The following is a 60,932-nucleotide window of genomic DNA, read 5'->3' on the forward strand; positions in this document are numbered from 1 at the left end:
TAATTATTATAACTTTCTTTAAATCTATTTCTAAACTATCTATTATAAGAATAAGGTCTAGGTATTTAATATACTTAACTTTAAATTTACACTTAGCTACGTCTAAGTATATATCTATATCTTTAAGCTTCTATAGTACTATAAGAATATAAGTCTTATAGAGTAATTTATTCTTACTATATATTAAGATATTATTAAGATAGACGCTATAAATATTATTAAGGTATTTTTTTAGTATCTTATTAATAAAGGTCTAGAAGGTCTCTAGAGTATTATAGAGACTAAATAGTATAATAAGATATTTATATAATCTATATTATATTTAAAAAGTAGTTTTTTTCTTATTACTACTTTTAATTTAGATAAAGTTAAAGATAGTAATAATATCTATAATACTTATAATACGTACTTTAGATATTTATATAAGTATCTTCTTAATTAATAGTAGTATATTTTAATTTTTCTTTATAATAGTGTTTAAACCTCTATAATTAATATAAATATATAGTCTACTCTCTAGCTTTTTAATAATAAGAATAGATAAGATATAGAGTAAAGTACTAGGCTAGATAAATCTCTTACCTATTATCTTATTAATATACTTCTTTATAGCTTCTATTTCTTATTATATTAAACTATAAATATAAGAGTAAAGAGCTTTATTACTCTTAACTTTAATAGTGTAATTAATACTAAGTTAGCGTAGTAGAAGTATATTAGTAAGATATAGACTAAAGATCTTCTTTATCTTAGAATAGAGCTAGTTAGAGATAAAGTCTTTAAGTTCTTTATTAGTTATTTCTACTTTCTTATACTTTACTATATATTTATTAAAATTATTCTAAGATATTCTAGTATAGCGTATAATATTGTTCTAAAAAGCTTTAAAGCTATAGTTATTATTAGATAGCTTATTAAGCTTTTTCTAATAGTATAGCTTAATCTAAATAACTTATTTAGAATATTATTTAGTAGTAAGATAGATAGTGTAAGCGCTTATTATTATTATTATAGTATACTTATCTACCTTTCTAGTTTAACTATTAGACGCGTGCTTATTACTATAAACTATCTTAGTTATTCTAGTGTATAAGTAGTTTAAGTAGTAGTAAGAGCTCTTAAATATTATTAATTAGTTACCTCTAAACTAGAAGAAAAGACTATAGTAATCTATCTAGTTTATTCTAAGAATTAAATTATATTATTTTATACTTACTAAGTAGTAAAGAATAGTACTAGTATAAAAGCTATAGATAATAAGTAATTCTACAGCCTTTATAAGAGACTTAATAGTATAACTATTAGTAAGTATTAAATAAATTAGAGATATCTTTATATATTATAGCTTATAGTCTAGAGCCTATTACTAACTAATAAAGTAGATACTAGCTCTAGTGTTAACTAGGTAAGTAGTTATCTTTTTACCTAGTAGTGTAGATAGCTAACACTTAAAGTTAAGTTATAAGGTAGAATAAAGGCTACTCTTAGAATTAATAGTACTAGTAGAGAGGTAGTGTTATTATAGTAGCTATAGAGTATTAACACTAAGTACTATTATTACTATAGCTTTAAGTTAATTATAATACTCTATTATAAAATAGATCTTCTTAAGTAATTTACTTTATTTTAGCTTCTAAGTATTATAAGTTTATTTAGAAGTATCTAAAAACTTAAGTTACTAGTAGAGTCTATAATATAGCTCTCTTTATTAACTTTCTTATTCTCTACGTAAGCCTACTAGTTATTATAGTCTAAATTATAGTTATCTTTTATAAGAGTATTTTTATTATCTATAAAGTTAGCTTCTAGAGCGTTTAGTATAAAACTCTTAATTTAATTAAAGAGAATAGCTTAGTTCTTAGTATAGTTAGTACTTTAATAAGACTTATTACTATACTTAAAGTATACTTTATTCTTAAAGAAAATATTACGCTACTTATTAGTCTATTTAAACGCTATAGATTACTTAATAGTTTAGGTAGACGCGCGCTTACGCTTAGAAAAGTAATTACTAGAGAATTATTAGTAGAACTAATAAGTATCTTAGTTATAGTCTTTATCTATTTTCTTTAGAGCTAGTGTAGAGTAGTAGTTAATCTTTTATTAATTAAGGTTGCAGTTATAGACGCAGTTTAGAAATATAGTAATTATCTCTTTTTAAACTAAGCTAGTAGTAGTAATAGAAGCTAGACTAAGACATATATATTAATAAGCGTAGCTAATTATCTTATAGTTACTCTTTTTAAGAATAGCGTAAATCTTTATAAATTATTAACGCTAGCTTATAAAGATCTTACTATTCTTCTAAACTAAAGTATATTAGTTATAAAGTATAGCTTCTACTTCTATCTCTTTTTTATAAGTCTTAGCTCTAAAGTAAATATCTAGCGTATTAAGAATATCTAGAAAGTTTTTAGCTAAGATAATATTATACTTAATTAAGTTCTATATATTACTTTTAATATAGTTCTCTAGGTAAATAAAAGTAGTATAGTTATAGATATACGTAGAGTACTTATTAACTACTAAGTAGTACTACTTCTTATAGTTATTATCTTTACTACTAGCGTCTTTACTCTTAAAGATAGATATATCTAGTAGATAAATAGTAATACTACTACTAGTACCTTCTACTACTAATAAGGCTTAATTATATAAACTAGACGTTAGCTAGTATTAACGCTTAGAAGTGTTAAAAAGTGTAGCTTCTTATTCTAAATAGATAGTATAGTTTTAATAGCTATAGTTAATATTATTATAATAAAAGTAAATAGTATTATTATATAGTATATAGTTTATATTATCTTAGTAAAGGCGTTTACTATTATTATAGCGTAGGTAGTAGACGTTATTATATTACCTATTAGTATTATTATAATAAGTCTAATTTATAAAAGTAAATATAGTATAGCTATTTTACTAATTTCTATTAAAAGAAGTGTTATATTAATAATTATTAGAGTTAGTATAGTTCTACTAAAGAATAGAATAAGACTTATAGTTAGACTTATATATAAGAAGCTTATTAAGAACTATATTATACTCTTACTAGAGATAATCTTAGCTACTTTTTAGTATATTATACTCTTATATAAGGTTACTATAATTAGTATTATAGTTTATATAGTTATTATAGTACTAATTAGCTTTTTTCTTTTTTTTAGTAGCTTACTTATATTTAGTAGTAGTAATATTATACTTAGTCTTCTAGTTATTATAAAAGTAATTAGCTTTATTCTTTTTATTTTAAAAGCTATTCTTTAGCCTATTAATCTTATCTTTATTCTTATTCTAAGTATTCTTAAGCTTAGTAATAGAGTTTTAGAATGTCTTATAGGCTTTATAGAGTTTAGTAAGCTTAGCTTATAAAGACTTAGTAGAATTATTACTAGTTTTAGTAAAGCTCTTTCTCTTAAACTTACTAACTTAAGTCTTAAGATTATAAATATAGTTAATCTTCTTATTATAGAGGTAGCGTAGAATAGTAGAAAGTAGAACTTATACTTACTTAGTAAGAGTATTATATTCTTTAGTAAGAAGTCTAATTACTATTATAATATAAATAAGCGTAGCGTAGAACTACTATAAGTATTTAGTAATAGCTATAGTAAGGTAGATATTATTACTAATAGTAACGTATAAATACGCCTTAGTAACTATATTAAAGTTAATATCTTTTTTAAAATCTTAGCCTATTATAATTATATAGCTAGATATACGTTTATTATTAGTATTAGAGTAGAGTATAGTAAGTTTTAGCTATTAATCTAACTTAAGAGATATATAAATAATCTCTAAGTTATTAGTAGTAATAATTTTAATATAGTTTTCTAGAATATTAAGTTTAATATAGTAGGTATTATAAGTCTTAGGCTCTCTCTATATATTATTAGTACTAGTTACCTTTTCTAAAATAGTTAGTAGAGAGTATAGGTCTAGAAAGCTACTCTAGTAGTAGTTAGACTACTAGATCTTACATAGCGTAAGTTCTTAGAATATAGTATTTTAGGTATTCTAAGTTATAGAGACGTAGAAGTAGTTTACGTAACTAGTTATTATATTATTATTAGTTATTAGTATAATAGTTAGAATAAAAAATATAGTTTAGTTATTAGATATTCTCTAACTAATGTTTACTTATATATTATTATACGTCTTAGTACTTAATATATAATATATAGATTTACCTTAACTACTTACTCTAATTAAGGTAAGCTAATTCTTTTTTTATTATATTATAATACTTTTAGTAATAAAGCGTAAGCTTATATAACGCTTACTTTCTAGCTACTAAGTTCTCTAATAAAAAGCTTCTAACTAGTATATATTAGTTACTCTACTTTTTAGTCTTTAGCTTATATTCTATAGGCGCTAGTAGTGTCTTTATAATTAGCGTAATTATTACTTAAGAGTAGAGTTACTACTTAATTTAGTAATAGCGTTAGTAAGACTTATAGCTTAGTTTATATTATTATATAATAGCTATAAACGCTTTTTAGTATTACACTTTACACTTATTAGTAAAAGAAGTAGATATCTATACTTTAGGTATAGAGTAACGTAGAATAGTGTAGAGAAGTAATATAGTTAAGTTTAATAAGTAAGATTCTACGTATAGGTCTATATATAAAAGTAAGTAAATATTTAATATTTCTTACTTAATTAGCGCTAGACCTAATTAGGTAGAGATTATAGGTTTAATCTACTACACTAAATTACCTTAAATATAGTATTACTAAGATAGTCTATAATAAGTAAGCTCTAGATAGTAAGATATAAATACCTAACGCTAATACTTCTATTATAATTATAAGTACTTAGGTAGCTTATTTTAATACTAAAAGGTACTTTAATAAGATTATTTAGGTTAAACTTTACTATTAAAAGCGTTTTAAGAAGCTTTCTAATAAGAATACTTTTAAAGCTTTTTATAATAATATTATTTACTACTTAGCTATATTATAGAAGAACTTTAATAAGTATATAAAGAAGTATAATAAGTCTAACCTTACTAATAAGAAGCTTAAGAAGCTTATTCTAAATTAGCTCTACTTTAAAATAAAGAATATCTTTAGCGTAAGGCTAGCTAATAATCTTTTATCTTACTAACTAGAGGTTAACTATACTATTAACGTTAAAAAGAATAAGCTTTTATATTTCTATATTTATAAGCTTATATAATAAGAAATAGAAGTAGTAAAAGTATATATTAATAAGATAATAGAAAAGAGCTTTATATACTCTAGTATATTACTATATACCTTTTCTATTTTAGTTATTAAGAAGCTAAGAAGTAGATTATAGATATATATTAATTACTATAGACTTAATAGTATTATAAAGAAAAATTATAATACTTCTTTTTTTATTAAAGAGATACTTACTAGAATGTATAAAGTACGTATTATAAGTATTATTAATATTATTACTACTTTTAACTTAGTTTATATTAAAAATAGTAATAAAAAAAAGATAGCTTTTTAAACTTACTATAGACTCTATAAGTACTTTATTATACTTTTTAGTTTATATAATACTTTAAGTACCTTTAAGATATTTATTAATAAGATACTAAAAAAGTACTTAAATAACTTCTATAGCGCGTATCTTAATAATATTTTAATTTATAGTAAAGATAAAAATCTTTATAAGAAATACGTTTTAAAAATACTTATAAAGCTTTAAGTAGCTAGTATATATCTAGATACTAAAAAGTACTACTTTAAAGTTAAGAAGGTAAAGTATCTTAAACTTATTCTTACTACTAAAGGCCTTAAGATAGATTTTAAAAAGGTCTCTACTATTTTAAATTAGTTCTTACCTAAAATAGTAAAGAATATTTAATTCTTTTTAGACTTTACTAACTTCTATTATTAATTTATTAAAAGATTCTCTTACTTATCTAAAGCTCTTACTACTTTTATAATAAAGAACGTTAACTCTAGAAAGTTCTTTCTACTAGTAGATAGCTCTACTATATATAAAGCCTTCTACTTTATTAAGAATATATTCTCTAAAGCTAGCGTACTTACTTATTTTAATTTAGAGCTTAAATTATAGTTAAAAACTAATACTTCTAACTTTATTATAGTAGCTATTCTATTATAGATAGGCTCTAATAGTATTCTATAATTTATTACCTTTTTATTATAAAAAATAACTTTTACTAAGTATAACTATAAGATTTATAATAAGAAACTTTTTATAATTATTTAAGCTTTTAAGAAATAGTAATTTAAACTAGCTAGCACTAAAAACTCTATTAAGGTTTTATTTAACTATTAAGCTTTATAAACTTTTATAAAAAGTAAATATCTAAATTAGCGCTAGGTACGTTAGGTAGAATTTCTAGCTAAGTTTAACTTCTAAATTAAGTATTATTCTAGAAGATAAGGCACTAAGCTTAATATACTTACTAGATAACTAGGTAATCTACTAGAGAATTATAATAATAAATAATATAAGTATTAAGTATAAGTTATTATTAAGCTTAACTAAGTTAACTCTAAACTCTAAATAGCTTTTCTTAGTTATAAAAAGAATAGTAGTAGTAACTATACTATATACTTAGCTTACTACTTCTCTAGTTATATTATTAATAATTTTATTTAAGTTATATAAATAATATATTAACTTAGTAAGAAAAATAATATTAGTAATTTCTACGCTAAGACTATAATTATAATAGCCTCTCTTACTACTAATACTATTAATAATAAGTTACCTAGTAACGCTAATAATAACTCTTAGTCTATCTAAGAAAACTTATAGCTAGCTATAAGATAAGCTTATACTAAAAAAGAAGATAGCGTCTTAAGAGAGCTTTTAAAAGCTAAGATTAATAGTTTCTAGTATATACTTTATAACCTTATTTATAGTAGCTATTATATATACCTAGAACTAGAGAACTATAAAGTTATTAATAGTCTATTATATATTAATAAATAAGTCTATATCTCTAAGACTAATAATATTAGAATACGCGTTATTAAATAGTTCTATTACACTTTCTATAGAGGCTATAGTAGTAAATATAAATTATACTTATAGCTTACTTAATAGTACTATTAGCTAAAGATAATTTCTAATATCTTTTAGTATCTACGTAATTACTTTATATATAAGTATACTAAGAGCTATAGAAATAGTAAGTATAGATTACTCTATTTACTACTAATCTCTAATTAATATTAGTCTTATATATTAATAAACTTTATTACTTATCTTTCTACTTACTACTATAATAGTTAAGTCTTTACTAATATACTTATTATAGTAGATAAGCTTACTAAGAAGAAGAAGTTTATTCTAATAGTATTACTTATAGTTAATATACTTATATAAGTATTTATAAAGTATATATAGTATAAAAAGAGCTACTTTAAAAAGATTATATCTAACTATAGTAGTTAATTTACTTTATACTTTTAGAAGCGCCTTTACTAGCGCCTAGAAACTTACTTAAAGTACTTATTTATCTTTTACCTATAGACTAATAGATAAACTAAAAATATAAATACTTACTTTAAATAGTATTTTTATATCTATATTAACTATAAATAAGATAACTAGATATTATATCTACTTATTATAGAATTTAAAGCTAATATAATAGTAAGCTCTTTTACTAGAGTATTACTATTCTATACTACTAAAAGATACCTTCTATAGTTAGAATTAGAGCTTCTACTACTTATTAATAATTACTTAGCTACTCTAGTTAGAATAAATAAAGCTAGAGTAGACTAGCTTACTTAATACTTTAATAAATTATATAAGAAACTCTAAGCATCTATATAATAAGTATAAGCTAAGTAAGCTAACTATATAAATAATAACTATCTTCTAGCGCTACTATTTAAAGTTAGTAACTTTATTATACTTAATACTTATAATATTAAAACTATAAAGCCTAACTAATTACTAGACTATAAGAACTATAGTTCTTTTAAAATTATATATTTAATTAATAATCTTATATATAAGCTATAGTTACTACTAGAGATAGATAAAATATATAACGTCTTTTATTCTTAGCTACTATACCTAGTCTCTTTAGACTTACTTTTAGACTAGTAAGTTAATCTAAAAAAACTAGCTACTATCTACTCTAATATTAAAAATAATAAGAACTATATTATTAAATTAATTAAAGACTATTATATTAACTAGTAACTTAAAGATAGTAAGAAAAAAAAACTTCTATAATATAAAGTTTAATAGGCTAGCTATTTTAAAGAACTAGATAATCTATTATAAAAACTATATATAAACCTTATTAGTAGCGTAGAGATAATTAAAGACTATTACTACTACTACTTTAATAAGCTAAAGGCTTACCTAAAATTTAAGATACTAGTTAAATAATAAAAGCTAGTAATACTAATACTTAAGTAGTTTTCTATTAGTTACTATTTTACTAATAGCTTATTATAAGTACTTATATAATACTTTTTTATATATATTAATCTATAAAGAGAAAAGTACTTCTATAGTTATATCTTATTACGCACTATAATAACTTTCTAGATTCTTACTTAGAAGAAGATTACTAACTCTAGAAGAACTATATATTCTATAAGTACTATTTTTATAAAGGTAAACTATATATTATAAAAGAACTAGTCTTACTTTTAGAAAGCTATATTCTTACTATTATAGAGAGTCTAGCTATAAGTACACTTTTAGAATAAGTAGCTTTCTATTTACTAACTATTAAATCTAAAATATAGCTTTATATATCTCTAATTTATTACTATTTTACTAAAGCCTATAAGTTATTACTACTTAATTACTACGTTCTCTAACACTACGCTATTCTACTAACTAACTAACACGCCTATTTATAAAAGATATAACTAGATATATATAGAGAATTAGATAATAGAATAGAAAATAGAGCTATTATTCTATATTTAGTCTACGTAGCTTTTATAATATAAGCACTATATTTATATTTATAATTATACTAGTAATAAGTTATATAAAGTAAAAAAAAAGCTTATAAGTATTAGAACTTACTCTTTTTAAAGAGAAAGGTAGTATAAAGAATTAAACTTATAATCTCTACCTAATTAGGCCTAGCTTTAATTAAGTAAGAAATATTAAAGTTTAGTTCTACGCCTAGATAAACTTATACACAGAATCTTACTTATTATATAACTTAACTATTATAACTACTTAGTAAGCTTTTAAAATTATACTACTAAAATATTAGTTTCTTTTTAAAGTAATTAAACTTAACTATAAAAATATAGTACTAGTAAAATACTATATTAATTACTAATATAATAAGCTAAAAAACTTAATATAAAAGCTTAGGTTTAAAATTAAAATAAAAGAAAAAAAATTTTTTTAAATTAGTTATTTAGTAAAAGAAATATTAAGTAAATAGTAGCTATACTAAAAGAAGCTAGCTTCTAGTATTAAAAATAGTAGTAGTAGTAGTAAATAATAATAATAATAAAGGCTTTAGTAAGTATAATTTTATAATATATATTACTATAAAGAATAAAGAAATAAGTTATTAAATTTAAATAAAATTATAATAAAGATTAGACAATATTACTCTAATACTAGAGTATTAATGCAATGCAACCTAGAGCTAACTATTAAGGATGTAAAGGCATGCTTAGCTAAGCTCCAACGTCAAATGGGCCCTTGTCCATCGATAACGGAAGAGTATATTCGCAGATGCATGGAAGACCGTACCCTTGGCGAAGACCTTGCTATGGAGTATGCAAAGCGCCGACAAGAAGCGCAACTGGCAGATCAAACAGACGTTCCACAACCAATGTCCGACGAGGACTTGTGGTTCGAGCTGCATTACGGTCTTCTATACGCTACCACGAAACTTCCGTCGGAGCCCGTCGTTTTGCGGCATCCACGGCACTCCGTGCATCAATACAAGGTGTACTTTAACGACGGGCCTGGTATTGACGATGGCCTCTTCAACGCCAAGACGAGAAGATTGGCCAGAGACACGGTCATGAGGCTTGATTGGCGACTGGACCCATTCATCAAAGCAGGCGGTCACCCAATAGCCTTGCGAACAACCGTTACGTCGGATCATCTGGCCGCATACCGGAAGATACGTAAAGTCATCATAGGTGATGAGAGCAACACAGACGTGGAGAGTCATAGCGAGCGCTTGCAATTCCTCATGGACCTAGCGGCAAAGTTACATCCAAATCTAGCCTCACCGCCTATGCGGTCTACTGATGTGGTAGCACCAGTGGAAGCGTTCTCCAAAAGCCTCTGGACCGAAATGGAACGTCACGCCCTCTGGCGCGCCATCAACAGGTGGTGCAAGGATAATGGTGTAGATCAGTTCGAATCAGGCAACATAGGCATAGTCACATGTCAGACTTTTGCTGACGAGATCAAAGCAGATTGCGCGAACCGAGGTACCGAATCAGAGCGCAGTGCAGAGAGCGTCCAAAGCCAAGTCAAAGACGCGATACGGAGGAACAAGACGAGAGCGAACAAGCCGATCACGGAGCTGGCCTTGCGTGCAAAGGCAATGAAAAAGAAACTCAACGACAAAGGCGTCAACTCTGTCCCAAAGAGCGAAAGGTTTCCGAAAGCAGCCATTGGTATCCCAGGGGATGATGAGTGGGACACTGATTAGACGGGTTCTGCAAGTGTTCAGGATGAAGGACGTGTTTAGATCAGGTTAACTAGATGTCAGCTACAATGAAGCCGAGCCCTCTCTCATGACCTAGATCTGGATTTGATGTGTGAGTCTGATAGTGTTATGCCGAGCAAATTACGAGGATGCTGCGAATAGAGTGACATGGTGGCAACGTAGTGGTAGGATAAGCAAGCTTCACGTGGTTCCGCGCGATTGTTATAGCCCAGCGTGACTTGATCAGAACACCCTCTTGATATCGTCCCTTGCAAACACCCTGGCGTATAAAGAAGTAGGCCAGTATGGCGTTACTTTGAATCAACACAGAGTTATCACCATGACCGACAACCTCGATACCTCATCTGCCCCGCCCGTCGAATGGAACGCAGATCAGCGCTCCTGGATTCAACTCTACTACAAGCTACTTTTGGAAACCATACGCCGATACCCAACTTTCCCGGTCTGCACTAGTGATAGCGTAGCTGCAATTGCTCACCGAATGTTCTACCGCAGCCCCGAAGAGAAGCAAAATGGCATCAATCCGCACTCCTCGGAAGACGATGAGATCTATAAGGCCTCGTTCATTAGCTACCGGAACGCCGCGATGCCGAATCTACTGTCTCAAATTGTGCAACTCTGCAAGGATACTGCCGAATTAGACTCTCGCTGCAGCATACCCCAGGTCTTCATCAACAGGCCGATGCTGGACGAATACAAGAGGATCAGCAGGAAGTATGGCTTCGAGAACAATGATCCACAGCCCTGGGACACGCAGCCTGATCTCTGGGAGTTCATCTCGAAGGCAGTAACCGAGAAAGTCCTTCACCGTGGGGTTCTGGACAGTCAGGATACTGTCGTGCAGTCATTTGTTGAAGCACCTGACGGCCGCCCACCACCGATCTCTGATGAAGAGCGCGCGGAGTTGAGGCTGCTGCAGCAACTCATTCAGCGTCGACTTGCTAGAGCTGACGATGACGATCCATCGATGGCATAGCGTAGGGGCCAGCGGCTTGATCCGTGCGGACACCAAACATGCTCTGGTCTCGTTTCAGCATCTCGCATGGAAAGAAGTTGAATCCCAGGCTATTCATACACCATATCTACTTTGTATTCGTCCAGAATATGCAGTTTTTGACCCATGACTGTGTACGCAACGAGTCTTCCTCTCGCAGGGACTGATTCCCACATGCTTTTGATATGTGCATTCTATCTATAGGCGAAATGTGACTACATGATCTTGCTTGAAGCCTTCTATCTTGAAGAGTTTACGTCGAGCTCCTCCGACAGCTGAGAAGAATCGATTGTTGACGGCCTTTTCCTTACCCAGTAGGCTGCATCTTGCCACGTCGTACCCGACGACGCTCCGGAGCCCTGTCGGTACCAACAAAGGACCAGGTTCTCGTTGTGGATTATCATCTTGGCGCAAGGACAGCCTTTGTTTTGACATGGGCTGCAAGCTTCGTGCTCACCGATCTGCTGTGATACCTTGCCTTTTGCAAGGACACGGGTTTGCACGCATCCTCTTCCCACGTTCGCTAATCGGAAGCCTTCTTTAACCATCCTAGCATAAGTATTGTGGCGGGACCTGTCCGCTCGTGTATATTGGACGTGGTTGCTCGCGCTGAACCAGAATTGGAAGTCGGCTGTGAGCCTCTCCTGGGCGTCAGGGGATAGTTCGTCGAGCTTGTGATAACTGATTCCACCTTCGCCCGCGACACAGAATAGCCAAGGTATGTCGTCGGCGGTGAAAACCTCGTTCTTTCCCGGCTGTGTGAAAAATGACTTTCCCCTCCTCTTTTTCGCTCGCTGTGCTGATGACTGGTCTTGGTCGAGTTTGTGCGTACGCTTATTAAGGGTGAATGTAGGTGGAGTCTCGGATCCCGCGAGGACTAGGCATCGTGTTAGTGCTTGTCAACAGTAAGGCTCCAGGCAAGAACGCGCTGCTCACAGTCCTGGTCTTGATCAATTTCTGAGTCATTAAAGACATGCGACGGGGTCAGAGAAGTCTCTTGGTCCTGGCTGTGACTAACAAGCGAACGATCTCTTGACCGAAGCCTTGAAGATAGCGGTACTGAAGACCCGGAGACATCCAAGTCCCCTCTTTGGCTAGATTGTGCCATGATTGGAGGCGGCGGCTTTGCCATTCTACCCCCTCCCGGCTTGGGTATGATATCGTAGAGTATCCGATACTGCTCTTCCGAGTAGAAGAGCTGCTTCTTGGTGTCGGAGAGCTTTTGCGTGATTTTGGAAAGCTGTTCTTGCGTATATAGCTTCTCTGCGTGCTCTTTATTGGTAGCTGTGTGAGCATCACGCACTTCCTCGTGGAGGCGAGTAGCGACGATGCTATGCTCTTCTTTGATCTTCGCCATCTCCGCGGCGTGCGCAAGGTCTTTGGTTCGCAACTCTTCCTCCGCTTTGAAATATGCGATGCGTAATCCAGCCTGTGCGGCGTCCTCGTCGGGATCGGTCTTGGCTTCCACAGCTGTTGTAAACAACTCGTTAGTCTTCATACTCAACGCAAGGTTACACTCCTGGGTTCGAGAGCCAATGGTTTTGCTCTCTTCGGATAACTCACCTGCAGAGTCGAGTTGTTCGTGAAGTTGAGCGATCTCGGCGTCTTTCAATCTGCATGCTCCGCAAAGCTCTTCCGTGCTCTTCTCTTGATCCTTCAATGCCGTGATGTTCTCTTTGAGGGCATCGTTTTCCTCCCAAAGCTGTCCGATCTTGGTGTACAGATTATTCAGCTTTCGCTTCTGTTCGCCAACGGTGCAAAGAGCAGCGTCACGTTCACGCCGAAGTCGAGACTCGTTCTCGTTGACCTTGCTCACTGGGTCTAACACACTTTGTAAATATGCCGAGACAACAGTAGTACCTCTTTCGCATCTCTTCTATATTTAATAGATAGATTTAGTTATTATATATCTTATATATATTATAAAAGTTATAAGTAACTTATTATTAATAAGTTATTATAGTACTATAAAATAAAATAAAATAGAACTAAAGTTTAAGATTTTTATATATATATAAGTTAAAAGAGAGTATAAAAGCTTTATTTTTATAATACTTTTTTCTCTTTTATATATAATATAGTGTACTTTTTACTTTAGTTTATTATTACTTTTATATAAAACTTAAATAACTTTATTATTACTATTACTACTTTTATTTTTTCTAATATTATTACTATAGTTTTTTTAACTAAAAAATAAGCTTTTAAGCTTTTAATAATTTTATAAGCTTTTTAGTATTTTTTTTATATAAGTATATATACTAAAAAGTTATATAGCTTAAAAATATAAAGCTACTACTTAAATACTTTATTAAGTAAGTAATACTACTATATTTTTTATAAGTTATACTAATATTTTAAGCTTTATACTAATAGCTTAAACTTTTATTTAAAATAAGTAAGTAATAGTATATAAGCTATTAACTTAAATAAAATACTTAGTATACTAGTTTATTTATAAAAAGTAGCTACTTATATATTAGAACTACTTTAGTAGTAATAAAAAATACTTTAATAAAATAAATACTATACTTACTTTATATAATATAAAAGTACTACTATAAATAAATATATAGGCTACTTAAATAATAATACTAAAAAAAATATAAAATATTAGATAGATAATAAATAATAGAATATATAAATATTTATATTATAGATAAAGCGTTTAGAGCGTGTGTAACGTGTATAAGACAATAGTAGTATTGTTATCGAGGCGCGTCTTGGAGGTGGTGACGGTAGTAGTGACTTCTTGGGTAAGTTCACGGGCTTCGAAATCGTCGCGCGTATCACTGGATTGACTTGGACGCGACATTTCTCACATCCGGGGTGATGGGTGAGACTGGGTGCCTAGTAAAAAGGATGTCGTGGCCGAGATTTCGCGTCTCAGGATGACGGCGGTGGGGGTGCGACGCGTGCGCTTCAGGAAAGAGCAAACGGGCTTAGTCACGTGAGGGTTAGTCAGCGCAGAGTTAGGAGCAGTGCATGCACTGCACCATGGCCTGGTCGACGGGATGTGTGAATCGAAATCAGAAGAGTCGAAGATGCAATATCTATTGACTTAATTCGCTTGATCAATGTTCCAATAGTACTATTATGAACTACCACAGCTTCCATGAGCTCCGCGCTTCAACAGTACTGTTGCAAGGGACTGCTGTGCCGTTGCTTGGGCTTACAACACCCTTGCTCTGGATTCCAGTACCCTCGCTCGTGCTATCTGTACCGTTGCTCGGGCTTCCAGCGGTAGTCACCCTGCCTAAAGATGGATGTACGAAGTCAGTAATCATCTCAGAACAGTTCGTACACGGATATTACTTGCTGTTACCATTGAACGCAAGTAGGTTCACCGAGCCCATGGGGTCCGTCACAACATTGGGCGTAGCTAGCGCATACACCCTCGCCTTGACATCGGCAGCAGTCGATGGGCCTTCAAGACCACGAAGGTATGAAACCAAGCCCGCTACGTGAGGAGACGCCATAGAAGTACCAGTCAGCGTCCTCGTCTCTGTGTCGCCCAGGTTGGATGCCGATACAATGTTCGTTCCAGCAGCAAAGATGTCGACCACAGCGCCGTAGTTGGAACCTCCACCGCCGCTGTGCCTCTTATTGGTGATTTCGATGTTTCCAACACAGATGACTTCAGGGGAGCGAGCTGGCGAGCTGTTGATAGCAGGGGAATCCTCATTGCCTGCTGATGTCACGACGAGAACGCCTTTCTTCCATGCTGCAGTGATGGCGGCATCCCATGTTATTGATGCGGAAGAGCCAAGGGAGACGTTGATGACGGCGGTGTTTTGGCGGCCCTTGGAAACAATGTCGTTGACCGTCCAGTCAAATCCGGCGAAGACATCTGATGCGCTTCCGGTGTCACTGTCTAAGACCTTGACGCCGATAATGTTGGTCTTCTTAGCGACACCGTACTTGGCGCCACCCACGGTTCCAGCGACATGCCTAGGACTTGTTAGGATGTGAAAATGAATAGTTAAGAGACTGTGACTTACGTTCCATGGCCTTCGTTGTCGGCGTCGGCGGTGCCTCTCACGGCATTGTAGCCCCAAGTTGCTCGTCCCTCGAAGTCGCTGTGACTGATACGAACACCAGTGTCTTAAAGATAATGTCAATTCCAAGTCAATATTGCCATAAATATCGTGACTTACCCATGACGTAGGAGAAGGTGCCTTTGCCCGCAGTGTCATCATACACGTATGAAGTGGCTCCTGCCTTGCGGGAAGAGATGCTGGCTAGACCCCACGGTGCGTTCGCTTGAGTCACCACGGCGTTGATCCTCACGATAAAGTCCGGTTCGATGGTGAGGACCTCAGGGAGAGCCTTCAGCTCTTCAACGGTCGCCTCATCGAACGACCCAGCGTAGGCTTTGAAGTCGCCGAACCCGTACTCGCGTTCCACTGGAGCACCAACGGGACCATCGTCGCCTCGTCGAGCCAGATTGCGGGCATGTATGCTGCGCACAGTGTTGTGGTGGGCTGCGATGGATGCAACGTCGGTATCAGGCTTCAGCTGAACGATGTATTTTCCGGGAATGATCTCGTTTGCTGGAGGCGCCACGACGGGAGCAGCTTGGGCCAGGAAAGGGGCTGCAGCTGCAGCGAGCGCGGTGATGCGGGTGAAGAACTGCATTTTGCCTGTGGACTGTGGGTGCGGCGTGTGGAAATCAAGGTCGATTTGCCTACTACTGCTGGACTACGTGCGCTTTTTGACTTGCACCATCTTCGTCGCGTAGGTTACAATACGACTAATCGTTAATCCAAGCATCGCGCTTTTCTTGACTACTGCCTGTTTGGGCACAGCTCCCGTAATGCACTTCGTATAAGAGGCGATGCCGGCAGTGGTAGATGAGAATCTTCCGACTCATGGTCGGCCAAGACAGTCGCGCCAGGGGTAATTTTGGAAACGGGATGGAAAACAACCCTGTTCTTCCGGCCAGCGCTTGCCAATTCGAGCGTGACTATCGGGCGCGAAGCGATGAACACGGGATCCGGCGTCGTATTCTGTGGATAGATCCCACATCGGAATGCACTCCGCAAAATCGGGCCTTGTAGAATCAATGCCGTTGTTCGCGACAACAGAACAGGCAGGTTCCAAGAGTCTGTATATTGCGAAATGCTCGAAAACATGGGGAGAGATAAGAATCAGTCTGGGCAATAGAGCACTATCAAGGGTAAAGGGCAGTAGATGATGTAAACCGCTGCTCAGAGTGGTGGACTTTTCGGAGACGACAGTCTGCGGTGCATTTGAAGTCGTATTGCATCAGCCCAACAGACGCAATGAGAAGGAGGCAATCCGGTCAAGAGGTAACAGCGTGAATCATTGACGACTCGAATTGTGAATTGCGTGATGGTCTCGTGCTGTAAGCATCCGCTGGGCGGGCGGTCCCGAGATCTTGAGCGGCTTGCGGCAGATATCGGCGCGACTACGGAAGTAGATAGCGAAGACTATCAGTCCAGTCCATTGAGCTGGTTGATGATCTGGCAACGAACAGTCGCCGCTTCGTGGTATCTGTGTTTGCTGGCCCGCGATGGGCTGATCATGGTCGACGCATAATGTGTGTAGATGATGGGCATGCGGCTGAAAAGGAGTAGCGAGAAAGCCGCTCCGGTCGAGACCTCGGGAACAGGCTAGATTGACCGCGCTAGATGACTCAGCAACTTCCTCTCGCCATCCCGGTGCATCGAAGCCGTTGCAAACTTCAACACCGTAGAACAACACTCACGCGTCGTGGGAGACTGCATCAATCCGCATATTACACGCCTTCGCTGTGACGCCACGCGTTATCGAGAGGGGTCATTGTCAGCATATACACGATCACGATGGTGTGCACGACTCCCAACTGGCCGCATATCCTTAGTTCATCCCAGAGAATGTCCTCAGCGAGTAACTAAACAAAAGGAGATACCGCGGTAGCTGGCCAGAGTGCCTAAGGAGCGGATGAACCAGAATTTCACGTCAAAGATATACAAGAAGTCCAATTCCCTTCCGCCTGCTGACCTTCATTCGCCTCTACGCTGTGTCATTGGACGCATTACCTTCGTCTTCCAGGCAAAATGCTGATGACAATGGCGAAATCTTCCATCTCTACCTGGGCCGAAATCTTGCTGACTCCTTCTCATCCAATTCCGCCTCTAACAAAAGAACAAGTTCTAGTCATCCTCTTCAAATACTTCTTCCTCTTTATCATCGCCAAACTCGTAGATCATGTCAACTTCGCGGTTGATATCCTCGTCGTCGTCGTCAGCCATCTCATCGACTTCCTTAGCAGCATGTGCTTCATTACGAGCATCCATCTCGGCCTTGCTAAGATGCGCGTTTCGTCCAGGTTGTATCCTGCCTTTGGCACTAAGCCTGGGACGTTTGTCGGACTTGCGCGGGGAAGAGGGCAGCAAATTGTCGTCATCGTCATCTTCGTCCGAGCCGGATTCGATGGAAGTCTCGTCGTCGGAATCAAGCTTACGCTTCTTGCCGGATTTGTTGTGTTCGGACGGTGTCTGCGGCTTCGCCTTTGCCAAGAAGCCGGCGATGTCGATAGCCTCGTCAGGGTAGCGCTCGTCGTCTGGGACGTTTTCACCTGCGTCGATACGTGCAGCCACCTTCTGGCCTTTGGCATATAGCATACCCAGGGGCTCGTTGGGTTTATTGGTGATCTGCTGTCTTGCCCAACCACTGACCGAGTCAACTGAACGCAGAAAACCTGTCTTTGCCACAAGGGTAGCCTGGAGATCCTCCCTCCCACTCTCCATCACCCGAGGTAGGAGCTTATCCACGCCATTCTTCTTGACCCAGGTGTTCACCCACTCGTAAACGATGGCACGCTCATCATCGGTCCAGGGATCGCGCATCTTGGTTGTCTCGCCGGTGTCACGATTGCGCCATTGCGAGAGCTTCTTGCGGTACTTTAAAACCGAAGTATCATTGTTAAGATCGATTTGGTCAAGGTGGTCGAGGTCGACGAGGTGTTCGTGGATGTACGCATGTGTGGCTGTGTCGAAGACCATGAACTTGAAGGTAGGTGCCCAGCTCGTCTCGCCGCGCGTCCAGGTCTTTCCGTCATCTGATCTCTGCCAATACGTGTTTTTCTGCTTGTTCGGGATCGTAGCGGTCGTAGGATCGGGTATTAGATACTTGGAACGAGTCTTGTCGCGCCACATGCGGGTCAACTCGTCTTTACTGTACTTGGTGGCAATTTCTGGGATGACGTCCATTTGCGCGAAGACGTTCCCGAGCGGGGTGTTCATACGGTGATACACCCGAATTTGGTCGCGGTTATCCATCACGCGCATGAACTCTTCGGCATCGAGCCGCGCCGTCTGATTGAATACCGGCTTGGGTGACGTGTGTTGCCAATCGTCGAAGTTATACTGCAGTCGAAATATGGATTCGAATACCGGAATCACCTTACCGAACTTTGTCGGGTTCGTCCAAGGGTCGACGTCAGGGTCAATGCCCTTTTTCCTGGCCTTCTCCACCCACGCACCGTACATGGTTACCAGGTTCTTGGCCAAGAATAGCTGCGAGAGTGATCGATGCTCCGGGTTCCTGTCTCCATGCACGCGGTTCTTGGGCTCCGCGTTCAGGTTCTCGCGCGACTGCTTCTTGACCGCAGCTGTCAAATTGGGGACGAGCTCGTCACACAAGTTTTGGTAACGCTGAAGCCGCTCGGATCGCTGACTTTCGGCGGACCAGTGTGTTGCGACACCTTCGTCGGTGATATCTCCAGCCAGAAAGGCGTCGAGCTGTCGAACTTGAGCCTGCATGTCCAAGTCAACTACTGGCTGCGAAGAATGTCGTGTCAACGCCAGTAGAGCCGAGTATGTCAGGAGAACGTGTAGTTTCTCTGGCCCCAAGGGTAAGATCGGCGATGTTGGTAGAGACGCCATCTCGTCTTCGTTGCTACAATCTGGCGCCGTGTCTCCGGTGGTCGCTCGATCGCTGATACGGTGTGCTTCCGCGTTGATGGGCGCAAGCGGCGTGTCTAGAATGTAGAGCGTCAATATTGATGGCAGATTTTATCAATATCTACGCGACTATACTCACAACTATCGCTAGTTTTGTTGGTGCTGTCGCCAGTCGCGGGGTAGGTCGCATCAGCTCGCTTGCCTTTGTCGCTCTCCATTGTGCAATTGCTATCCATGTTTGCAAAGCCTTGCGCAGACTTCTCAATGCCACACGGAACGTTGCATGCGCGGATTTTGGCTTGGATGAAGGACCAGCTAGTAACAGTGTGCGCTTCAATAGCTTCGGCGATCGAAAGTGAGGAGGTCTTGCTCGCGGGTGAGCAAATCGATAGTGACGCGAGCATGTTATGACGCGCTAGTCAAACAGCGAGGTCGCACAGCTCCAAAGAACGAACCTCATTGCTAGTCACTGAGTATTGATGTGATGAATACAGCATTGTCAGCAAAGAAGCCCATAGGACAGGCTGTCGCGAAAATAATGTTGAACCAGTGAACACTTAGCGTACTTTGTTCTCCGCAAGATAGGCTTGAAGTCAATCGTTGCCTCCTGAGGTCCACCATGTTGGTTTGGCGTGCTCGATCGGGCTCGATTTGGACGTTGGTATCTCGAAGGTTCGTCGCCATGAAGTGGATCTTGTCATTGAGGCTGTCGCTCTAGAGGACACGAGGCCAGAAGAAGTCTTGAATGCTGATTCGACGATGTACTCGGCGTCTTTGCCTACGCTGGCCAGCAGTAATTAGACAAATACCAAGCTGTCTTTCATCCACTGACTTCGGTCAATGCGCGGATGTACAGCGCAACTTCGATCGTCTCATCCGACATCAGACGGTTTTCCAAAAGTCTGTATCCTCATGACTATCTGGCGCGTCGACGACAGAAACAGTAGCTGCTCTCAGACGCAGGATCAGGATTGTTCTAATATCTCAGAGACTGCCCGGTTCATCGGAGTCGAAACACCAGAAGTGAATGAGCCTTTTGAGGCCTTTCTCCTAGGCAGTGACGCGCGCACTGTCCCATTTTGTTAAGCCTTGTTTTGAAATCTTGAGTTTTCCCCTTCCTTGGCGTATATCTTGCTCAGTTCAGTCCGCGACCAAACGCGCCACCGTCACCACACCTTGAAGTCTCTACTCTGAGAATTGGAAGGACTTGGTCATAGCAACCTTTTCGATCTGGCGCGCGCTCAGGACTGTAACGCGTGATATCTGCGCAGCTGACTTCGCAACTGTACCCCGCAAACACAGTCGACACCGCGCCGTGAGTTCTAAATCCACCGACTTCTGTACGCGATGACAGCGCTGCACCGTCCAAGTCGTCTCATCTGTTCTACCTGACGTTTGAAGCGCATCGACTAACGATTTTTCTGAAGGGCTTTTTCACCTCTTGCCACGGCTTTTCTGAATCCAGCGCATACTCCTACGCTCCCAATACATACCTTGTACGCATCCGATCGACCTTCACAAGAGGACAAGGACGGAAGAAGATGGCGCCCCACCTGATCGGTAGCCTGGCCCGCGAGATTCCAGGCGCGGATGAGGTGCCAACACCCCAGAGCAAGGCCAAGGTCAAGGTGCCCGCCAGCAGCCCGCCGGAACACGTTTCGAATACCGAATCCATCCCAGTCGATGAAGATAGTGATGTCGAGCTGTCGGACGACCCTGCACCCTACGCCGGTCGAGAGCTAGTCAACAAGGAGCTCACACCGAAAGAGACGTTCGCGCCCCACGACACCGACCCCACCAAGATCGAGGCGACTTTCAAGGTCCAAATGCCCGACGGCAAGAGCTGGTTCATACAGAAGAACATAATCCCAGAGAAGCGCGAATCCGCCGACCGTGACTTGTACGAAGCCGATGACAGCATCTTCTTCCCTGACCTCGAGAGCTGCAAGGTTCCCAAGAAGGACAAGGAGAAGAAGAGTAATCCCGTGGTAGAATGGAACAAGGTTAGCGAGAACCGTTGGGAGCGGACCTTCAAGGGCATCAATGAGGTCTTCACCCCGAGCATCGCACTCCGCCGCTTCAACGCCCGTACCCGCGCGTACGAACACGTCCACGTTAACCAGTCCAAACTCACCAATATCGATCCCAACGACAAGAAATGGAAAGACGCATACAACAAGTGGATTGATCAGATCTCGCGCCGGTCCAACGCCGCCTACGAGAAGAAGAAGAACCGTGACCACTGGACCGTCCCAGAGATCTGCGCGATGTACACTGGCATCAACGACTTCGTCCACACCAAGGGTTTTGACGCGTACGACACCATTACCACCGTCGACTTGTCCAAGATCGTTGAAGCCATCAACAAGGCTGGTGGGAAGAACCGTGGTCTGGACGCTCTCCGAGGACAGATCACGTCGGCTCATGCGACGAAGAACAAAACGATGGCGTATCTTCGTGAGAACGCCCGAGACTTTCGACTGCTGGTTGAAGCCGGTGGTGTAGTGGGCGATGAGGAGCGGTACCCTAAGCACATGATTCCTCTCTCAGAGTTTCCAGTAGAGAAGCGTGCCAACCACCGAAAGGGCACCGGCAAACCCAAGGTATACAAGCCCAAGTTCCGATCTGTGAACACACAGACTGGCGATGACAAAGTGGTCCACGAAGACTACGACAGTGCCGTCATTACTTCAACTGCAAGGAAGATCTCCAAGAAGCGCAAGCGCGATGCATCGGCTTCCGACAGCGATGAAGTCGAGGATCAGACCGAGCTTGCTGCTGAGGAAAGTGACGAAGAGGAGGTCGAGCATGGCTACGGAAGCGACGCTGGCGAAAGCTCAGACGAGGAGGTGTATACCGGCGATGAGCCAGAGTACATGGAGGAGGCAGGGGACGCGGGGGCGCCCGACGATGTGAAGGCCGAGGATCAGGAGGTCGAGGACAAGGAGCCCCAGGACGTGAACGCCGAGGTCGTGAAGGCAGCGGATGTAGAGGCCGACGCCCTTCCACCAGCCAAGAAGCCACGTGTAACTGATCACGCCATTGAGCTCGCCCGCCAGATGCTCGAGGACGATTCTGATTAGTAGCTGACCGATACACCTGACACGGTCGAGATCAAGATCACAGCCTGAGGCTGGCGTAGCGAAAGCGCGGTAAAAGTTCGATGCTGGCGTGGAAGCTAGAGGAAGGTACGAACGACGTTGTCAGATATTGAATAAACGCACAGCAACAAAGCGGCTTCACCACTAGCGACTGTTGGGAACGAGCGTACGCATGGATAGCATACTGTAGGCGTAGAATGGATGAGAGCAAAACTCCGCGTAACCCTTGTGATTACCCATGTCGCTAGAGTGAGACTATGCTTCTAATGGTAAGAGACATAATAGTTTGCGAATGACTGTATCGAGAGCCAGGTGAGGTAGAGGGAGAGTGGTAAAGAGTCAGAATTGACGAGAAGAACGCCTGTGACGATGGTATGGCCGCGCGTCACAAGCATGGAAGGCGCAAACAGTCGCATTGCACCACGAACGTAGTCAATGCGGGGTTTGCAGTGCTAGATAGCATGTCGCAACTGATTTCCTCAGGGGTCTTCAACACAGTAGATGGTATGGATGAAGATGATGTATTTATGGCATGCGAAGGGGTAGTTGAGGATGAAAGGAGGTGCGAGTAAGATACGGCAGGCGCGACAAACCTGCCCCGCAGCATCGCCCACAAAAGCACACTAACCGCAGAGCCTTCCCCCACCAAAGGAAACTTGACGCGACATCCCGCCTCATTGCAATTTTTGCGTAAAATTCAAGACTTGCGTTCGCAAAAAGAGCGAAAGTCACTCCGGAAAACATGTCAGACACCGAATCAGACACCGCGAGCTCAGTTGGCAGCATCGTCGAAGACGCAAGCGAGCCGGATACGACTACTTTCAAAGATCTATTTTCGGATCGACAATGGACTCGCGTGTCGGATATGGTAGAGCACAACAAAACTGAGAACGGATTCGATCTGCCAGCAACCATCAAGGGACTTGGACCAGGTACGGGTTCCAACATTGAACGCTCCTCGATGCGTTCTACGCCTTACCCTTTTGGGATAACCACTGACTGCCTGCACTAGACGCGGACGAGATCACCATCATCAAGCTGATCAACTACCTCCGTTCAGAGGCACAAAAAGGCACAGATCCCAAGAGTATCAAAGTAACTCTGGATGATCTCACAAGCGACAAATACCTACAGCCAGCATTGGAAGATGACGCCTTACTCTTTGAACTTGGGGATCTCATGCCTGATGACGACAGCAAGGCCATCGACTACGACGAGTATGAAGCGAAGATGCACAAGGACATGCAAGAAGACTTCTCCAAGATCAAGCTCACCAACGATCGGGACCAGGACTACTTCGAATCGTACAAGGGCAACAGCATTCATCGCGAGATGATTGAGGATCGCGTGCGAACAGAAGGGTACCGTGATTTCATCGAGAAGAACGCCGAGGTTTTTGCTGGAAAGACCGTGCTTGACGTCGGATGCGGCACCGGTATCCTATCCCTCTTCTGTGCCCGTGCAGGCGCGAAGAAGGTGTTCGCAGTCGACAACTCTGGCATCGCTGTCCGCGCGAAGGAGATCATCGCGAAGAACGGCTACCAAGACCGTATTGAACTGATCCAAGGCCGCGCTGAAGACTTCAACACTCAGCGGTTAATCGGCAAGGAGAAGGTCGACATCATCATCTCGGAATGGATGGGCTACGGTCTCCTCTTCGAAGGCATGCTGGATTCGGTCCTGCGCGCACGGGACATGTACCTCAAGCCTGACGGCATCATGGTACCATCCCACTGCAACATTCGTCTTGCACCAATCTCCGATGCCGACTGGATAGCAGACAGCACGAGTGAGAAGTTCTGGAAAGACATCTACGGGTTCGACTTTTCACCCATGATTCCAGGCGGTCTGCTCAACACACACGAAATCGGTGTCTTTGACGTTCCTGAGAAGGCGCTCTGCGGCACTGCCACGAGCCATCTGCTGGAGATGAAGACTGTGTCTGTGCAAGATCTGAGCTTCAAGGTGCCTCTTCGCATGACACTCGATCGCGACATCACATCTCTTCAGGCCATTGCGATATGGTTTGACACGATCTTCATCCACCCCGGCAGCTCGCAGGATGTCAAGACGCTTGACAACGTTGATTGGGGCATGAACGGAATCCCGGGCTTGGGCTTCTCGACGGGTCCAAGCAACACACCTACACATTGGCATCAGGCGGTACTGCTGCTCGATCCAGAGGCCGCGGAGAAGCAAGCTTATAAGAAGGGCACGGTATTGGAGGGAAGCCTGACGTATGCGAAGGAGAAGGGCGACGATCGCGGTATTACCGTGACGGTGGAGTGGAAGGGCAAGGGCGAGCAGGGCGATGTGGAGGGCAAGGTGCAGAGAACGATGGCCTAAGCGATGCGCGAGTATGAATGATCCTAAACATAGACACCGGATAGCACAAAGACGCGTCTGTGTAGCTTGAGCGCGACACGTCGATGCCGGGCCGACATTTCTGATTTCGCGCTAGTGTTCCGATTCCGAAATGCACGCGGAAGGCTGGCAGGAACCCCGAGGCGTCGACAATGCATCTTGACTCCGCGCAACACCCCATCTGCTGCGATAGGGCGATTTATATCCTTCCCCACCCGTTCGATTCGCTTGTAGCAATAGCCGTGCCGCATCTCTTCTCCACGATTGCCGATGTCCGAGGTGACGACATACCACGTGGATCGTGCGCGTGAGCTTCAACATTCTAGGAACCCTAGGTGTCGCATCTCGTACCGCGAGACACCGGAAGCTTAATATACGCCCACGCGTACTACTGCCAACTGGACGCTACTTGACATCCAGTGACTGCCTAATAATGCGCACTCAACGGTAGCCGAGCTCGATAACTTCTATGCGCGGTATCCTCCCTGGGCGACCCCAGGCTAAGCTCCAAGCTGTCGCTCATGGCCTGTGGGAAGGCCTCCAGATAATCGTATGACTACACCCTTTGCGACGCGCACAAAGACTGACTCGCTGCCCATACAGGTTTACATCTCCGGTAACGCGCTGATCATCCTCGATCGACCCAACCACGTCCTCCAAACCATCTACATTGACGAGGAATTCGAGCTAGAGGCAGTCGCGGTCGACGAAGAGACCGGCAAGCTCGCGGCATGTTCGACGCGATATATATACATATACCGGCCATACGGGCAAGATGAAGGCGCGATCAAGGTGGGCACACAAGGAGGGGCAGCTAGGAATGACTGCTGATATGCGCAGTGGTCGCAACAGGGCAGCACGTCCCTGTCTGACGCCGATGACACGATAACGACCCTTTCGTGGGGCATGCCAGACGAATTGCTCGTCGGCAGCGCATCCCTCACCCTCTTCAACACCCACAGCGACATCGAACGGATTTGGACAAAGCAGCTAGCGAACCCTGTCAAGTTCGCCCACTTCTCGCCCGATGCCGAGTTGATAGCTTCGACGGGCAGGTACGACCGCCTCCTCAAGATATGGCGACGCACATCCTTCGGTTCGGCCGATCAGAGCTTCGACTACTTCTACCTCCCACACCCCAAGGCCATCACAGGCTTGCATTGGCGGCACCCGTACCACAAAGACCAGTCCACGGACAATGTACTATACACAATATGCGCGGACCAGAAGGCGCGAGTCTGGGTACCAGGAGAGCATCACGGCGTAGACGGCATGCACATGTGGGCTGAGGTGGACCTCGTCGAGTCGATAATGTCACGCCATGTGCCACTGGAACAACAGTCGAAGAAGCGATATGCCTTCTTCATCGACGGCAAGCACTTCACACATGCGACGGAAAGAGCTATGCAACAGGCTTCGCCAGAGGAGAAAGACCACGGTATCGCGCTACATCACTTGATAGAAGTCGCGAACCGCAACCCCGAGATATGTGTTGTACTGGATGACAGAGGCAACATGTCCGCGTGGGGTTTTGAGAATGTGGGGGCAAAACAGAAGAAGGTCACCGACGTCTTCAATATTGCGCACGTCGATGGACTGCATCTGCACTTCGCAAAGCAACCGAAGCCCATCGAGGACAATGTACAGTTCTACGCTTTCATCGGCGACAAACCCGACTCCGAGTTGACCCTGCTATCGCATCACTTTGACGGGCGCATCGAGTGGCTAGAGTCGCGCATCGACTATTTGTTCGACCCTTCTTCACAGCCACAGCGCATTCAGCGCAAGGCTATGTGGACCGGACACTCGCATGCCATCAAGAAGGTCAACCGCACAGCCAGTGGAAGAGCATTGCTATCGCGGACCACGACAGATGAATGCATTGTGTGGCTACAGCGGCAGAGTGATCAGAGCATGACGTTACATCGACACTGCAGCGTCAGAGTGACGGAGCACATCCATCGTACTGCTCTCTTGCAAGAGGGCAACTTCATTGTCTTCCTACACCATGACGAGATATCGCTTTGGGATACCCGTGGTCATGAAGCCGTTGAGATGACACGGCTCGCATACAAACTCCAGGGCAAACCTCTGTGTCTACTAGTGATACCTGAGGTCGAAGTTGGCGGACAGCGCATACACATTGCCACCATCAGTTCCGAGATGAAAGGCATCTGCTGGGAGGTCACACTGCCAAAACTGGAGCGAGATGCACTTGCGGGCGAGGAACAGCCTGCCATCGCGCACACCAATGGCTATACCAACGGTCATTCAGAGATCACGCTCAAGGAGTTCTCCACATTCAATCTTGGATCTGGCGACGACCTTGCTTTTGTACTGCCTGTAGATCCCGCTGGCACAGCACCCGTGATCTCGGGTTTTCTTGACACCTTTGCGCGAGACATAGCCATCTCATACACAAAATCCGGAATCATCAAATCCTGGACTGCGCGTGTCAACATCGAAGATCGAAAACTGGACTGGCTGTTGACTTCGGAGGTCGAGACTGGCGTCAAGAACCCATCACTTGCTAGTGGCACGTCGATACGTAAGGCTGCGTTGGCCGATGCTGATCGAACTACGCTCACGATATGGAACACCCGAAGCGCTCAGTTGGAACATGAAGAGACATTCGAAGGCAGCGGAATCATCCAGGATCTCGACTGGTCTTCTACTCCAGACAACCAGTCCATACTTGCTGTTGGCTTCCCCCACCGCGTCGTCATCTACGCCCAGCTGCGATACGATTACCTCAACGCCGGTCCATCTTGGGTACAGATCAGTGACGTGCGCATTCGCGACATCACGCCACATCCGATCGGCGATTCGGTATGGTTAAGTAGTGGTAATCTGGTCATTGGCGCAGGCAACCAGCTCTTCATTCAAGATGAGCATGTACAGGTGTCCGAAGGGCTGTTCCCTAGCTTACGTACCATTTCACGGAAGACGGCATCTATTGACATCTTCGATGCGGTTAGTAGACTCAACGGTCCTCTACCCGCGTACCACCCCCAGTTACTTTCACAATGCGTCTTGGCCGGCAAGTTGCTACTGGTGCAGCGTATCCTGATTAGGCTTTACACTACACTCAAGTTTTGGATCGAAGGCGAAGAGCTTGATAGCTCGCTGGGATTCGCACCTGAAGACTTCTCAGAAGCTGAAGTATGTACATGAACAGCTCTATCTAGATGTAACTGACCTTTGCAGACTCAAATGACTGCATCTCGAAAAGAGGTGCACTCATCATACGCCGATTTCTCGGACGACAGCGAGCCTGAAGCAGTCACCGAAGAAGTTGCCTCTAGCCTCAAAGAGCTCCTGACCACTAAGCGAATACCGCTCTTGACCAGTCGCGAACAGTTTCGCCTGGCCGACATCATCGAGTGTATTGGTATGGTAGAGAAGCATCGTCGATCGATTGACGATAATGCTGGTCGCTTCTTGCTGTTCTTCCGACAACATGTCCTCAGCGAAACGTACAAGGGACCCATCTCGTGGCGCGAGATCATCTGGGCGTTCCACTCAGGAAGTCAGGATATCCTTGTAGACCTTGTTAGCAGACATTTTAGCGGGAAGATGATGTGGCAGCACGCAAAGGAGTGTGGAGTGTTCATGTGGATGTCCGACATCAACGCATTGGTACAGTACAATCTTCCTTATCGGTAGAAAATGCTAACGACATCTACAGCGCGCCCAATTCGAGGTCATTGCTCGAAACGAGTACACGAAAACCGACGAAAAGAACCCCGTCGACTGCGCCCTATACTACATGGCCCTCCGGAAGAAGCCAGTGCTTGTCGGTCTTTGGCGAATGGCTACTTGGTCGAGAGAACAGGGCGCGACACATCGACTATTATCGAACAACTTTAACGAAGACCGCTGGAAAACCGCCGCTCTCAAGAACGCGTACGCATTAATGGGCAGGAGAAGATTCGAGTATGCTGCGTCGTTCTTTCTACTTGCAGATCATCTGCAAGATGCTGTCAGCGTTCTCCATAACCAGCTTGGTGATACCCAGCTCGCCATAGCAGTTGCCCGCGTCTACGGTGGTGATGACTCGCCCATCTTGCTGGACTTCTTGAGAGACAAGATTCTGCCTCAAGCTGCTAGAGAGGGCAATCGATGGCTTGCAACATGGGCATACTGGCTATTGAACAAGAAGGACATGGCCGTTCGCTCGCTGGTCACACCGCTAACAACTCTACTTGAGACCACCGAACCGCCCACTTCAGCCGCTAAATCGTACCTCACCGACGACCCCGCCTTAGTAGTCCTGTACAAGCAACTCCGCGAGAAGTCGCTCCAAACATTACGCGGAGCCACAATGATAGGCATGCGCGAAGAGTGGGACTTTGTGCTACACACAGCCGGCCTATACGACCGCATGGGCTGCGACGTCCTCGCCCTCGACTTAGTCAAGACATGGGAGTTCTTACTGCCACCACCACCGACAAAAGCAACATCCGGTCGTCCGCCGCTAAGCCCCTCGATGCCACGACAGAGCTATCAATCGCAGGGAAGGAATCAATCTGCGACGGACTTTGACTTTGATCCTAGGAAGCTACTTCGCAGGAGGAGTTCGCTTGTTATTGCTGATTTACCGGTACGAGAGCATGCTCACAACGACTTGGCGGAAAGCAAGGGCACGCTGGAGGAAAGTAGGGAGAGTGGTGAAGAGGATGGCGAGGAAGAAGGTGAAGAGGAAGAAGAGGAGAAGAAGAATGATGAGAAGCCTAAGGAGGAGCCGAAGAAGAAACCGCCGCCGACTCAGTTCAATGAGCCGGATGCGAATAGTCTGTTGGATGCTTTCGGGTTTTAGTAGGGCTGGTTGGTTGATACATTGTGGGTCTGGTACGAAAGTTTCGTGATAGTGGCAAGGCTGGGTGTTTTGAGCGGTACTTGGTACGTATAATAGTTGGTGCGTGTAGTCTGCACATGGCTGCCAGTATCAAATCTCAGGCCTTGTTAATCTTAGCCAAGATTGTCATTGACAGTACTAGCGGTGATTATAATCTACATCGTTTTCCACAAAGATAGGTAAACCAATGGGTATCATTACACAGCATGTCGTACTCAACAGTACTTGAACCTAGCTGCATTACCATTTGCCAAAACGAGTGTTCCATCTCATCCCCCAATCCCATAAACTAAACAAAGAACGCAGCAGCAGCAGCACCAAGTCCAGCCAAAAGCGGCGCACCCCTAACCATCGGCGCACCAGCCTCCGTCACCTCAGGCACAGGCGCAGTCCCAGAAGCATCCGTCGCGTTCGTAGGCGCACCCGTAGATATGGCACTCGACATCGTCGGTGTAGCCGCAGCAGTAGCTTCCAACTTCTCCGTCCCCGCAGTAATAACAAGGTAGTAAGTTCCGAATTGCGTCGCCTCGATCTCCACTTCAGAAACATAAGGTTCCTCAGGTGCACCACTCTCACTGCAGTAAGCTGGCTGGGAGACAGACGAGACAGCAGAGCCATAGCCATAGCTCAAAGTCTGCCTGATTGTCTCTGTACCCGCGGGTTCGGAGCCGCGCGCAGGATACGTGTGTGTTCTCGTCCAGATCTCCTCAGTTGTCGAGATGTAAGCGGGATTCTGACAGAGAAGACTAGCGAGGCCCGGGGGGTAGGATACTGTGCATGTGCGGTTGGACCCTGCTTCTTCGGGGGTCGGCCAGGTGCAGTCGAGGGCGTAGGTGTCGTCCTCGTCGTCTTCGCCGGTTCCGGCGACGCCAACGTCGACGGTGGTGCCGTAGTATTCGGGACCTATGGTCATGGTCATGGGGCCATTGACACCGATACTCAGAGCGTCCAGATCGGTTCCTTCGTCGTATTCGACGGCGACGGTGGTGTGGGTTTCGTTGGCGGCGATGACGGAGCCGACGAAGCCGATGTTGTCTGTTCCGAGGCCGTTGGAGGGCATCCAGAAGGAGGTTGTGACTTGGGCTGATGCGCTGGCTGCGAATAGCATGGTTGAGAGGAGGGATGTCATTGTTGTGGTGGTGGATTTGGGTGTAGTGGATGATGATTCGCGATATGCCCAACACAAACCTTTTGTTAAGAGGTCTTTACGTCCCTTTAAGCATCGTGGGGTTATAGTAGGGCATCCTCACCGGTTAGCCAAGCCCAGGGCGCAGTATCTTCGCTTGGACGGATACCGTTCCACATAAAGCGGTTGCAGCGGCTATCATCACGATGAGTTGGCGTTCTCCTCAGATGACTGGAATGTGGCGGAAAACCTGTGTTGGTTTACCACATATTGGCGCTGGTGGCCTTGTTTACAACAGAGCCTAAGTAACTCGGGTCTCTTATGCACTCCATGCGATTGGTCCACTTAGCGATGCAGTTGCGGCTGTGCCTGGCTGTCACGGCTGTATGATCCGGGCGTAATAGGTGGAACTCGGATGGATAAACGGCAGGTGTCATCCGTTGTATTAGCAATGTGGTTCAGCGACTTAACGATTAACCCGTTGTAAGGCCTCTGATCGGTGTGGAATACCAAGGTCGCCTGCCTTACAAGCCAAGACTCGTAGGGGCTGTGGAAAGATCGTCTCGTGTGCAGTCGGCTCGAAGCATCGCAGCAACACTCTGCTAACTTCGATGGCGCGACACAACTCTTGCTGGCGACCTTTTCGTCGACCTGTGAGTGCACCTCTTTCTACCACGCCGTGAACCCTATCACGATTTGAAAGATGTCGTGCAATGGCAACAGCACAAAGAATACGGGTCGCTGAGCCTTCGACACCTACCTAGGTAACAGCGAGCTGATTAGTGAGCAAAGTCACACTCGCTCGAAGCATTGAGCACTTCATGACGGAGATGGAAGTGAGGACGTTCTCGTGATCGTCCGTGAGAAAAGAATTAGCATGACACTGAGAGACGAAGAATGTGTGATAGTAGCTGCGTGGTGTTTGGAAAGTTGATAAGTAGCCTTGTCGTTGAGCTTTGCTAGATGGTACCCCGACGGCACAGCCCTGGAGCAGGACTGAGCTCGAAAGTGTCACGTGGTCGTAAAGTGGGTCTCCGTCGGTCGGCTTGAAGGTGTAGCCGAGTGCGCGTCATCGCGCCGGATTGGTAATCCATCTCAACACGCGTCGAATGGAGGCGACCTACCTAGGTACTGTGTAACGTCGCACTTCAACACCATATACCCATTACGATGCCTTCTCAACGCGACTTAGAAGGCGGTAGCGTGCCAGACGAGCGTGCGCCCTTGCTCTCGCATGATGCCGCGCGTCAGCACACGCCCACACCATCGGAAAGCGACGAAATCATCGATCAACCGGAAAAGGCGGCTTCCAAGACCTGGTATTATGTTTGGAGAGGCATTTTGGCCGTCTTCGCGATACTGGTCATCGCTGTCTTCATCAAAGGCTGGATAGAGGCTGATGACGTCGATGTACGTTCCTCTGCACTATCGCGGCACATAAAAACTCCAAAAGCTCACAGCATGCGTAGTTCGATCTCAAAGGCGCATTGAAGCGTGCATTAGGTGGAGGTTTGAGTGGTGCTGCGGCGATGATACTGCAAGTGTTGCTATTGATGCCCATCCGTACCATCATGAACTACCAATATCGCCACGGAACATCAACGACTGTCGCAACTAAGACTCTGTATGCAGACGGTGGTATAGGCCGATACTACCAAGGCATGGGTGCTGCGCTCTTCCAGGGGCCCATCGCTCGATTCGGAGACACAGCCGCCAACGCTGGTATCCTGGCCTTGCTGCAGTCCAACGGCTTCTTGAAACAGCTTCCATCACCCATTCAGACGATCTTTGCATCTGCGTGCGCTGCAGCTTTCAGAATGCTACTAACACCAATCGATACCTTGAAAACTACCTTACAGGCCCAGGGAGCTAGTGGCTGGGGTCTCCTCCGACAGCGCATTAGGACCGACGGCATCGGCTCTCTGTGGTGGGGTGCTTTTGCAACCGCAGCAGCGACCTTCGTTGGACACTACCCCTGGTTCGCCGTATACAACTTCCTTTCCGAAACCATTACAGAGCCATCGAGACAGCAGATCGGATGGTGGTTGCTACGGGCGGCTTTCATCGGTTTCTGCGCTTCGGTCGCTTCGGACACAATATCGAATTCGTTACGCGTTGTGAAGACATATCGACAGGTCAACGATACAAGGATATCCTATACCGAGGCTGCCAAGCAGGTCATCCGTCAGGACGGCAGATTGGGACTTTTTGGACGCGGACTGAAGACGAGAATCATCGCCAACGGTCTGCAGGGCATTCTGTTCTCCATCCTGTGGAAGCTGTTCTTAAAAATCTGGGAAGACAAGACAGGATGAGCGCGACTGCGATTGGGTCGACGAATTTGAGGCAAATGAATTCGGGCTTGACTACTACAATGTGCGATTCATACCTACAACGAGACCTCTTTTTCGACGTGCAACACCGCCGCTGACATGCGTACTGGGGCCAAAGGTACTGGCTTAGACATCTCCATATTCGATACTAATCCTGATCACCTCAGTTTATTCGCTTTGTCTTCTTGGCCATGGTATCCCCCGCATCGTTTTCATCCCGCTTCCTCTTCGGTGACGGTCGCCTGCTTTTCTTCCCCTCAACATCCAAGGCGGCATTCTTACCAACCTCAGTCGGGTCGTCAACGGCAACCGACTCATCCACCTGAAACTGCCTCAGCTCGTCCTCTGTCACGTTCGGAACAAACAAAACACCGCCTGTCTTCCCTTCAAGAAGTCCTCTCATGTTTTTCCTTTCTGCGGCAACTTTGCTAACCCTGCCGTCGAGCTTTCCCCGGATGGATGACACGTCGCGCTGTGGTCTGGAAGGTGCATCAGCACCGTTCGCGTCTTTGAGCACCTTGCCTTCGAAGAAGGCGTTGAAGGCTTCCATCACGGAGACTGGACCAGGGATCTTGATGACGTGACCCGCATCGATAGTTGCACGCAGCTTTCTGTGGAAGAGCGTCATCCAGGTGTCCTCCAGTGGTGTGTACGGGTATGCAGCCTTCTTGGTGCCAATTCCATGTTGCTTGAAAACGTCGGTGCGCCACTGTGTTATCGCGACGATCTGGGGCTTGGACTTCCAGTCGATGTCATCCTGCTCGACGTCGGTGTACGTGACGGTCTTGGACTCACCGGTAACGTTGTTATGGAGCTTGATCGTGAGCTTGTGGACCGACTTGTTGCCCGTCCGCGGGGCGTCGATGTTGCCGTCTACCACCTCCCATCCGCTAGCTTCATCTGAAGAGGAAGCAGGGCTGGAGCTTCGCTCAGCTTTAGCGTCGACCTTGAGATTATCGCGACCGGTGTCTTTCGGCAATGTATCTCCTGTGGCCGGCGGTTGGGTAGATGTCTTGGTAGACTTCTTTGGTGATGGCAAAGACTTTCCAGGTCCCGCGGACTTGCCAGGCGAGGAGCCGAAGACAACTTTGAGTTCCTTCTTCTTCGTTGTCTTGAGTTTGGTTTGACCACCTGTCTTCTTGTTCTTCGTCGCAGAGTCAGATTCATCCTCGTCCTCGACGTTGTTAATGTAGTTCAGGTAGCCGTTGTGCCTGAAGTACTTCTCGTCCAGTACATCGTCGGTATCATCCAGCTCTCTCAAAGGTTTCGCGTCGTCAGCAGGATCAGATGGGAAATCCGCCACCGAGTCTTCTTCTCCTTCGTCGGGTAAGTAGCCTTCGCGCGCTGCCGAGGGCTTGTCTGTGGGTGTCTCTTCGCTGAAGTCTTCGTCGAAGTCTGGATTGTTGATGGAGCACCATCCGGACTTCGTCTGGTAACCGGCGGGATCCCACGAGGATTTGCCGATATCCTGGCTGGGGTTCTCGTCGAACGCTGGGTCGTTGATGGACTGCCATCCAGACGTGGTCGGGAAACCGGCAAGGTCCCACGAAGTCTTGTCTATGGGTTGCCATTCTGGATTGGGAGACGCCTCCGGCTGCCGCGGGGACGACCTCATTTCCGCCGGGATCATCAGTGCCTCCAATTCCTCCAAGTCTCCATCTTCGTCAGCCGTCTCATGCTCGTCCGTCTTTCGAATGGTTGTTGCCTCCTCCTGTCCACCAGTTTTGGTGGTATCGCGATCTCGGAACTCGGGGACGTGGGTTGTAGCGCGCGGGAGTGGACGGTTGTGGGCGATGTCAGCGTGACGCGAAGAGAGTCTAGGACTCCTGACAGTGTTATCAGTCTGGTCGAAGGCGTCAACGGAGCTACCGGTCGCGCTGTATTCTTCCCGCTCAGTGGTCTCCTTTTCAAGGTCTTCCGCAAAGGCGCGAATCCCGGTATGGGGTGGAGACGATGGCGGATCCATGTCTAGGTTTGTGGTTGGTGTCTGGTCCATGGTGTAGGTTGTGATTGTGGTTGGGGTGGAGCAGTTGCGCTGGTGGTGTGATTTGCGGTCGGAGTAATGGGCAGTCCAAGGTGCAACAACTGTGAAGTTGAGTGATTCAGGAGGGGATGCGGCTGGGGTGATGGTGAACGAATGCTCTGGTAGGTCATGCTCTATGCGAGTAGAACGCGGTGGATACTCCTTTGCAGTTTATGTCAGCAAGCCGAACTCATACAGGGTTCTGGAGATGTATCGGAGCTAACCGTTGACGAGACCGGCGTAGAGGTCACCCATCAGCTTGGCACTGTTTAATGCCGCTGCTTGCGCTTGATCTCAGTCTCGACATCTTCTCGACGCCCCGAGCACGACCGCTGCACAGCGCCCCCTACGCTGTGCGCTCACACTTCGCTTGTACGCACCTCCGAGCGCCGCATCCGCATCCAAAGACACCCGTTGCATGCGCTGAACAAAACTTCACATACGCCATGGCCCCAGCCAGCAGCAAGAACCACCCCCCTTGGGCGACGACTGAACAGACCTCTGCGCTGAGAGCCCACGTCGTCCTTCAGCGGCATAAAATGGTGGTACCTCCAAGGATCCTACCAGACGACGTTGAACGCGCCATTCAGATTCTAGATCAGCACGACCCGTCAACAGCGAAAGCGGATGCGAAAGACCTCAAGCCAATTGATTACGCCAAATACGCGATCAACGACCACTTGCGGCCAATGGCTCTCGCAGCTGGCATGCACAACCTCCATCAAGAAGGAATAAAGAAGGGTAATCTAGTCGACCTACTGACAGACTGGGATTTACAAAACGTCCCGCTTATAGCGGCTCTGCTACCGCGCTCGGACAAGGCCACTAAATCCGTCATCCCTAAGCAGGTCGTTTCGACGCGGAAAACGGCCGAAACGGGGCCAACAGAGTCGAAGAAACGCAAGGCTGTGCCAACTAAAGTCACAGCGGTTAAAAAGCCCCGCAGCAATGCCAACGCTCCTCTAGAGGACTACGACATCGAAACGAAGGGCCGAAACGAACTAGATGACGGCGACTCCCTTCCACAAACTGCTGTCGAGGGCAGCACGCCCGCTCGAAAACTGGCTCAGCCGCGAACGCGTTTCCGCAAGCCTCGAAACCTTCAGCCGCTTGCTACCGAGACGGACCTCGAAGTAAACAAGGACATGGCTGCACTGGCGCTGAGGAAGTTTGGGGAACACAAAGGTGGTAGTACCGACGAGGCATTGGTCCACAACCGCGAAGAAGACGACAAGAGGCTCGAGACTGAGGCTGGAGAGGTGCAAGTGCCAGCTCCAGGGCGACATCGTACTAAACGGCAAGCGAGTAGGAGCGGGAAAGGCAAGAAGAAGAACAGCAAGGCTGGCACAACGAAAGAGATGCTCAACAAAGATGGCACGCTAAAGACTGCTAAACAACTTGAGGAGGAGCAGCGTCTGAAAGATGAAGAGGAGGAAAAGAAGCTGCACGAAGCGCGCTCACTAGGTCACTACTCAGACCCTATCGTCGCAAAGCAATTTCGTGTCGTGCACAAGACAGTTCGTGCTCCCCTGGACGGACACATCCGACCTGGTGTCAAACCTGCACCTACTGATCAGCTGGGCTCATGGCGTCTGCACGAGCGTCTCATGAATCAGGCAAAAGAAGAAGGGAAGGACCTAGACCTCTGGATGGGTGGCGGAGCGTCGCCATCAAGGCACGGTTCCGAAGAGGACATCTACGAAGAATGGTAGGGCATGATGTTGGCATGGATGGATGGGCACACTAGTGTCGGGCGATAGCAAGCGAATACTTCACGTCAGGATGCTTTGTGTCGTGTCGCAGAGTCTTCAAACCCTTTGTTCAGGAACGGCGACGCAGGGATGATGAATACGACATATCCCTTTTGTACTCTACAAAAGCGCTCAAAACAAAGAATGTAGCATGAAATATCAGTCTCGTTCATCTAAGTGACTACAGCTTCCTCGCGCTATCTTACTGAACGCTCCTGAAGCTTCCCACTTGCTATATCTCGTATTGTATTCCCCTTCCAGAGCTTCCCCCCTCTTCTCGACTGAAGATGCCGCCCAAACGCGCAGGACTTGATCCTGATGCCGCAAGTAGCGCAGAAGAATCACCAAACGCCCGAAGCGCCAGAAATACAGATAGCCCGAATCCAAGAGCGGGTAGAACATCGACGCCAGTATTGCAGAGCAGTAACGTGAGCGCCAAAACCAGGAAAGGGAGACAGGGCAACGGTCCTAGATCTGAAGATAATGCCAAAGAGTCCCAGAGGGTGTACGAACACTTGGAAGCACAAAGACAAGAACTCTCGCAAGAAATCAAAGACACGAAGGAGAAAGCCGAGATACCCGATTTTGAGGAACACCTTACAAACCGTGCTCGGGCGCGACATAACAATGCCGGAAATCGAATAGCTCTCGTTCGTGCGGCCAACAAGGCGGTAGGCGGGCAAGAGAAATTCGACCGCGTTGTACGCCGGGAAGCCCACGCCGCACGTACACATGCGACTGCCTTGTATGAAGACTTTCAATATTATCAGACGCCTGAGTTTCGTTCTCAGTATCTCCAAGACATTGACAAGGTGAAAGACCGAATACAACAGTCTATACGGAATGGGCAGCCGCCTGGGCTACTTTCAGGAGACGATGCTTACGATAAATTCCTACGTCCGATCCTCAAATCCTTCGCAGATGATAAAGTCGGTCAAACGGAGACACTCGATTACGACAACATGGGCCCACATCACCTACACGTTAGGATACCAAGGGCAAAGAGTCAAGCTGTGGGATTAGGTAGACCGCGATTTCCGCCAATCGATCCGCCGATCAATCTGAAACTTGATGTGGAAGCTATTGAGAAGAGAAGGAGGGAAGTAGAGGATGAAAATAAGGATGACAAGATGGTTGAGTCACATTCAGAACGTCGAGCACGAGAGACCGGGCTTGCAGAAGGGCTACCCTCAGATACTCATGTCAATGACGCATTATCAACAGCGAATGATCTTAGGAGGACGCGACTGGAGAGCGGCCTGTTCATTTCAGCGGGCGAGACATGGAACGACTGGAAGACCTCCGACGAGCGAGATGCACCGAATGAGCTTTACGACCCACCGACCGAGGAGGATGCGCCGGATGACGGCGATGACTCTAGTGACGACGAAAACGACTTGTTCGCGATCAGTTACCGCGAATGCAGTGGTTTGGCAGGTTGTCCCCGTGGTAGTGGTGGTGGTAGCGACGACAATGATAGTGATGATGACGGCGATAGTAGCAAGGGGGAAAAGAAAGATACCGGTGATCCAGTAGCACCAGCGAACCCTGCTGGTGGGCCGCCAACTGGGTCCAAACCTCGATCCAAGGGGCAAGGCAAGAAAGCGGAGAAACATGACTACACGCAATACAATCGCCCACAAGTCCGTACAGCTTTGAAGTATCGAGGGCAAGCTCAGAGTGCTCAGTATGTTACGGAGCTCCAGAAGCGTGCTAATGATTATGACAACAACCCGAAACAACCTGGTACTATTCATCATTATATCCTGAAGGATCGGAGTGTAGCAAGTCGTCTTGAGAAGCGGATTACTGAATTGGGTGATACTTGGCCGGCTGAATATAAAAAAGCACTCGATGAGCAGAACAAGAATGGCGGACAAGTAGATACTGACATATCCGAAGAGAACTCTCCCGCGTCAACTGGGAAGGGAAAAGCTAAGAAGACAACTAAATCTAAGAAAGAGAAGAAGACGCAGCCCAAACGTAAGAGCAAGAAGTAGAACCCTTCGCTTATCTCTTCGATATTTGGCGAAAAGGACGACAAGAAGGAGCGTGGGCGTGTAGGTGCAAGCTTGGACTGGGGTGACAGCCGGTGCATGGCATGGAGATGCATGCGATGCTCTTCTCGCGCTCGATCTCGCAGTCTGCTAGAATAGACCAAACTTAGTATAGTTCTCACAATTTCAGCACGTTGTGCTTCTTCATAGCGCGCGCTTTGCTTTGAGCAATTAGTTTGGTGTGAGTCGCGAAAGCAACTTATATATTCCTCGACCGTTAACTTACTGCAGTGTGTGACTTAATATTCTAGTTCCCTTCTATTCTATCTATAGTACTGCAATAACGCAGAGTAAGATAAGCTACTTATAACTCCTAAAATATATAACTACTATGTACGCAAAAGGTGCTTCTTATTAAATAAGAGACATCGCAATCCTTAAAGTCTGAGCAATCAGTTCGAGACATGGACTACGCCAAGAGCCGAGTAAAGCTCAAGTCCTGTTGTATCTGACTGCCGCAGTGTTCCGCGACGCTGCTGCTCGTTTGGAAGCTTATACAGAGCAGAAGCTTTCGTGGCTCACACTGTTGTCGAACTTACTGTTGTCGAACTTACTGTTGTCGAACATTGATTGATGACGTACCCCCAATCCGGTTAGGGTTGCGCTGTGTAGGGTCAGAGCGGGACGTCGCACGTGAGGGACGCTTCACCTCCAGGGTTTGCTCGCAGCATGGTCACTCACCCTGGAGATACAGGTTCGGCAACTTCCATCGCAAGCGTATCATTGGCGCGACTCGCGTGCCGTTCCGCATACGACGCGACCCCAGTCACGATCCTTGGCGCACACCACCGCAGCCCATCTCGCTCCGATCGCACGACCCCACCGCACCAAGACAGCGCCTACAGAAAGACAGCCGGCAGCGCGCGATACTGCACACGATGGCGGACGACTACGAGAATTGGCCGGTGAACATCAGTTCGGGCAATAAGCCAGCCCTTCGACCGACGCTCAAGAAAGCCGACGACACACTTACAAATTTCAACGGTATATCGAAGGATGCCCTTGTGGGGATCTTTCTGGACTTTGATAACAGAAACTATCCGCTGTCTCTGAGCGACACTGATATCAAGGACAAAGTGACCGCCGCACAGAAGGCAAAGTTGAAAGAAGAGGTGAATAGGCAGAAGGAGATCGCGAAGCTAAATAAGAAGCTGAAGGAAGAGGAACAGAAGGCAGAGCGAGAGAAACAGCGTAGCGCGAACGCAGCAGCAAGGTCTGAATTAGAACAGAAGAAAAAGACGACCACGGTGAGGCCTGCGACGACCAAGGCCAGCGCTCAAGAAGATGAAGCTACCCCAATCGACGGCGAAGCAGCGGATCGAGATCAAGACGGAGATGTGCGTATGGCGGGAGATGGGGATGCGGCAGAGGCAGTACCGTTGGTCGATCCGACGGCGGAGGCGGTCTCTAGTCCCGTCGACGGCGGGGGCAAGCGCAAGCGTCCTGCCACAGTGAGTCCATCTGACACCAAGCGGGCACGTACCGACCGACCGAAGACATCGTTAATCGTGAAGTTGAAGTTGCGGACTAAGGACGGAGTTGCGACTGGCGGCATGCAGACTGCGACACAAGTAAGTGAGACCGAGTGCGACAAGATCCTGGCTCTTGCTAACGACAATGCTCAGGGTCTTGGTGCTCGTAAGCGTCCGAGACAAGCTGCTGGGGACATGCGCACAGCAAACACCCGACGCACCCTTAAGAAGCCAGGTTCGAGGCTACAGCATGGCGTAGCATCTCCTCTTGAGCTCGCAAACCCCATGGAAGGCAGCAAGAACAACCCTGGCGATACAGGCGCTCAAGGAGTGGGCGATGTATCCGGCACCGTTCCTCCCACCAACGCACCCGAAAAGCTCCCGACCCGACACCATCCGCAACGTACCACCAGGAAGATGGCGAAAGCGCCAGGCGTGAGTGAAGACGCCGCTGCCGATGACACATCCGATGAAAACGAACGATTGTCCGAAGGGGATGCTGCATCCGACGCTGCATCGGCAGAGAACACCGAAGACACGCCTGGTCATACAGGGCCGATGCTACCTGAGGAAGAGTGGATTGACTATGATGACGACTCGATATCGCCATACGATGAGGTAGCGGCGCGGACTATAGTCGCAGAGAAGAGTGGCAATCTAGGCTCTAGCCGTGATCCTAACCTCGTTATTGGCTTCAAGGGTACACACAGGGTCGACGGTTATATGCATATCCCTCTGCTCTATTGGGCGAAGCAGATGAATCCCGACACTCTGGATTCCGCACAGTTGGTGCTCTACAAAGTGCAGAAGAAAGAGTGGGAAAGGCAGGATGCACTCATGGCGGGAAAACCGGCTCCGAAAAAAGTGGTCAAGCCCAAGCGGAAACGCTGGGCTGATGTGTAGTAGGGGCCTCGAATGGTCAATTTGGCAAAGCCTCTAGGCGGAAGTGACGACGGGTGCGTTTAGAGAGGGGAAGTGATCTCTTTGTTTGAAAGATGCCGGGCCGGCATGTGCTCGTTCCGGACGTCTGTACCTAGCGAGCATGTCTTTGTTCCATGGTAGATTGGAATGCTCGCCGGAAATGGTAGATAGCTCTTTGTTTGTAGCAGCTGCTCGGCCGGTATGTTAGCATGATATTTACCCTGAACTTGCTGCAACGACAGCGTTCAATTCCCTACGGTTTAGCATAATTGAATTCAGTCCTGAAACAAGCCACCCCACGTTTGCTGCATTAAACTCAAACTTATCGCGACAAGATGACAAACGAGAAACACCAGAAGAACGGCAAAGATGGCAATTCGAGGAAGGAAAAGGGAAGAGAGAACAACACAGCTCGTAATAGGTCTGAGGATGTAGGCGCCAAGAATAAGCATATTCCAGAACTGATACTTGTCACCACGGAGCCAGGGGCAAACAGAGGCTCTCGAGTAAACACTCTGCGCGACACATGGGATAAGATAACAAAAGAGCTGGAGCTCTGGCAGAAAGACCAGAAGAAGGATGAAGACATTGAGAAGGACCATGCTGCTGACTACAACTTTGAGGAGATCGAAGCGGACTATACAGCGAAGAATCAAGCTTATCGAGATGAGCTCGAAAATAATGGGCGGAGTGGAAGGGATCCGGATACGAAAGCAGCGAAGAAAGAGATGCTAATAGCAAGGGATAACCACAGGCAGGCTAAAAAATACAGAGATGACAAGAGGTTTGACAAAGCAAAACGTCAGAGAGACCATGAAGGGATGACGCGCGCTCAACAGATGGTCGAAGACTGGCTCTTCTACCAGGATGCCTCCAGGCGGCGAAGAAGACTGATATACTTGGACCCTGATAAGAGGAAAGAAGCTGAAGCAAAACGGTTGCGTCGTAGGCTTCAATATAAGCTCGAGACCTCAGGCACCGATAATGGCCATTATGACTGGCTGCATTCGTTGATGGAACTATATGACTCAAGAGACATTGGTGGCCGAAATTACAAACAAGGCTTGGAAAATCATCTGGGGAATCAAATCCCGAAAAAGACGAGGCAAAAGGTCACTCTGCCTCTTGTAGGGCCGGGCGAGCTTCACCTGTGGACACCAAGATACAGGCGTCGACTTGTTGGCTTGCGTCGCCCAGAGGAAGACGACACTGACAGTGATGATTCGGACGAGATCGAGCCGCATCGCTTTGAGCTGGATGAGGCGGCGGTCGAGGCCGAGCGGATGAAAACGGAGAAGAAGATCGATCGCGAGACGAAGAATCTCGTGTACAGTTCCCATGATGCAAGACGCCGAGACGAGATCGAAACCTACAAGAACAGCAGACCTAATACTTCGAATGTCCGAGAAGCAACGGTTTCCGGTAGGAGTATCGTCCAAGACAGGTGGGGTCAAATTCGGACGAAACAGGGCCTGTTCATCTCTGCACGTGAGAGCTCTTGGGATTGGCTGACCTCGTATGATTGCCTCGGGCCGGTGAAAACTGGTTGGCATCCTGAGACCAGCGCCGTCAGGGACGATCCAGAAGTCTGGATAGAACCAGATGATCTTGACAGCGGAAGTGATCGTGACAGCCAAGTTGACGCACCACGGGCTTCCGGGGATCAGCCTACGAAAAATGACGAGAACGCACTCGAAGAGCCAGTAGGCGAAAGCCGAAAAGCTGGCAAAGCGACCATCAATTACCCATACCCCGCCAGAGAGTTCTGGAGAGATTCGAAACCATTCCAATTGGGCGAACGCAAGTTCGTCACCACCGAGTGGGCGGAGGAAACGACCGGTCGCCGCGAACGACACACATACCGAAAAGAAGAGCATGCCTCGCCTGTCAACTCGCCCCCACGATCTCCAGTGTTAGAGGAGATTTCAGATGCGACCATACCCATGGGCTTCCCCGAGACGGATGCGCGAGCTGTCGCTCTAGAGCCAAGATCTCGCAGGAAAATATGTCTTCTAAATCCCAATAGATGCCGAGCATTCTGGGCCCACTCTTTGAACGAGTGTTGGATACCATACTCAGAGCAACCGACGCGACCTGAAGAACCAGTCAAGTGGCCGATCCAGGCGACAGACGCACCCAAAGATGTTACTGAAAGCGGTACGGATGGATACGTGCCGACACTAGGTATACCTGTATACCGCTCTAGGCTATACGACCACTACGGACTGATGTTCCAGAGCACACCCAAGGACGAAGTCCCAGCGCGGCCCATATGGCCTAGGATTGGAATACGAGTGCCATATGAGCCAATGACGTTTGAAGACCTTCGTATATGCAGAGTTGATGAGGGTGAGGGTGAGATAGAGCCGGAGGCATCGAAATCTGCAGAGCCCGTGGATGTTCCGGAAATATCCAACCAAGGAAAGATAGGCAAGATCCTGGCTCCAGATGCGCATCTAAGAGGTGTCCATGAAGTCCGATCGATGGCGGTGCCAATTATCGAGGAACCGCAACGGCCGTGGGCAGATCCTGAAGAGGAGCCTGATGAAAATGACTCGGGCTCGGGCTCGGACGCGGACGCGGAATCGGACGATGAAGGTGATCTTTTCCATGAATCCTACGTGACAGGCTCCTTTCCAGGTGGCCTACCCGCACCCGTATTACCGCCAACGGAAGCCTCGGAGACTGCCGCCCCGGACAAAACAGCTTCAACAAGTGTTGCCCCAGAAGCTGCTGTGGCTACAGAGGACAACCAAATGGATAATGGTGCCGAAGATCTGTAGACACAACACCACCGTATACCGGTTCAACTATGTACGTAGATGTCGGTCTTTATCCATGATTATTCGTTGACTGTAGCAGGTATCGGGTGAAGCGTCATGAAGTTTGATCGGGTGAGGGAGCTTTGCTGGATTTCGTTCGTCGGTGCGCGGAAGGACGCGTCGTCTTCGCGTTATCTAGGTGGCGTGGTCTCGCTACCATGGAAGGAGAGGACTGGGAAAAATGTATCCATATCGCGAGGTATTCGGTAAGACATCGAGCTCGTAGGATTGTGGCATCGGGCAATCGTTGATGTTTGTTGGCCGACGTGGAGTACTGAAGTTTGCAGTCGCGGTTTGAGGCCGGATTTGTGCTTAGTAATCAATGTGCGTCATAGCTCAAGCTTCCCAGCTGAACCCCACCCATCCCTGACGCGGCCTCCCAGCATCAAGGACATCGATAGTGTGTCCGGAGAACCAATTGATATTCGAACAATTTAGCTGAATTATACGGCAATATAGTGTGAGTTAGGGTTTGATGCACCCATTAATGCCCCGTGGCAGAGTGAGTTGCACCTATTTTTTATGGACCTTAACACCAGGAACCGGAATTGTTACTGTACACTCGTGGATTCATTAATTCTCGAAATGTTCGAAAGATTTATCACTACATGATAGTGATGTCGATATGCGCATACACTACGCACGCGACAGACAGTCGGCCATCACGCTCAATGTAATGAGGTGGCCGTAGCGACTACGCATAACTCACGACATGCCTGGAGTGTCAAACAGTTGCAGTATTCCCGAAACTTCCATCGCAGTCCGGCTATATCAAAGATACAACCACATGTGCTGCCCCTACACCCACATACTCCTCGAAGATCTCCTCTCCTCTCCTTCAGGGTATTTTGGATCCTCTCCAAGATACTCCATCCTGTTCTCCCGGTAACGCTTTCCACTACTACCCTGTTCGAGATTCCAACATCTCTCAATCTCTTCCCACACATCCTTAGCTCGGCGACCTATCTTAGGCGCCAGGATCTTGGCCTCCGCTACCGTAGGCGGAGCTTTCGGATCCGCGGTCTGTCTGGTATCTAGCCAGTATAGATACGCATGGCGCGCCGATACCAACTCGCCAACTCGCCAAACCTTCGGATCCCGCGATGCTAGACCGGGGTACATAAAGATCTGATATGTCTCATCTAGGCGAGGATTGGGTTGGAGGTCGATGCGATCGTATGGTGGCTGGCGGAAACCTAGGAACGCAATGATGCGCGGGTCGTTGATGAGGAGGAAGTCGACAGGCCCGTTATCCATACTTGCTGCTACTTGGGTGACCTCGTCGTTTTTGTTGTCGCGGTGTACGCACATAGCAATGATGATAGCGCTTCGATAATAGTCGGCTTGGACTTCTTGGATCTTTTTTACCGGAAAAGCGTTGAAATCATGGATTCGTACAACCGTGCAGGTACCGGGAGGGTGCCTTTCGCATGCGACACCTGCAGAGACGGATGGAGCAGGTGATGGTACCGGAGACGAGGGTGGAGGTGAGAGCGCTGTTTTTGGGTCGGCATGTTCGATCGTGACTGGTTGGAGGTTTCTTGCTAGAGGTAAGTCTTCCATGTGGACATCTACATCTTGCGCGACCTCGATTTGCTTTTGCAGTTCATCGTCGGCAGCAGCATCCTCCCTCACAATCTCTTCGGGTGCACCATGGCTTCCAATATTGTCGTGTGCTTCATCGACCTTCTCCGCCTCTTCTTTCTCCTCTACCAAGTCCTCGATCAACGGCAGCTTGTACGACAACCTCTCTTCTCGATGATCATGCGCAGTCGCGAACTCATTATACACCCTGATTACTTCGCGGTTGTCCAACCTCTGGAGAATATCTTTGATTCTCTGCGTCCACAGTGCCAGCAAGTGCTTCTTCTGGCCGCCTCTGGTGAGAATCAAGCGCATAGTGTTGATGAGCTCGCTGGCTGCGGTTTCGGGCATGACAGCGAAGAGCCGAGGTTCAAAGACGGTAAGACTGCTCGACGTCGTGGGTGGCCGTTTCCGTCTGTATGTCGTGGGAGTCTGCATCGCATTTGTCTCAGGCGCGGTGGTGTTGAGCGGTGGGGTAGGCGCGGGTGTGAAGAATTGCTGGGGGTCTGGCGTGTCGCTTTGCATTTTGGTGCCTTCTTTGCGCATAATGGTTTTGGTATATTGATGTTCGGGGGTTTACTAGAAATTTCGTTGAGATGTGATGTTATTGATGGTCGCCTGGTGGGCGTTTGCGCGCAGAGTCGTTTTGTTTTGTCTCACTTTCGCTTGCGCTCTCACTCGCGACCTCCAAAATGAGAGAAAACATTGGAAGGACTATACACTGTACCAATCATTAATCCAAATCCTGCAAGGGTTAGAATCAATAAGTGATTGACCCACACACATTCAGGAAGCACTATAGAAGTCAAACTAGGGATGTCATTATCGCGCGAGCACTTTGATGAAAAATATAGGAAGCACCTTTGCATTAGTCAAGCTGTATCATGATTTCTCGTCTCTTCCCAGATACCATGCATCACACATCTCCGCCATATGCCTCCACTACACATTACCACACACGCCCTGTCATCCAACTCCTTTTGCCAAACACCTTACCCAAAGTGCGCCTCAACTAATACCGTGCTGCGCTTTCACATGCGCTTCATACTCTGCGATAGCCCCATTGATCTCATTAACCATCTTCTCCCTTCTCAAAGCATCCGCTTCCGTCTCTGGGTCCTGAAGATCTGCCACGGGCTTACCTGTGACATTCTTGAGGGCTTGCTTAGCGACGGCAACATTCCGAAAGTCCTCATCAAACGCATCCTGAGCAGCAAGAAGCTCCTTCCGTGCCTCCTCGGTGATAACCTCAAGCTGTGCAACAAGACTGCGCGGTTGTTGCGTCGCGCGAGCGGCGGCCATGCGCATCGTAGCCATGCGCTCCCTCAATCGAACGCCATACAACGCATTGCGACATGATTGGAGCTTGACTCTGGCATCGGCGAGGGTGTATTCTTCGGGGCTGGATTCGCTACTGGTAGTCGCGGAGACCAGCAAAGCACGAAGTTCTTCGGATGACTGCGGACGCGCTCGCTCGAGAGCCTGAAGTCGCGTCATCTCACGCAAGTCCTCGAAAGGCATGTTGAAGAAGTGGACACCAGTTTCCGTTCGTTTGTCGGCTGCACGCCAATACAGGGGGCCGGGTGTCGTCCTTCCGACACCGAGGTTATTTGCCAGTGGGTTATCGATCTCAGCAGCGGCAACGTCCTCCTCTGGTAACAAGTCTGGCGAAGCATGATGGTTGACTTGGAGATTTGTATCGCCACGAGCAAAGCCAGAAGCGGTGACACTAGCTTGAGCGTCATCAACATCCATCATCTGAACGTCTTGATCTGGTACTGTGTGATTGTTCCGGTCACTAGCATCTTGCGCAGCTGGATCCCGGTCGGTGGAACTTTTCCTATTGTACGTCTTCAGGCGTTCAAGGATGAAGTTGGTGTCGACAACGTCCTCCACTGCCACCATATTTTCTTTCACTGCATTCCTAGTGACATCATTAACTTTATCACGCCTCCTATCGCCATCGGTGTGCTCTTGAGATATTGCGTCTCCGGTAATCTCTTTGTCCGGATCAGCTACCGCGGTATCGGGGGTGTGTCCGACCGAAACATCATCGGAGATGTCGTCTTCTTGAAGAGAGAGGGATTTTGCGCCCTCTTCTTTCGCACTGTGACTCGCCGTAAGGCTGTTCGATCCGGTAGCCGGAACCCATACCTCAAAGCCGTATTTGTTTACACTCTTTACCAGAGGAGTAGTGGGTCCAGCTTCCGGTCGACCAGCCTTCTTCCGATGCGAACGTCTTGTTGGAGTCTCGGATGTACTGTCCTTCTTTCCATTGCGTCCTCCCTTCTCACGCATTTGGGGCTGGAAGTGTTTATCCCGGAGGTGATCGACAGTTTGTTGAGTGCCTTGACCTTGTGGCGCACGACTGTTCACGGAATTTGGTACGCGCTCAGTGGGAGATTCTATGACTTTTTTGGCCTTGATAGTCTTGTGTCGCTTCGGTTTGGGTTCGCTGAAGTTTGTACCAGGCGCATTTGGTCACTGTTGCCGGGCTCATGCTTCTTAGTTGCTTGCTTCGGTTCTTTGTCACAAGACCTAGCTGTCGGGACGCTGCTCTCACTTCCCATATCATTGACTTTCCTATCGGTAATAGCAAATTCTGATGCAGGAGTGCGAAGCTTCCTAGTCGAAGAGATAGGATTGGTGGCGGCCGGTGGAGAAAGTGATCGGCGGGGTGCTCTACCGTTGGTTTCCTTTGCGACGAGTTTTCACGCACCGACTTCCAACCTGAGAGTCTAGACTTCGGAGTTTGTTGAGTTGACGAGAGGCAGAAAGGTCATGATCAGTACACAAGTGCGTACTGGAAGACTGGGGGCACGTAAGAGGACGAGCAATGTCGATGAGTTCCAAGAACCTTTGGTCATAGCGGCTTGACATCCAAAGAGTGAATTTGCGTGCGGAGAAATTTCTGCACAGCCGATGCGGGCCGTAACAGTATTGGATTCATCTCATGTATCGCAAGATGTCGTGAGCATTGTAAGCGGTCTTCGTCGCTGTCAGACGTCTTCGAAGTCCACGCCTCGCTGGGAAGGAGGCAACGACACCCGCTTATGACGAGCATCCTGAGGCCTCAATGTAGTTGTCAGATGCGCGGTCTTGGAAGTATATCCCCGAAGGTAACTTGAGATGCGCGGTTGTGGTTGCAGTGGTGTTGTGAAGAATGATGACGTCATCATCACCGAAATTAGCGCCGATGTCGCGTGCGCGACACGCGTGCTTGGACCCTGAACCACCAAACTTCACGATATCCGAAGAAGGCTACCTAGGTATGGTTGCCATCTCCAGAATCTGTCCAACATTTACCTCACTTTCGTCAATATTCTTTGTCGCACGTGGTTACCTGTGAAGCATAGTTGCACGCCCAAGGTCTACACAAGCGATCACACACGACGTCATATCGGCCCGCAGTGCTTAGTATATCGCGGATTCATCACATTTTAATCTGTCCTCTTCAATGATGACGTTCTACCCTCCAGCTAACAGCCAGTGTCATACGCAAAGCTTTCTTGACTCCCTATCAAGTCTCAACACCATGGACCCGCGCCGAACCGTCTCATTCCGTCTCGAACCCACCAAGCCTTCCTAGCCCCGACGCACCCTTTTCTTCCTCTCGAACATCGTCTTCCGCTCCTCCGCATCCATCACACCAGTTCCTGCCGGTTTATACATGGGCATGGCAGTCTTGACGCCAGACTCCATCCATCGTGCCCACCGGTTGTGCAAGTCCACGATGCCGTGATTACGCACAAAGGTCTCTAGGTCATGAAGCACTGCTTGTTCGGCGGTAGCATCCTTGTCTTCCTCGGCGGCTCGACGACGCGTCCACACGAGATGCATATACTCTTGACGCTCAGCGTCTGTCGTCAGGATCTGGCCCATCTCTTCCATAACCTGTCGTAGACTCGGTCCGGCGGTACCAGTGGTGATGATAGTCGTCGGCCAGATCGGAACCCCAGTCTTTCGAAGCTTTGACTTGGGGGGCTGGGTATTGGCTTCAACTGGAGTGGGCTTGGCAGGTCGCTTTCCAAGCTGCTTCTGAGACGGTCGTGAGGCCTTCTTCAGGGTACCTTGCGAGCGCTTGCCTTTCACAGGGAGAGACTCCCCGAAGTCTCCGTCTTCTTTGTCGTCGTCGGGTTCTTTGCTGCTGTCTTCAAAGTCTTCGCTGTCCTCTCCAGGCTCTTCTTTCGACCGGTTCCCGACTTGTCCCTCAATATCACCGTCGTCATTCACATCCGAGAAACCAACGAGCTCAGCATCTCCGGCTTCTTCACCCTCTAAACGAGATGTGTCCAAGGAATCCGATGGGCCCGCCTCCGTGGCCTGAGCAGCCTCGATCTCGGCCTGGCGACGCCGGACCAAGGCTGCAAGGTCTTCAGACCCGGGCTTGTGCGCTCCGGTTGATGCAGAGTCGCCAGTAGTCTGGCCCCCAACCTCTTCCTCTGCGTCACTCCAATGCCCTTCGACGTCTTCTGGCTGTAGTAGTGTATGACCACCGATACGCATAGGGCGTGTCATCGTTGTCGGGGCCGACGGGATTGCCTGGCTTGGAACGCGGAGAGAATTCTTGGAAGCTGGTACGCCAGGGAAGACGAACGGATGCCTCGGTGGGTTATCTTGTGGAGTCGTCGATAGCGATGGTGCAAATACAGCTCGTGGACCGAGCGGCTCAGCTTATGAAAGGTCAGCGATCGCAATTGCGGGGAGACCGACTTCGAAAGCACAAACAACCAACTTGAAGAGAACGCAATTGTTTACCATTACCAGCTTGAGCAGCAAGCTCGTCCTGCTTCTGCTTTGCACGCATAGTCGCAGCCGCTCGCCTGTTCAGCTCTTCAAGTCCCGCATGGCGCCCCCATACAAGTCGACAGGTCTTCCAAGCATGTCTTATCATCTCGAAGTCTCCATCGGTGTCCTCTTGACCCTGGTTGTCAGGTATTGGGCCAGCAGGTTCCAACTTCCAGATCGGTATCATCATGGGAAGCTGCGTGAAATTGATGACTATTTTTCCCTCCTTCTCAACAAACATGCGAAGGATATCGGGGTTCTCGATGAGGATGGTGTCGGTGTCAAGGTTGCCGGTGCATGTCATCACGACCCTGATGACTTTCGTGGTGAAACCCTCGGACGGTGGGGTTTTAGCGATCCTGGTGATTGTAGCGGTCGCACTGTGTATGTGCACGGGGCCATGCTGCTTGTCGATGTTCATGTCGGGGAAAGGGGTCTCTACCGGAACCTCCTGCGTGGACATGGTCACTGTTGTATGGGCAGTGTAGAGCAAAGATGGCTGCAGGAACAAGTGGTAAGAGTTGATGTTGGTGTTTGGACTACGTGTGGGCCACAGTGCTCCAATGTACGGTGGGGTGGTGGAGAGATTGCTCTCGCACTGGCACCTGCAGGGTGGTTTGCGTCTTTCATTGAGTGCCCTGCACACCTTTTTGGATCGAAAAACACAAGATGATCTGTTCTGGAACTATCAGAATCGGTACCTGGAGTTGCAAGGATCATGGCGGCCTCGCGCTCCATACTCACATCACCTCCGGATGCAATCTCGTCCAGTGATGGTTCTACTCACTCATCGCTTGCGTAGCAAACAGACACTGTTTCTCGACATCGCCTTTCACAACACCCTCAATCGAGGTCATTCCATGAGTATGCGCGATTCCACGAGCTTCTCTTTGCTACTGCAACCCAATGAAGACTAAGCAAAGCGTGTCCAAATGATCAGCTCGACGTTGCGCGACTTCATTGAGATGGAATACACTCAGCAGCCGAAAGTCTATCGCCCCAGCTGGTATACCATCCCAGCAATCTTTTCCACGATCCAATCGTACACTTCGGCAGTGGAGTGGTTCTACTATCTGACTTTTATCTCGCACATACTATGCAAGTCTGATTCCGCGCACATAGCCAAAGCCCACCTTATCTCCTTCTTACGCGCCCGGCCGCGCATCCAGATGTGGCACGAAGCTTTGCTCTCAGAGATGTACGACGAAGACGAACCCAACCTGCCGTCGGTACTGGAAAGTACAAATCTCTTGCATCCCTTGATACAGAGATTTCACGAGTATTGCACGCAGAGATTCTCGTTGATGACGAGAGAGGATGTCTTCGTCGCGCGATGCGTGGTAGTTGACTTCATCTACAGGCGTTTGGACGAGGCGCAGAAGGCAGCTGAGCTGGCGAAGGATGCGCAGACCAGGAAAGTGCTGGAAGAGCAGGCTGTGGTCGTGCAGCAGCGCGAGCAGGCTCGCAGAGATTTTGAGGCTTCTTGTCTTCGCTTTGGCAGTACCGTGCTGGACATGCCTGCTGTCGGTCAAATTGGTGTCCTCGATCTTGCTGCTCTCTTAGCTGTGTTGTCGTTGCAATCGCCCTTTGACCTACCCGCCACGCCGGAACCTGTGTTTGTGACAACTGTAGCGCCTGTTCAGCAGGTATCATGGCTGAAGAGTCTTGCGCGCAGTTTGGCTCAGCTTGCAGTAGAGGTCACTCCATCCTACACTCACTTGGCAGCGTAGTCCTGTTGTACGACAAACTTTGGCACAACTGCGTGCGCAATCATTAACTACCTTTGATGTTTTGCTCGTATAGAACAATAGAATGAGGTTAGACAATGATGCCGAACAAGCAATAGTCAACTCATCACAAGGTAAGTGCAAGTATTTAACGGACTGGCGAATTACCTTCTGTTTTGCTTCGCAAATTCCTTCTATACTTATATATATATTGCATTTAAATCTCTTGCTACTTGGCTAATCAGTCAGGTGCTGCTTTTGTTCGTCACTACCGACCCGTCACACTCCTTGCCTTACAAGAAGATGAAGTTTGCGACATCTTGCTTTGAGACCTCCGCAGTCGCTCCGCGGGAGTCACGACCCTTGAGAAGCTCACTCAATTCACCGATTCGATCATTGTGGCCCTACCTTGGCGATGTGAATGAGAGCCTTCTTCGCCGCTTATATCGACCGAGAACGGTTCACGATCTGATTCTTGTTCTACTCAACCAATTTCACTCTTGAGTTCAGAGCCTACAGACCCCTTATAAACGGCCCTTTACCTTCTACCACTTTAACCACTATCAGAAGCGTTCAACAGAACATCACATTCAACAGCCAACCGCACCGAACCCACACAACGATTGTAACGGTAACAATGGTCGACAAGATGGTCACACACACGTCCTATTACACCAACAGCATTCTCCAAAGACTCAAAGATATCATTGGCCTTGATGACTTCCTGCTCTACGGGACCATCATCACACGCGTCTTTCGATGCAACATCAGCGGGTCCGGCTCTTCACCAGCACTGTTTCGCATGCTCAACTCCAACTCAGACGCGATCTTCCTCCACAACGAGATCGCGATCATGACGAAGACCGTGCTGGAAAAATATAACCTTCCGATATTCGAGGACGAGAAGAAGAGCGCGAACTCTTTACGCTATTCCGCGAGCGCAGACGATAGCTATGGCCACCAGCTATTTGATGTTGTAGATCATTTCGCGGGTACGGAAGGAGCGCGACCCGCTGATGCGCATACCGCGCGATCTCAGGTCATGCGGGGTGTGGAGATGGTGCATCAGGAGCATCAGAAGATCAACGAGGCAGTCGACGATGTTGCGACAGTGTTTGCATCAATGGGGGTGAATACCATGGCGACGGATGCAATGGAGTTTTGACTCAGCTTTAGGGTGCGAAGGGTGAAGACTAGAGATAACATACACGTGCCAATGGTTAAAATGCATCAGGTTATAGCAGCGGGAAGACGATATACACATTGTAGTTCATCAAGTATCTCTGGCATGCAGGGCCTGGAGGCACACAACTCATTCTTTCAGTCAACATTGATCATCACAAAGGCATCATTCGAGTGTTCAAAGAGTGTATACATGAATTGTTGAGACTTACAAGGGACCAGCCCCAGCTCACAACTAGCTAATGATCATCAGATGAGACTTACGGACGACCAGCGCCCAGCTCACCACCAGCACCCACAGACCGGACACCATCACACCACATCTCCGCCGCCGCCGCCACCACCATCACTCACTCCTTCTTGACCACCTTCTTGGCCGTCACCGGCACCCGACCCTTCATGTAGAAGTCAGCTCCAAATCTCTCCACCTCCTTGGTGAGACTTGAGTGACTCCTCAAAGGCCGAGCGCCGGCCGTACCCGCGAGGACCTTGCCGCCGAAGGTCTGGTTGAACGCCTCAACGAAGGCCTTCCACCCCTTGGTGGGCTTGCCGGCGGTGAGGTTGGCGAGGATCCACTTGCGCTCCTCCGCCACGTAGGCCTGCACGACCTCACGGAACCGGACGCTGGTGTTGCGCCGGATCTGCTGAACAGTGCGCTTGTTCAGCGCCGTGATGGCCTCCTGCGAAGCCCAGTTGCGCGGAGGAGGGTTGGCGAAGATGCGCTTCTTGCCGTTCTTGTCGAGGAGCTTGACGACCAGCTTGTGCTTCTGGTCGAACGCGGTGCCGTCGGCGAGAAGCTCGAACCGACCGGGGACAAACTGAGTGAACTCAGGGTTGGCCTTGAAGTTGTCGTCGTCGGCGTAGTCGGTGGCGTATGCGCCCCATGTGACGTTGCGGAACAGTTCTGGCTTGGTGGTGTCTTTGACGTCGCCAGCGACGTCGCCCACGTCCGAGTCGTAGTACTCGTTGCCGGCTTTGGCGGCGGTGGCGATGAGTGCTGCGTGGTCAGCCCTCTTCGGGTCCAGAATGCGCTTGTTGCGCTTCATGGTGGGCGCGGAGATGGGCAGAGGAGGTTGGGCGGTCTGCTTCATGTGACGCTTGGGCGCCTTGATGTCGGCCTCGGAGTCGTTTTCGTCCTCAGAGTCAGTGACGAGTTGATCGATCTTGCGCTTATGGCCAGCGCCAGCAATGGGGGTGGGTGAAGAAGGGTGAAGGGCGGATTGGATGCAACGCAGTTTGAGCTTGAGACCTGAGCGACCAGATTCTGCGTTGGGGAGCCCGGCAGCGTGGCTCACGGGAATGGGAGTCGAGTCGACCGCGGTGGTGTTCTTGGGGCGCCTGAGCTTGAGCCTGAGCAGACGAGGCTTCCCAGAGCTGTAAGGAACAGACGGAGAAGGAGCGCCGGTGGAGCGAAGGCCGAAGGTGTGTCCAGCACGAGCAGTTCCCATGGGTACATCGATCGGTGAGGCCTGCTCAACCGAAGGGAGGATGACGGAGGGTGACCTTGTGGGAGTTGTAAAGGGATCGCTGGGACGAGCGTGACGAAGTCCAGCGAGGATCGTGGCAGCTTCAAGCATACCGGGTGAGACCAGCTCAACCGAGGGCATAGTAGAGGAAGACATGACGATGGAAAGGTATCGTAAAGAGTAATGGGTATCGTAAAGATTGAAAGATGGAAGTAAGAAGCTGAGTGCTGAAGAATGTATGGTAACGTGCTGGAAACTGAGAAAGTCGTAATGAGAAGATAGAGAAAGCTGGGTGGTCTGACGATAGAGACTGCCAAGGGGAAGGGCAGTTTAAGTATGAGGACTGCTGTCGACGGCTGCAACTTTTGTCTCATTAAGGTGCTATTGTCTCGAGGTGAGCTGCACGAATTTCTGCCGTCTTGTCCCAATCGGGTGGTGAAGGCTGGTATTTCCTATTGTGAGTCGTAGTGAAGACGCAAAAACGACCCATTTTGAGCGCGTTCACTTCACGGAACAATAGGATTGTGCCGAGAAGCGGTTAAGACGGGACAAGACGAGGTGACCTGCGATGGTTCCAGACGTCAGGGAGCCATCTGATAGCCAAATATGGCTGTCTCAGCACATCAATACTGGACTTCTCCATTGTGATCGGGCGTTCATGAGACTGATTGTTTCTGTCATGATAGTTCTGGATGCTGCCTCTTGTTCCGGGGTCTTACTCCCATCAGACCCTTTCACCTTCACTTGGTCGCGGCGTTCCCTTGGTGCGGATGGTGCGAACATTGTAGTTTTTGCAGCAGCCACGACGCATATCGTTCCTTGCCATATCAGGTCCATAGCTCTTCAGATCCCTCTTTTCAAATGAGTCGCGCAATTCCGTATGAATAGAGTAGGGTGGTGTAGTGGGCGCAGCTCGTACGTGACGATACCTAGGTATATGCTGATGGCTCGTGTGCACGCTAGCATCGAATGTGGTTAGCGTGGTGGATGACATCATCCATCGGATGTTCCGTCTGGCCGCATCTGCTCAACCTGCCGACGTGGCTATCATGGTTCACATCGGAACGATGCGATCGCAGAGCCCGCAATAATTCCAGATGGATGTCTGGGAGAATGAATAGCGACGCGGACCAAAGTCCTACAAGATTGACGATGGCGCATGCAGGACGCGACGCGTCAAGGCAGCAGCTTTGCATTTGTCTTTGCATCACCCAGTGTATAGCTAGTGCTCTCACGCCTTTGCTTCTCCAGATCAGATACTACATTTTTGTCAGTCAGAATGACTAGTTCACCCGCTATCGACGTCGCCATCACTTCTTCGCCCGACGTTTTCGATATCGACGGCCGTACAGATCTGAGCATCCGCCTCAGTCTCACGCTTCGTCACGACAAACTAATCACATTGTACAAACGTGACACGAGCCTCTTCGACGGCAAGATTCTCCATGATGGCGGGCTCACGTTCACCGATGTCGAGACTGGCCAACGCGTGCCACGCAGCACCTTGAATCTCTGCTATTTCTCTAGCGAGAGCTTTTCATGGGCGACTAGAAGCCAATACGTTACACTACATCCAGGGAAACAACATGTAATTCTCACCGGCTTCACACCTCTAAGAACAAGCGGACGAGAGAAAACGGATCCAAGAGAATCGTGGGTGAGGTCGTTGAAGTTCGCCGGCTTCAAAGATGGGCAGACATATAGAATGGGCATCAGCGAGAACGCTTTTGTCAAGGACTGGTTTGAGGGAACAGTCTGGGAGCTACTAGGATGGCAGATGCTGGGTTGGGCGCCGACGACAGTTCACACGCATATCAGCTATAGGGTTGTTGAGTCATCGGTTGTCACGATCAAGCGACTCGAGGCTGATGATGATATCCGCCTTGAGGACGTACTCTCTATGAAACCGACTGATTGAGCTATCATCTAGTTCAGCAAGTCGTAGCTGAATGCTTAAACCACACCCAGACGCTGGTCTCTAACCGTTCGACCAATACAACCCGCGCCTTCCTGCTCTAGTCAAGTCTATTTCGAAGGTGATGCTTTAATATGCGGCCATCATTCTCTATATTTGTACCGATCTTTCCTCTCAACGCCAATCATCTCTGCAAAGGTCGTCTTCAGATCTCTAGCCATCGTGTATACGATCTCTTCCGTTCTCGCAATACGTATTGGTACGTCGCGCCAGTCTACACGCCGACGCAGCTCCCCAGACTCGACGTCTTTGACTAGTTCGTTTAATAATGCAGCATTCAACTTGTAAAACCCCACGAAATGCCGCGCATGCGCAAAATGCGCAAGCTCATGCAGCATTGTCCTTACCAAGTCGTTCATGTGGACGAAACGGCGTGGATCGCGATCGTCACGTAAACGTAACTGTATGTTCAACGGGATGATCTCGGTTTTGGTCTTCCCATAACGATCTATGCCGTATTGCTTTTGAGTCAGGGACTTGCCATGGCAGGAAGAGTACTGCGAGAGCTCATGCAGCATTGGGACAGTCCAGCCATGCCGACGCATGATAGGTCCGACAATGTAGGCACATCGTCGCAGGAGGTAAAGGGCGTAGGATCGGTGAGGCAGGCTATCGAGTGTCGTGTAGCTAAGGAAGGAGCTATCTAGGCCGCGTTGGGGTGGCAGGTGGTCTAGTCGATGGAACATGGTTGAGCTGATGCTGTGAAGGCTTTACACCTGGGTTTGGTCGGACTTTACATTCTTTGAGACGAAGCAAAGGCCGTAAGCAAAGAGCGAGAAGGCGAACTTGGCAGCTGGTGAATCACATGCGCAACCGGCCTCAGCTGTTATCTATCCCCTTCCTGCTTGTATCCAGTGAGCATTCATTCAAAAGTTATCGGAACAGTGACGCTATCATGAAAGGGGACTACAAGAGCCGCATGGAAATGAAAAGGTTCGGTGCACATACGAGACACTGGTAGTGAGACTCGCATTTCTCTTCAGCGAAGGTTGTCTCAACGGGCATGGCCCTACACAAGACATTGTGTACAACATATAGGTATCAGTATGCGTTCACAATGTCTATAAGCGACAACGTAGAACAATGGCTGTGAACACGGCCACAATAGTCAACAAAGGGCCTCCAGTTATTCGTACGGCTTTGTTCACCCCATGCACTTCACAATGATGTTGCTCGTGCTCAGCCCGAACCGCCAAAGCACAGTTGAAAGAGAAGTGGATATCTGTACTTGATGCAAGCTAGACAATCTACAGCAAGTACAATTTGACAACCTACCAATTACTGGAAGTTTCCAAATACATCGCTCGATTCGAGACGATGAAGCTGACCATAGCCAAGGTGACCTTCACACAGTGAAATGCCTAGACACGCCAGCGACTATCAAAAGAATTGAGAATAGCCATCTTGAAGACTGTCAAGTCCTTGCCTTAGCGAGAAAAACAATGCGCTGTCTTCCACAAATAGTTTGCGAGACATCTCTTTTGGAATGAAGTGCGGGACAAATTCAAGCCTGAGGCCTGGCCGTGCGAACTCATGCGATCGAAGCTGGAGCTTCTCGATTTGCAGATCGAGTGTGTACGCCCGGGAACAGTGTTGACCCGAAGCAAATGACCGCAGTATCTGAGGACGCCCGGTATCGTGTCTGTCTCTGCGTGACCCCAGCGCTCGTATCGGGTATCGAAGACACCGCATGGCCGCAAGGCCCCACCTCATCTGGGGAGGCGCAGGGCTACAAGCTTGCACTACTGAAAGTAAGAGACCCCTTTGCTGATGTCTCGGATCAGTCGAAGACTTTGCACCACGACGTATTCGTGAGTTCTGCCGTGATACTCGTCGAGGCGATTCCAGAGGACATGGGTATGGATGTAGAGACACGGCTGGACCATGCGAATGCCGTTCATCGCATAATTGGAAAGCTGGGGTTCGGTTGTAGAAATTAGAAGTCGAGAGCTTATGTCGCATTGTGACGTTGCCGCCGGGTAGTAGTGTCTTCGAAGGCAAGGATGGACCATCTTTGTGCTATCTGGTTCTAGCATTGTTAGCTCATTACTACAATCATTAGACTGTCGGTAACATACTTCCATCCCACAATCATCTCCAACGGCGAAATCTCGCGGCTATTGTTCACAATCTTCACTATGCGCATTAATCCCATCCTCCGGCATATGGCTCTGGTCCGTCCCGACTGGTGATACTCAGGCTTCAGTGGTACAGTTTCAATGTTACTTACAGGGCTACCCTGGCCAACGATGGTAATCCGTCTTCAAGCATGGGTACGTAACGCGTCTGTGAAGAGGGGCTACCTGGAAATGCGGCGGTACCTGGACACTGCTTACATCGCGGGAAGTGGCAGTGCTGCGTTAAGAGGGGTGTCGTCGTAAGCAAGTAGCCGTTGGGGGATAGAGGAGATGAGCCTGACGACGATGTGCGGGAATTTCCTGGACTCCTGGAGTAGTTATCATGGGTACCGTAAAGACACCACGGTAAAGGTTAGGTTTTTCGATAGATCGACCGTTGATCTACCGAACAGGCTGACCCAAGCCCTACGATTTGGGTCGACTCCACGATGCTGACCCGTTTTGACAGTTCCCAATTCCTCTCTTGGGATCGGGTGATGAGACTCCGAAATTTGCTCCGTTGAGCTGGTCTCGTTGGAGTCACAATAGCGCCGAACGAGAACATGAAGCACGGTACGTGTTCAATGGTACTCGGTAGCTTTCGGTCCTCGGAGGCTAACAGGACATCGCCCTGAAAAGCAAACATCCAATGAACTTAGAATCAGCGGCGTACAGCATTGCGCCACTGTGAGCCAACGAAGGGTCCGCGGGTGCGGCGTCGCCTCGCTTTTCTGGAACTGCGGCAGCGGGCAACGTAGCCCGGCTGCCAAAGTACGCCCTCCACAACAAGCGCGGAAGCAAGCGCAAAAAGAGGGTCCACGCAACATACTGACATAATGGCACCTCGTTGCGACAGAAGCAAGAATAATTGTACGCCGTTGTACGTAAGTTGGAAGGATTCGTCACAGTAAGCGCCAAGCTGGAGCGTTGGGTATCAGCTGCAAAACGGCATCTTCCTGTTACGTGGACAGAAACGTAGCGGGTATCGGAGTCTTAGCGATATGCAAACAGTTTCAACCGCCATCGAAGATGTCTGGTAGGAAAGGGGAAGCTCCAATGGGCGAGCAGACAACCTGGTGCTTACGCGCGGGCCACTGTCGACTCGGCATATGTGCAGCTCTTCTCGCGTGGGCTGCACCCACTTATGATTGGCGGTTCGATAACAGAATGATGTCGCTCGCCTGAACGGTGTGTAGGGCTGCGCACGAGTCCTCTTTGAAGGTGATTGACATGAAGATTGACAAGTTGAGAGTTGTCGGACACCCGGCCGATGCCGAATCGCACTAGCGCCTTGGCGTCGCGTGGTGCCCAGCCGCTGGGGACGCCTTCGAATCGTGACTTGTGGAGAAGGGGTCCGCTCTGTTCCCACGACACCATGCCCTTTTGTAACGCTACGCTGTCGACGATCCTCATGTCACAGCGCGCGCCCAGGCTAAGGCCCTCACTGTCGGACGCATCCTCAGGCTCAGATCTTTACCGGGCAGAAGGACCGACTCAACCCTGGTTCCGCGGGGAAAGAAAAGCAAGGAGAATCTCAGAAACAACAATGTGCCAACGGCACCGCTGTACAGCCTATATGGAGCTTCATCTATGTGAGGAAGCCACAGACAGAAAGAGAGCTCATCCCGTGCGCATAGTCAGCTACGACCCGTTGATAATCTCCACAGCAGGTCTCAGCGAGAAAAGGCCGCCGCCGGGTCATCGCGGCTCGCG

The 60,932-nt window shown here is 47.4% G+C and overlaps 19 protein-coding genes across 19 annotated transcripts; 10 read left to right on the plus strand and 9 right to left on the minus strand.

The window, feature by feature from the left end:
• Positions 1-9,697: 9,697 nt before the first annotated feature.
• On the plus strand, positions 9,698-10,630 carry J4E92_009071 (uncharacterized protein; the record flags this gene model as incomplete). The annotated part of the gene is made up of 1 exon (XM_051500420.1): positions 9,698-10,630. The coding sequence occupies one exon, from the start codon at positions 9,698-9,700 to the stop codon at positions 10,628-10,630; it is 933 nt and encodes a 310-aa protein (XP_051349246.1).
• A 337-nt stretch (positions 10,631-10,967) lies between these two features.
• On the plus strand, positions 10,968-11,624 carry J4E92_009072 (uncharacterized protein; the record flags this gene model as incomplete). The annotated part of the gene is made up of 1 exon (XM_051500421.1): positions 10,968-11,624. The coding sequence occupies one exon, from the start codon at positions 10,968-10,970 to the stop codon at positions 11,622-11,624; it is 657 nt and encodes a 218-aa protein (XP_051349247.1).
• Positions 11,625-11,881: 257 nt separating this feature from the next.
• Positions 11,882-13,513, minus strand: J4E92_009073 (uncharacterized protein; the record flags this gene model as incomplete). The annotated part of the gene is made up of 3 exons (XM_051500422.1): positions 11,882-12,519; positions 12,579-13,453; positions 13,503-13,513. 3 exons carry the CDS (start codon positions 13,511-13,513, stop codon positions 11,882-11,884), a joined length of 1,524 nt encoding a protein of 507 aa, XP_051349248.1.
• A 1,440-nt stretch (positions 13,514-14,953) lies between these two features.
• On the minus strand, positions 14,954-16,280 carry J4E92_009074 (uncharacterized protein; the record flags this gene model as incomplete). Its single annotated transcript, XM_051500423.1, has 3 exons — positions 14,954-15,593; positions 15,644-15,746; positions 15,800-16,280. The coding sequence occupies 3 exons, from the start codon at positions 16,278-16,280 to the stop codon at positions 14,954-14,956; spliced, it is 1,224 nt and encodes a 407-aa protein (XP_051349249.1).
• A 1,520-nt stretch (positions 16,281-17,800) lies between these two features.
• On the minus strand, positions 17,801-19,956 carry J4E92_009075 (uncharacterized protein; the record flags this gene model as incomplete). The annotated part of the gene is made up of 2 exons (XM_051500424.1): positions 17,801-19,629; positions 19,692-19,956. The coding sequence occupies 2 exons, from the start codon at positions 19,954-19,956 to the stop codon at positions 17,801-17,803; spliced, it is 2,094 nt and encodes a 697-aa protein (XP_051349250.1).
• Positions 19,957-21,093: 1,137 nt separating this feature from the next.
• J4E92_009076 (uncharacterized protein) lies at positions 21,094-22,635 on the plus strand (the record flags this gene model as incomplete). Its single annotated transcript, XM_051500425.1, has 1 exon — positions 21,094-22,635. One exon carries the CDS (start codon positions 21,094-21,096, stop codon positions 22,633-22,635), a length of 1,542 nt encoding a protein of 513 aa, XP_051349251.1.
• Positions 22,636-23,395: 760 nt separating this feature from the next.
• J4E92_009077 (uncharacterized protein) lies at positions 23,396-24,999 on the plus strand (the record flags this gene model as incomplete). Its single annotated transcript, XM_051500426.1, has 2 exons — positions 23,396-23,585; positions 23,666-24,999. The coding sequence occupies 2 exons, from the start codon at positions 23,396-23,398 to the stop codon at positions 24,997-24,999; spliced, it is 1,524 nt and encodes a 507-aa protein (XP_051349252.1).
• A 487-nt stretch (positions 25,000-25,486) lies between these two features.
• Positions 25,487-29,836, plus strand: J4E92_009078 (uncharacterized protein; the record flags this gene model as incomplete). Its single annotated transcript, XM_051500427.1, has 5 exons — positions 25,487-25,567; positions 25,621-25,809; positions 25,858-28,179; positions 28,225-28,656; positions 28,706-29,836. 5 exons carry the CDS (start codon positions 25,487-25,489, stop codon positions 29,834-29,836), a joined length of 4,155 nt encoding a protein of 1,384 aa, XP_051349253.1.
• A 328-nt stretch (positions 29,837-30,164) lies between these two features.
• Positions 30,165-31,004, minus strand: J4E92_009079 (uncharacterized protein; the record flags this gene model as incomplete). Its single annotated transcript, XM_051500428.1, has 1 exon — positions 30,165-31,004. One exon carries the CDS (start codon positions 31,002-31,004, stop codon positions 30,165-30,167), a length of 840 nt encoding a protein of 279 aa, XP_051349254.1.
• Positions 31,005-32,171: 1,167 nt separating this feature from the next.
• On the plus strand, positions 32,172-33,316 carry J4E92_009080 (uncharacterized protein; the record flags this gene model as incomplete). Its single annotated transcript, XM_051500429.1, has 2 exons — positions 32,172-32,411; positions 32,471-33,316. 2 exons carry the CDS (start codon positions 32,172-32,174, stop codon positions 33,314-33,316), a joined length of 1,086 nt encoding a protein of 361 aa, XP_051349255.1.
• Positions 33,317-33,497: 181 nt separating this feature from the next.
• J4E92_009081 (uncharacterized protein) lies at positions 33,498-35,330 on the minus strand (the record flags this gene model as incomplete). Its single annotated transcript, XM_051500430.1, has 1 exon — positions 33,498-35,330. One exon carries the CDS (start codon positions 35,328-35,330, stop codon positions 33,498-33,500), a length of 1,833 nt encoding a protein of 610 aa, XP_051349256.1.
• A 473-nt stretch (positions 35,331-35,803) lies between these two features.
• J4E92_009082 (uncharacterized protein) lies at positions 35,804-37,069 on the plus strand (the record flags this gene model as incomplete). Its single annotated transcript, XM_051500431.1, has 1 exon — positions 35,804-37,069. One exon carries the CDS (start codon positions 35,804-35,806, stop codon positions 37,067-37,069), a length of 1,266 nt encoding a protein of 421 aa, XP_051349257.1.
• Positions 37,070-37,395: 326 nt separating this feature from the next.
• Positions 37,396-39,108, plus strand: J4E92_009083 (uncharacterized protein; the record flags this gene model as incomplete). The annotated part of the gene is made up of 1 exon (XM_051500432.1): positions 37,396-39,108. One exon carries the CDS (start codon positions 37,396-37,398, stop codon positions 39,106-39,108), a length of 1,713 nt encoding a protein of 570 aa, XP_051349258.1.
• Positions 39,109-40,043: 935 nt separating this feature from the next.
• Positions 40,044-41,540, plus strand: J4E92_009084 (uncharacterized protein; the record flags this gene model as incomplete). Its single annotated transcript, XM_051500433.1, has 1 exon — positions 40,044-41,540. The coding sequence occupies one exon, from the start codon at positions 40,044-40,046 to the stop codon at positions 41,538-41,540; it is 1,497 nt and encodes a 498-aa protein (XP_051349259.1).
• A 353-nt stretch (positions 41,541-41,893) lies between these two features.
• Positions 41,894-44,341, plus strand: J4E92_009085 (uncharacterized protein; the record flags this gene model as incomplete). Its single annotated transcript, XM_051500434.1, has 1 exon — positions 41,894-44,341. The coding sequence occupies one exon, from the start codon at positions 41,894-41,896 to the stop codon at positions 44,339-44,341; it is 2,448 nt and encodes an 815-aa protein (XP_051349260.1).
• Positions 44,342-45,178: 837 nt separating this feature from the next.
• Positions 45,179-46,510, minus strand: J4E92_009086 (uncharacterized protein; the record flags this gene model as incomplete). The annotated part of the gene is made up of 1 exon (XM_051500435.1): positions 45,179-46,510. One exon carries the CDS (start codon positions 46,508-46,510, stop codon positions 45,179-45,181), a length of 1,332 nt encoding a protein of 443 aa, XP_051349261.1.
• Positions 46,511-46,972: 462 nt separating this feature from the next.
• Positions 46,973-48,262, minus strand: J4E92_009087 (uncharacterized protein; the record flags this gene model as incomplete). Its single annotated transcript, XM_051500436.1, has 1 exon — positions 46,973-48,262. One exon carries the CDS (start codon positions 48,260-48,262, stop codon positions 46,973-46,975), a length of 1,290 nt encoding a protein of 429 aa, XP_051349262.1.
• A 1,287-nt stretch (positions 48,263-49,549) lies between these two features.
• J4E92_009088 (uncharacterized protein) lies at positions 49,550-51,215 on the minus strand (the record flags this gene model as incomplete). The annotated part of the gene is made up of 2 exons (XM_051500437.1): positions 49,550-50,436; positions 50,723-51,215. 2 exons carry the CDS (start codon positions 51,213-51,215, stop codon positions 49,550-49,552), a joined length of 1,380 nt encoding a protein of 459 aa, XP_051349263.1.
• Positions 51,216-54,011: 2,796 nt separating this feature from the next.
• J4E92_009089 (uncharacterized protein) lies at positions 54,012-55,268 on the minus strand (the record flags this gene model as incomplete). The annotated part of the gene is made up of 1 exon (XM_051500438.1): positions 54,012-55,268. The coding sequence occupies one exon, from the start codon at positions 55,266-55,268 to the stop codon at positions 54,012-54,014; it is 1,257 nt and encodes a 418-aa protein (XP_051349264.1).
• Positions 55,269-60,932: the final 5,664 nt, after the last annotated feature.

This window comes from Alternaria infectoria, assembly GCF_024043175.1.
Source record: "Alternaria infectoria strain BMP 0036 chromosome Unknown scaffold_21, whole genome shotgun sequence".
NCBI classification, from domain to species: Eukaryota; Fungi; Ascomycota; class Dothideomycetes; order Pleosporales; family Pleosporaceae; genus Alternaria; species Alternaria infectoria.